Source organism: Petromyzon marinus, chromosome 33 (genome assembly GCF_048934315.1).
Source record: "Petromyzon marinus isolate PM22_M1 ecotype Great Lakes invasive population chromosome 33, UKy_Petmar_22M1.pri1.0, whole genome shotgun sequence".
NCBI classification, from domain to species: Eukaryota; Metazoa; Chordata; class Hyperoartia; order Petromyzontiformes; family Petromyzontidae; genus Petromyzon; species Petromyzon marinus.
The window spans coordinates 1458280-1530368 of NC_133699.1; the positions used below are offsets into that span (position 1 = coordinate 1458280).

Here is a 72089-nt window from a genome sequence, read left to right on the forward strand (position 1 = left end):
TCCTCAAGAGGGTCTTTCTTTATGGTTGGAATGATAACTTTGCAGATTGTGTAGTCGGAAAAAACATTAGCCTTAAGAGCTTGGTGTACGTGCTTGAGTTCACTGGCTATATGTTCCTGGTCGGATATGCATTGGGCTCTATGGTGCAGAGTCTTGATGAGGGAATTCTTCTGGGATGGATGGTGGTGGGAATCCGGTTTTAGGTAAGCATCCGTATTGGTAGCTTTCCTGTAGACAGAGTGGCTCATTGAACCATCAGGTCTCTTTTTTATTTGGACATCCAAAAAAGGTAGCTTGCCATCTTTTTAGACTTCCATGGTAAATCTGATGGCTGGGTGTATGGAATTGATGTGGTCGAAGAATTGGTCTAGAGCAGGCCGGCCATGTGGCCAGATGACAAAAGTGTCATCCACGTACCTCTTCCATAAGGTTGGGAGCAGAGTGGCAGTCTGGATGGCGTCAGTCTCAAATTTCTCCATGAAAATGTTGGCTACAACCGGAGATAGGGGGGAGCCCATTGGGGTGCCCTCACTTTGTTTGTAGAAAGTTCCATTCCTTCATCAAGGACTAAACACTGAGGTACCCCCCCCTGGTAAGACACGGCTTACCCAATACATACTTCACTGACCAGTCTGCTAGACCGTTCAGCCGCAGTGCTGCGGCTGAACGGTCTAGCAGACTGGTCAGTCCCCTAGACGTTGTCCTCAACAAAACAAAGCCGAGTAAAGTGTATACGCATAAATACCCAAGCAGAGTAAAGTCGTGTGTCTCATCGAGAGGTCACAGTTACCATGTTTGATTTGGCTACATATTTGTCCAATGCTGAAGAAATGCTGCTGAAATGATGCACTCCCAGGACGCCGTGAGGCCAATGGGTTATGTTTTTTTTATGAGAAGAGACAGATTTGTGGAGGGGATGTATTGTCTGCTTATCTATGCTGTTACTTCACAATGACTGCTAACGATCATTTTGTGTTATCTACAGAGTCTTAAATGGTTTTGTTGACCTTTGCGAACGGTAGCTTGGCAGTCGGAATCCACACAGTTTAATAATGATCAGTCCGCCTCGGCTGTCTTTTCCCCTCTCTCGCGATGCCACACACTGGGCCCTGTCCAGAGAGACCACGCTGTGGCAGTGCACCCGGGCTCCAGGAGGTGCCTCGAGTTGTTACGACTGACAAGAGCGAGTTGGGGAATCCAGTGAGAGCAGCAGAATGCCAGGACCGCTCACAATCAGACTCTGCATTCATACTGAGTATTATCCGATAAACTCTGTAGCTCTTGTTCACAGATGTCCAGTAGAATAGGGGCAGTGACCTGGCCACCTCGCACCTCCATGACGACCCATGCTCATCTCAGCCCTGGTAACGCATCCTGACAAGCCCTGCTCAGATTGCACAATCCTGGCTTCGGGCTGGCATCCTGGATACATAAACGACAAAAATAATCAGATGACAACTGAAGATTTATACAAAGCTCATACGATGTAAACTTCCCGAGCACAGCTCACCATGGGTGAAGTGATTGGTGAAGCTCCTTCACCTGCGGATGAGGATGAGCAGGGAGACGCAGGATCCTCATTCAGCGGCTCTGGCTGTAGAGCTCAGCACTGCTCAGTCTCACTCCTTTTCCACTGCCACATCCGAGCCGCGTCAGTGTGGGGCCCTCTCCATATGGGTGGTTGTCCGACTGGCTACAGTATTCTTGACTTAAACGTACTGATGTTCTCACTGTTTATATCCCGGTTGATATCACGCTACGGGAGTCGTGTATTGAGGTGTCATGTGATGAAACAAACCTAAAACTTTAACTCTTTTAAACTTGATTTGAAGCTTTCGTGACTGCAGGAATCCATACTCTTTGTTTCTTTCGGTAAAGTCACGTAGGTTTAAAGATAAGGTAAGGCCCACTGAGCTATACAGCACTTTTTTTAGAAGCGAGTTGACCACAAATTATAGCTCAACGAGGTGGGTTATCATGTGGACATTTAAGGCAGCCAACTACTCAAAATTCACCATTCTAAATGTGGCGGGAAGAACTGGAGGACCCGGAGGAACATCCACGCGACCATGGTGAGGACATGCAAATTCCAAATATACAACAGGCGTCAGGGTTGGAATCGAACCCACGAGCCACTGCGTACCAGGCGGGGTAGTTAACATCTCGCCACCACGGCGGTCCGAATAATTTCCCCTTCAGAACTCTCACCGCAGTGAGGAGCGTGTCCCACGTTGTGTCTGAGAATGGCCTACAAAGATGAGCCCACAGAATAATTGCTGTGGTCCCTTCAAAGGGCCTCAATGATGCAACTCGAGACACTGCTCATCCACGCTCGAGCAAGAGTGATTTGACACACGTCGGTCATCCGATATTATAGATTTTAACTCCCGGAATTTGGATAGGATAATGAAAGTTAAACCTCAAATTTATGAGGTTTTCTTTCTGTAAGTCAGTCAGTGGTGACAACTTGGCCGAGACGGTGTGCTTCACATCGTTTAATTGCGGGTTGCTTCTCTGAATGTTAACCATGGGCGTGGGGGGCGATGCTGGCGAAGTGCTCTGCCACAGCCATTGTCAGCCCCACGGAGCTGAGTGTGGGCCCGTTGAAGCTTCGTAACGGCGTAATGTTGCTGCTGGCGGGAGGAGCGTTGGTGGAGTGGCTCGCGATACTAAATCGGCAACAATTACTATTTGCTAAATACGTAAACGTCTTCTGCCCTGACGGCGACCCGCCGGCCTCCATAGCGCTGATGGAATGCTCCTGGGGACAAACGCGTGTTGGGGATTGTTACGCAATCCGTGGAAAAGTTGTTTTCTTTTCAACTTGCTCATCATGTACGAATGAATACTTTAAGGGAGGAAGCAATGGTTATTGGACTTCCACTATGGACCCGGCCACCTGAGTTTGGTTCCTGTCCACGGCTAACATCAGTGGCGATTTGATATTCAGCATGGAGAGGCCTTCATCCAGCAGTGGATTAACAAGGAAGTGTAAATCAGCGTGATGTATGATCATGTTTTACACATTGCGAAGGCTGTGAATTGGGGGGAGGCTGTGGGAACGGCTGGACCGGTTTTGATTTCACTCGCCTAACCACTGCACCACCACTCCACCCAGTTTTATACATACAGACGGTTCTTCTATAACGCGGCAGTTGCGTTTCTGACGAACAACGCGTTATAGAAAAATCGCGTTGTAATAGATGATATAGGGTAAAAGCACAGTCTGCGATAACACGGTGAGATGCGTACGCAGGCCGAACAAATGCTGAGGGGCGTGGGTAGCATCTCGAAGCATCCAGCAGCATCCCGCCGCCTCGTGTGTGACGCTACGCCGAGGCAGCCGTACAACCGCCTATTCCTGCTCGCGCGACGAAGCGCTGTTCACTCAATCGCGTTATATCCAGACTTAAAGCTTTCGTGACTGCAGGAATTCATATTCTTGGGTCTTTCGGTTAAGTCATGTAGATAGGGTCAAAGAAAATAACAAAAAAAGAACAAAAAACCACGACGTTTCGATCGCAACACAAGCGGTCGTTTTCACGAAAAGGGGGGGTTAGCTTCCAAGGCAAACTGTTTATAAGGGTTTGAAATGGGCATAGCCCAAATGTCAGCAGCCAGTGATAATGTAAGTGGTGGGCAGCCAACCCGACGGTGGTTGGTTTTCCACCAATCAAAGGGCTGCCAGGTGAAAATGAGCATGTTAAGAGAGATTAGCATGTTAATGGGAGATCGAAGAGCCGCAACCAAGGAGTCGGCGCGTGAAGTGACTGTGTTGGTGTGAACCCTGTGAAAGCGCATGTTTGAAATGGGCGTAAAGCACAACTCACATCGGAAGGTAGTAGGATGGGAGCATCATAGCCAATTATGACTTAAACTGGTTAATAACGTCCTTCCAATGATTGCTCAGTTTGTATCCATCTTCTCAGTGGAAATTGTGTCTGTGTCTATATATATGGATGGCTTCATGAACTAATCTTTGTTGATAGCCAGTAGGATTGCAAAGTACATTCGTCTTAGAGAAATCAATTTCGTGGTAGCCCACCGCATTAAAACAATTGATTGGTGGAAAACCAACCACCGTCGGGTTGGCTGCCCACCACTTACCGTATTTTCCGTATATAACCCGCGGGGTATACCACTTTTAACAAACAAAACAAGACCCTGCTGAGTATATGGAGGTACGGGCAATCCCAAAAAATATTTTACACGTGTGACATGTCATAACTCGTTTCATTTATTCATGGTAGGACTATCCACTATGCAACACTTATTGTACCTTTGACTAAAGCACTGCTGAATAAACCACTCACACTACCGGAATCATAATTGCTGAGTCCCTTAGGCTGCTGCGATTGGCTGAGCACTATGCAGTCGCGACCATGAGCTTTGTTTCAATCTTCCAATGGCTTTGTTGCCAGGAGGCAATGGCGTTACCGTAGTGCCGCTATTGTCTGCGCAGTGCGCAATCAACCAGGCTAAAACTGTACCTACCAGTCCAGTAGCTGTAATATGATGAGGTCGAATGCTGGTAAGCCTAAGAGTACGCTTACTTACGGTACGTATCTAGCAGTTATGTGTTACTTATTTGTTGGATATTTACTTGTGTTACTTATTTACTGTTTTAAGTTCACTCGTTTCCGGGTAGTTTGTTTTCCTTGTGCACGTTATGATTTTAATGTTAACAATTGATAGTGGAATGCATTACAAATGTAAACTTCGTATTAATATGATGGAATTAGGCTGCGGTAACGACGTTAAAGCGTTAAAGATATGAATGCATGCGGGGTATATGGAGGTGCGGGCTATCTGAAATTTGTTTTACACAAAACGCTATTTTTGCGGGGTATATGCGTCTGCGGGTTATATGCGTATGCAGGCTATATGCGGGGAAAAATGGGACATTAACATTGGCTGCTGACATTTGATTTACGTCCATTTCAAACCCTTATCAACAGTTTGCCTTGGAAGCTAACCCCCCTTTTCCGAAAAAGGACCGCTTGTGTTGCGATCGAAATGTAGTTTTTTATTTGTTATTTTTTGTTATTTTCTTTTACCTATCTACGTGACTTTACCGAAAGACCCAAGAATACACGTCATATCCAATTCGCATCCGCGTTATATAAATATAAAACGTGTTCCCTAATACATTCATCACGTTATATCCAATTCACGTCATGAAAACACACGTGATATGAGAACGGACTGCATATATACACACGTGGACATATGCTCGACTAATACGTGACTAAGCAGTTGATGTGACAATGATGGCCATTGCTATATGCCACCTGACAGTCGTGCTATTTTACACAGATTTAACGTTGTGACAAATGTAGCCACCTGTGATCTATTTTATTAGAAGCCACGCGTGGAATCTATAGGCATAAAATGTGCCGCGTTTGTACAATTTGCATACCCATCTTATTTTTTTTTTACTTACAATGTAGATCAATAATGCTGCATGCCTCAAATAATAAACAGTGCAATATTTCCACCCCGGAAAGCGCCGCTGAGCCTTAAGATTCCCTTCCACGAGGGCACTCGCGCGTCGTGATTTTTAGACCCATTTATTTCCAAGCGCGTTGGAGGACTCGGAATGCTGCAGAGAGAACTCGCGCTCACAGTGATGCGCACACGACCCTATGAACCCGGCATTAAACCCGCAATTAAATTCCCGGGCCACGGCTGACATCAGTGGCTCGTGAAATCAGAAACGTCCTGAGGCGCCCCCCTTCACCAAGCCGCACCGACGAGAATGGTGAAGTATGGTCAAACCGCCCTCACCATCACTGCATGGCGAGGCCTTGATCCAGCGGTGGGTTGTCACAGCGCTATAAAAATGCATCTTTTAGGATTCAAAGGGCCTCACAGATGGGTTCGTGAACCCGCTTCCTGCACTGCCATCTGTTGGCTCGCTTCAGTGGGTCTGGGGGTTTTAGGCACCTGTAACCCACCAGCACTTGCAGACAAAGTTCCGGATTGCGGGCATGTGTCACCAAATCCCTGGTGAAACCCTATGTGTGTGTGCAGCGGTATTGTAACGGTTGGCACACTGCACCATGAACCCAGCGACTCGAATTCAATTCCCGCTCGCAACCAATAACATTGGAAAACATTTCAAGCAGGCCTGGGCCTCCCTTAGGTTGACTAAGCCTTGAATGAGTACCTGGTGCAAGTGTGTGAATGCCAGCACTGTGCTGGCGTGGTGTTTGGCACATCCGCCGCCTCGTGTATCCTGCCTCCCTTCACAAGTGCTCGCTACCACCACCGACTCCCGACTGCCTTTTGAAGGCGACATGGGCGCGATCTTTCTCTTTCCTCGCACACATTTGAGCCGTCTCGTTCTTGAGACTACCGCGTGAGTGCCCCGTGCCTCCCCCGACAGGGTGCGCTTGCGTGCGTTTGGTCTCTCGCGGCACCGCTTAAAAAGCCATCTCCCCCGGCGATGGGAATCGGTCGAAAGATGTTGCGCATTAAAATGTAAAATAAGAGCCGCGCTGCGTCACTCGTTACCTCAGACCGCCTCCGCACGGTGATTCTATTCATCGCTTGATGCGAAGTGCGGGACGCACGCGGCCACGCGAGACGCTCCGCTGTTGATGAGTCGCCGCTGGGTTGGAGCTGAGCGACGCGGACCTCTCAAGGGGCCCTCTCGACGTCTCCGCCGCCACGGGCCGCTTGCACGCGCCGGACTCAGCCGTCGGTGTCAGGACGCTTGGTCGTGCGTGCCGGCGTCGTGCCTGCTGATGCATGTTGACTGCGATTGATTCATTAACACGTCGTCGTCAAACTTTTACCTTACACTGGATGATGTCCAATTACAGAGGGGTGGGGGCAGCCGTCATCCAGCAGTGGATTAACAATCGTACTGTGCGTGCACCGGTATGCTCATTCATTTACTGAACAAAAATTACCTGATGTTTTTTTTAAATCAAAGGCTGCAGAAGGCTTCTCATGAATTTTCTTTCCTGTCTTTGGCAAGATAAAATGTAAATTAATGACAGCCGAGCACTTTCCCATTGGAATAAAATAACACTTTCGCTTCATTTGGCCGATATAGAGCACACTCCACTCTGCAAGTCATACACTGTGTGCATTCGGTGTAGAATACGCACGTGTCGCTGATATTGTTTGTTGACCCACTAAGCCTGGGTCTGGGTCGTGACCTCTAATTGGCGAGCCGAATTACCACTAATGTATATTAAGTAGGTGGACCCGTGGCTCGGTGGTTAGCGCAGTGAACTACTGACCCGATGTCGATTCCTGCTCACGGCTACCGTCAGTGGCACGGGATATCTGAATCAGTGCTGGGCACCACCCGCTCCCATCGCCACCTTCTCCACCCTTCGCTAACCAGCTCGGCGAACTGCGGTCAAACATCACCCATGACTGCAAGATAATGGAGAGGGTGTCCATTGCAAGAATAGTAAGTCAACAAAGTTGCACCGACAAACCTTGACGAAGACTGAACACAAATCAATTTTTTCAAATTAGTTTGTGAACCCGCTATCGCCGCATCATCATCATCATCATCACCACCACCACCACCACCAGGCATGTTCAATCCACTGCTGGATGAGGGACTCCCCAAGCCGCCGTGACGGCCGTCTCTCGCGATCCTGCGACGCAACAATCCAGCCCCCTCCCCCGCCGCACGCGTGGAGCTGACTGCGATCGCTCCGTCTCCCCCTATGCACGTCCTGCCGGGCAGGATCTACTCCTCGTATCGCTTCGTGTCGTATCTTAGGCGTGCGTGTTCCCCAGCAGACAGACACCCCCCCCCCCCCTCTCGCCCCGTCAGTGATTGATGGCTCAGAGAATTAGCAGGAATCCCCCTCTCCCCACGTCATTGATCATCCTGACACACCAAATGGGTGTCGATACCAGTTTGCGATCTGTCGATGCGATTCCGCACGGCCGTGACTGTGTGCGCCTTCTCTCACGTTACCGGTAATGTGTCCACCTTTGAGTTCCGAAGATAATAAAATCCTATCATGGGAAGCAGAAGAAGATGTCACAGTGCGGGAAGAGGAGAGGACTGCATGTAAATGCATTGCATTGAGCATTGTTGTTGTCATTGTGTTATTATGATTACGAGCCTGACGAAACCCGAACATTGTTTCCCCCCAAAGGACAGCAGTTAGTTCTCAGAGAAGGACGACGATCCTTGGGTAAACCAGGACAGGTGACAAATAGAGTTACAAAGGCTGGCTGATTCCATTGCCTCGTGCAGGAAATCGTGCTCTGCACGGACGGCTGTGATTTAATTAGCGCAGTCTGAGCACCGTGACACTGATGTGAAGATCACCCTTCCACAGGCTGCTGGGGTGGTGGGAGGGGAGGGTGTTACCGTGATTATTACAAGCTCACTGGACTGGTTAATTTGGCATCGGGGCTGCAACATTTGCTGGCTGTGTGTGTTGCCTATCACGGTCCTGAGAAACATTCCAGTCGCAAGGATATAATTCTCCTTTCGACAGTCGCTCCTGACTTCATCCCGCAAACTCAATGTATCTACCCTCAGACGATGATGAGTTGAGTAGATGCCCAGTCATGTGCTCCTACGTGTCACCACTCGAGAGAATATGCTTGTAGCCTATCTGCACAACTGTGGTTTAGGGGTGACACAGTTAACACAATGAGGTGTAGGGGTTCAGTGCTGGTGTTAACGTTTCCTCTTCAGTGCTGCCCTGGGTCAAATAGTCAGCACGCTGGACTTGCAATCCAAAGGGCATCAGTTCGATTCAGTCTCCCGGCACGGCAGCTGAAACAGCTGCTAGGTTTTTGATTCACCCCCCCCCTCTCCGCGCCTCTGTCCACCCAGCAGAATGAACGGGTACACTACGGTTTAGTCGATCACCAGGTCGCGTGTGGTGTGGCAAAGTGTGGGTACTTTCACCTCTTCCAATGTTTCTGGAAGAGCAGGACACAAATACTCTCTAGAAGGGCTCTCTAAGGCCCTTTCGCCACCCGTGGCGGCCACAGTCCTTTCCTCCGAAGGCCTTATCCATTCAAGAGTGGGAGCTTTGGCAATAGCAGACCTCCTGAATGTCCATGGTAGTGGCACAATGTTGTCCACTGCAGTGTAGGTGAATGGGGCATATTCAGAGTAATCATACTAATAATAATAATACTACTACTAATAGTAACAATAATAGTAGTAATAATAGTAATAATACTAATAATATTAATAATAATACTAATAATAATTTCAACTTGCAATGTGCCACACAGCAATTTCTGACCTGCAAAGGGAGAGAATGACTGAGAGGCACCAGGAGCCACAGGCGCAAACAATGTGTGTATGTTGAACTTCTTTCACACCGTACGTGCGGGGGAAGGACAACAAACTACACACACATTTTTTTTTATAAAGAAATGAGTTTTAAATCTAGATTTTTTTTTGAAGTGCATAGCTCCAGTGGCTTTCTAACGTCGGAAGGACGAGTGTTCCAGACAATTGCCTAAGCTCTCCAGCCCTCTCTGTATTCAGGCGTTATCGCCCCATTCATGTTTACGTGCGGGAGAAAACCGGAGTGCCTGGAAACAAGCCACGTGTGTGAGGAGGGCACCCTCTACCTATTCAGATCAACAGGAGTACACTTTTGTTTTATCTCCTTCTCCTGACACGCCAGGGTTATGGCACCTCCTCAACGATCACGAGAAGGGAGTTTCGCGACATTTTGGCGATCCGTCAACCCTCGCTGGCTCCACAGCGCTGGATTGCAGGGCACGTGGAGCGTGGCCACTACCGCCCAGTGAAAAGTTAACATATAATGCGTGTGGTTGCATAAATGTTAGCCACGTAAGGAAGCTCCAATTAAAATTGATTCTTGGACTCACAATGCATGCATTAATTTATGTGTGCGTGTGTATTTGTGAAACCATTATTTCAGATTTATGCACATGATACGGTCATGTTAGATTTAGGTGAACAGGGAAAACAAAACTCTACAATGACATGGAAATAATGAGAAACAACGTCAAAGAAATGGAAATAAATAAATATGAAGAATCGATTCTTAAATTGAACAAAGTCATAAAGACACCTAGTTGTGACAATTAATCGAATCTTTGTGGGTGACCTGTGTTGGTGTGTTTGGGAGTGGTGGTGCAGCGGTCAGCGCGCTACGCTACGAATCCGGCGATCCGAGTTTGATTCCCGCTCACAGCCACCAATGCCGGTGACCATTATCTGAACTGGTTCTGGTGCGGTGTGTAAACATCGCCACTGGGGAGACACACGCTGTTGGGCGTGGTGCTTTCCACCAATCGTGTGCCGTGCTGGCCTTCACAGGTGCTCGCTAACAGCACTTGCCCCAAAAGTCTGCAAAGGCTATACGGCGGATCTTTGCCTTTCTCTCGTGCTAAATCGTTGCCTTCATCATATCGAAGCAAAGTGCTGTCGGCGCAATATGGCGTGGATCTCTGGGCCAGCACCAGGCCACCTCTGCCTCCTCCACTGATGATGTCAAATAAAACTGTAGCAGGCTCCCCGGTTTTTAAGGTTGAGTTGACCTGCCTGATTGTGTTGCCCGGGCACAGATGTGGCTGGCCGGTAATGGAATCTGCGTCACTGGGGTCACGGTGCAGCGCACTAAACACCAAGCTGTTGCGACGCACACAGAAACACGGAGACACAAAGACACCGACACACACACACAGACTCATGCACGCTTGGGTTCATCCATTACATTCATTATCGATTATAATTGTGATCAATCAATTATAGTTCTCCTGCACCAAGGGTAAAGGTACACAATAAATCTTGCCCATCTGTCTCATTTGCTGATACCTATTGAATCGTTTAAACCTTCCTTGACAATAATTTTCGGAAGTGTTCTTGACAACGGGGAATGAGAGTATGTGTAATACTGTGCAGAAGCGGTCGTGTAGTGTTAAGCTCGCTTCACTACAAACGCCGCCTCGATTCCCGCTGACGGCCAACACCAGTGACCATTATCTGAACTGGTCCTGGGTCTCCCTTAGGTCGACTCAGTCTCAAAGTAGGAGCTGGTGTGATGTGTAAACATCGCCACTGGGGAGACAAAGGCGTGGTGCTGGCCACCCATCGCCTTGTCTACTGTGCCCCCCTTCATAGGCGCTCGCGAACAGCACTTTCCCCAACAGTCTGTTAAGGCTATACTGGGGGTCTCTTTGTCATTGTAGTGTTCTATACTGTCGTAGTGGGTTAAGTGATATATTTCTCAAAGCCAAAATGGCCACGTAGAAATTACCTTTGTAAATGTAGGTGTATCAATCACCAAAATGATAATAATGTTTGAATGATGGTAATGTATAGCCTGCTTGTCAATCGGCTGGCTGATGAAGGCCTCCACCTGCTGCGTTGGGCAATGGGCGCTGTCTAAACCTCCACTCGAGCTGGTCACTGCCAGTCGGGGGAGAGGGGCGGTGGCGGGGGGTAAGCGGATTGGGGGGTGGGGGCATCCAGGACCACTTCACAAGTGCAGTGTCAACGATTCGGAGACAGAGTTTATAAGAGGCACCTTCTTCATTAACCACAAGTTCCACGGTCTCGTCCACACACTCTCTACAGGAGCTTAGCCTAGCGTGTACACAACACTAGCCGCCTAACACTGACGGCGCTGACTGAGATAGCCAACTGCTCTCCTTTGTAGCGCAATATCTAGCGGAGACGTTCAGCGACGACGAGACGAGTCCACTCCCAGCACCGGCAGCCCCGAGCCCCATCCCCGCTCTCCCGGCGCGGCCTGGCTCCGCCCTGACCGCACCTCCCTTCTCGAACCCCCTAGCAGCAGGTTCCAGGGGTCTCCAGACGGGGTCCTCCGTGACCCTTGCCCCAGTTCCTCCGCTGTGCCCACGCCCCGTGCTCACCCTCATCGGCGTGTGTGCTGTCTGTCCACCACAGCTGCCAACACTGTCCACCAGCCGGCGCTATTACACTACACACCTGTATTCGTTTGCCACTGATGTTAGCCACAGCTGTACATCGAATTCAGGTTCATAGAGGAGAACTTAGAGTGCTGCCACCAACATTCCACCCAATCATCAATATACATCAATATTTTAAGAAGGTTCAGTTAATCGGCAATAGGGAGTAGTTTGTAATTTGCGGGCAAAATGCGCCTTCTAGTAATCATCATCATCATCGACTGTTCTGTTTTGGCCTTGCCCTATTTTGTTTTGTAACTTGCTGTCATTGTGGTGACCCAAAAACGCCTTTCTCTGTACTTGCATACACCAACGGACACAGCCGCAACTGGCTTTTGTACCTATATTATAAACAGCAATAAATAGTACAATTTGTTCTCTCTCTCTCTCTCTCACGGGACACAATTGCCTATCTTTATGAGTGTGGCGTCACATTTGTGCCAGGAAAGCGCCGCGTATTTACGCAATAATGAAATTGAATTGACCCGACTATTATCCCTGCTTCTGTGGGCTTCTCTCCCGGTGAAATGAACGTAGATTAACATTTCCCAGCGTCGCTTGCTTTTAACCAACATACTAAAAAAAAAACAGCCGACGCTGGCTCCATCTTCGCCGGGCTTCTGGTGCCAAGGGGCCTCGGCTCGCGCTACGCGGAGCGAGCCGGGAGCGGCTGCGCGGCCACGCGTCGAGTGGGAGCAGCGAGCGGCGAATTAAGCGCCGTCTATAGATTCATGTTTAAAAAAAAAATGTAATCGTTACTATCGCTCATTTTACTCCCTGCCGGTGTCAATTCGTCGTTCATCGTTCAGTGCGTTTGGCAACGATAGCATTGGAATCCCATTTTGTAATTTCGGGGCCTGGTCTCGCCGGTGCGCAGACAGCTGCCTGCTTTGTGTTTCACGCCAAACGCCGTTCGTCACGCAAAATAGTTTTGCGGCCGCTATTAATTTGGACAAGTATGGATTTTTATTTATTTATTTACCCCCCCCGTCTCTCTTTCTCGCTTGCTCCTCTCTGCCGATGTTCGCTTGGGTGTAACTTTCGCCGTGGAAGCAGCAATCCCGCAATTGGATTTGTCTGTGTCACTGGGGTCCTCCTGCAGTGAAGAAACTCAACTCGGCAACTCGACTGCCTCCTTTCCTTCTTTCATGCTGCCCCAACTGTGTGTGTGTGTGTGTCCATTGGGCAGATGCTGATACACCACCGCAGTCAGGAATGACACGTTCAAATCGTCACCCGGTTATTTTCATGAACACTGTCACTGCCGCTATTCGTGAGTTTCATCAGTCGGACAAGTTTTAGTCGGATCCGACACACTTGAATTGTGAATGAAAGTAATACTTTAACAACACTTTCAGGAGGGTCCTGCTTAAGAATGTTTGTTAATAATATTTCTATGCGTCGGATGAAACCAAAGTGGATGGACAGAAAGTGAAAAATGCAACACTGCAACGCCACTGCTGGCTGGCGGAAGAGTCTCCAGTGAGAGAACTCTGCACAGCTCCTCTCGAGGGTGTTTGGCCTACTCTTCCATGCATCTCGGAAGGGGTGGGTGTAACCGATGCTTCGCTCCGACACACGCGGCCCTCCCGCTCCACTGTGTTCGCACACGGAGTCTGGTGTGAGGTGTTCATGCTGGGAGATCGGGGCGGCAGAAGCGTCCCCCTTCCCCCGGGGATGGACAGGAGTCATCACCGCTCCTAGGGCGCTTTGATGGGTTGACGAGTTCACCAGTGAACGTCGGATACGTTATTCCTTCCTGAGGGCTCCTCTCTTTCCTTTTACCCCCCCCCCCCCCCCGCTTCTTCCACTTTGTATGAGTAAGTTATTTTATTTCACCACCCCCCCATATAAAAGTACAAAGATAAAGATTCCCTGTATAGCCTCAACAGACTGTTAGGACAAGTGCTGTTAGCGAGCACCTATAAAGGCCGGCACGGCACACGAGGGGGCGGGTGGGCAGCACCACGCGTGGCTGCCTTCGTCTGTCGCCAGTGGCGATGTTCACGCACCGCATCAGGAGCGGTTCAGATATTCGTCAGGGATGTTGGCCGTGAGCTGGAATCGAACTCGGTTCGTAGCGCAGCATATTACTACCACTCCATACTCACACACACAGCACACACACACAGCCCACACACACACAGCCCACACACACACAGCACACGCACACATAGCACATGCACAGCCCACACACACACTCAGCCCACACACACAGCCCACACGCACACACAGCCCACACACAGCACACACACACAGCCCACACACACAGCCCACACACAGCCCACACACACACACCCCACACACAGTCCACACACACACAGCCCACACACAGCCGACACACACACAGCCCACACACACACACACAGCCCACACACACAAAGCCGACACACACACACACACCCCACACACACACCCCACACACTCATAGACCCCACACACATCGCCCACACACACAGCCCACACACAAAACCGACACACACACACACCCCACACACACACCCCCACACACACACACCCCACACACACACAGACCCCACACACACACCGCCCACACACACAGCCCACACACACAAAACCGACACACACACAGCCCACACACACACCCCACACAGACACACACCCCACACACACAGCCCACACTCGCGGTCCCCCCTCCCGGTCTCTCTGATCCCGGGAGCCGCAGAGTTCGGGACTGAGCCACGTGGAGTTCCTGTCGCCCCCTCCCTGCGTGGCGCTCTGTGCTCTGTACCGGGCTCCTGTTTAAATATATACATAAACAAAACGTAGTATTAGAACATGTTTGTTTGTTGCATGTTTGCCACAAAGTATATGTGGTTAATCCAGACGATGCCTTGCAAAATTGTATCTATTTGTTTTTTTGTTTACATTTTAACACCGTTGTATTGCCAGAAAGGGAAAACCCTATTGTTATTTATCATAATTTGGGATAATAGGAGAAAGGCGCCAACGGTACAACTGCTCGAGCCGAGCTATAAGTGTCCTGATGGTGCATTGTCCTTGCACTGTTCGCTTTTTAGCGTTCTCTGGTCTGACACTGGTGGTGAGACGAGGCCATAGAGAAGGCTACCTCTGGTGTAGGACAATCAGTTTCAAAGACAATGCTTATTGTATCAGCGCATGTTTACTTGCATAATTTGTCACAAATTACGTGTGGTTCATGCAAAGTTGATACCTTGAAATTTTTATTTATTTGGTGTTTTAACATCTCATGACCTCTTTGGTTGTTTGGGTAAAGTCACGTAGAAAATAAAATCAAATAATAATAGAATAAGACGTTTCGGTTGCAACACAAGCAGCCATCATCAGGTAATAATTAATGATTAAACACAGACACGGAAACAACAGAGGCAGACACTGCTTGTGTTGCAACCGAAACGTCGTATTATATTATTATTTGATTTTATTTTCTACGTGACTTTACCCAAACAACCAAAGAGTAATTCCTGCAGTCACGAAAGCTTCGAATCTTATGACCTGTTTTATTGCCAGAATTCGTAAAACCTATTAATATTTCATCGTAAAAAGATAAACTTGCTTCAACCGCTGCACTGCCAGATCGTACAAATGAGAATCCTCTGGGTTGTAATATCCAACTTGCTGACCATTAGACGAGAGTGGCAGCATCCTGGAAAGAAAACAACCAACTCATCCTTAAGCACATTTGTAAAAAAAATCCCTTCGACCCCACACAGGTATATGGTTTCAGCTCCTCTGAGAAGATGTGCAGCTGTTCAAATGTCAACGTTTAAAACGTGCCTCGAACAGGGAATGGAATAAAATAAGTCAACCCGTACCGGATGGAAAATTGATGGAGATGAAGTCAACCATAAAACAAGAACCTTTACTGAGTGAGACGCAGCCTCACTTGATTGACCTTTAACTCGCGCGGCTGTCCAGGATCGGTTTCATGCATTTCCACTGCCAAATCAGTAACGAACCAGTCCGTCCCTAATTACAGCATCTCACCAAAAGGTCGTCTTGATTGTGACTCAGTCGCGTGAGGCTGCACTTTTCATTTACACGATCTTCACTTTTAATTTACACAATTTTCAATGTCTCTGGGTTCTCCGCGGCCCCCCCCCCCCACCCATTCAGCCCCTTGAGGGTCTGGCTTTTATTGCGACCGCTACGCATGCCCACACGCCTGCAGCCAGTGCTCTTTGATACCTCTTGTATTATAATGATCGCTGAGAATGCATCCGAGTGAACCACGTAGAACGTAAAGGCGCAGCCCAGCAATGACTTGCTAACACCCCTGCTAGCCGGAAGGGCTTCTGCGATGTCGAACTCTGGGGGGGTATATTGGCCTCCTCTTTCGCGCTGGATACACAGCTTGGAAGAGGTGGGAGTACCCACATTTCACCCCACCACACGTGGACCTGTCGATTGGTTAAACCGTGGTGTAAGCCATGGTATACTTGGACACAGGCGCCAGAGGCGGGGGGGTTTCAGAAACGTGCGTGATTGTTTCGACTGCCGCGCCGGGCTATGTGACCGGCGAATTCTGGAGAGCAACACGCAGAGTAACACGTGAAAGTGCAGCCCTGCAATGGCTTGCTGACGCCACTGCTAGTGCAGCAGGAGTTCTGTGTAAAGCCGGATGAGCCGCTCAGACTGAACGGAGCCACATCTGTTGATGTACTTGTACAGCATACTCGTGTACACACCTTGACCACGATTCCATTGTTGATGTGCTTGTACAGCATACTCGTGTACACACCTTGACCACGATTCCATTGTAGTGACCCATTTAATGTCGCACCCGCTTCTATACACACTCACTCCTTCGTGATAGTGCGAGCTTATAGAGTGCAGCGAGTGGCGCAAATCCCACGGCTGGACTTTGACGATAAGGAAGTGCGGCTGAACCGCTACATCCCATCACAGGTCACAGTCACGGGAGCCTCACCTATCACAACTTGCGTGTCCGGCGAGTTCGTATTAAAGTGCACCGTCTCATCATTTGGAGCGACCGGGGGAAGGAATAAGCTCCGCTAGCAGGCGATGTTCCTTCTCTGCTCGACTTTTTCTGAGCGGCAAGCACACAGATGGAGAGGAGGTAAGAGGTAAATGCGCAACCCTGACGAGTTTTTGCTCGCACCACTGCTAGCGGAAGGGCCTCCACGATATGGAACTCTACAGCCCCTCTGGATGGTATTTTGGCCTTTCCTTACACGCTGGCCAGACTCTTTACCCCACACCACACGACCTGCTAATCCACCAACTGTGCTGTAGCCATTCACACTGCTGGGTAGAAAGAGGTGGGATTTAAGACACGTGCCCTTTGGTGTCAGATGGGGCCAAGTGACAACCTCGGGAGGCGGGTTACGTGCGCGTGCGTGCGAGCAGCGGTAGTGTAGTGGTTAGCGCTACGCTGCGCTATGCACCCAGTGACCCGAGTTCGATTCGCGCTCACGGCCAACACCAGTGACAATTATCTGAACTGGTCCTGGTCCTCCCCTCGGTCGACTCAGCCTTAAATGAGTGCCTTGTACGATGTGTAAGCATCGCCACCGGGTGAAGCAAAGACGGTCGGGCGTGGTGCTGACCACCCCACGCCCTCGTGTGCCGTTGCCGGCCTTCGTTGGGTGCTACTCGCTAACGGCACTTGCCTCAACAGTCTGTTAAGGCTACACGGGGGATCTTTGCGTTTATCGGGTGCGCGGGTTCTTTTGCACTGCGCTGCCCTGCCTGATGCCCATGCATCATGGGACGAACGGCACATTGACGGGTGACTTTCCCTTGGAGCGAGGCCATGGATCACACGCGCCCGTGAGTGATTTGTGACTCGCGAGCCCCTTTCGCCTTCACCGACCTCAACGCTGAGAGCGCAGATCCGTGGCGCTACCGTGCTCCCATCGCCAAGTCGTCCACCAACCCCCCCCCACCGGCCCCCTCCGCCCCCCAAGGACACCTCTGCCTGGGCAGCTAGGCAGCCTACTGGGCGAGGGCGTCGTTACCACGCGGCTGACCGTCGTGCAGGCCGCCTGCTGTCAATCCGCTGCTGGATGTATGCGTGTTGAACTTCTTTCGCACCGTACGTAGCCAACCGTGCTAATCGGAGGTGCGGGGGAAGGGCAACGATCTGGAGCTGATGAGGGCCTCGACCTGCAGTGTGGGAATGTGGGGCCGCTTGCTGGCGAACGTGGGGGGGGGGGGGCATCGTGCAGTGCAACGGTGGGTGGTATTGCTTGCCTGCCTTCTATGGTGCACAGCGTCAACAACACCGATAGTTTTGGTTCTTTCGGTAAAGTCACGTAGATAGAAAATAATAATAAAAAATAAAGTGAATAAAAACAATAAAACAATAAAAACACGAATGTAGACTGTAGCCTGATTCTTAATCGGAGTGAGTGTACTGGCAGTCTATAATGTAGACGATCTTCTTAACCTTGGTCAGTGTACTGACAGTCTATAATGTATACTGTAGCAATGGTTATTAAACTGAGTGAGCGTACTGGCAGTCTATGTTGTAGACTGTAGCCTGGTTCTTAACCTCGGTGAGCGTACTGGCAGTCTATAATGTTGGCTGTAGACTGGCTTTTAAGCTGGTGCGCGTATTGGCAATCGATGATGTAGACTGTAGCAATGGTTTTCATCGCAGATGGATAAATATTATTCGTTGAGAATTGAAATATAATTATGAGAATTATTAATTGAATACATTGTTTAAAAAGATGATTCGCTGGTTTAATGGCTCGCACTGTGGATATGCAATTCGTAGTTCGACGGTGTATTCGGTCTTCCACTCAGCACTATAAACGGGTACCCAAAAGTTTATCGATCAGAAGTTTGAGTGTGGTGGGGTGAAGTGTGGGTACTCCCTCTCCTTATACGACATCTGGCCAGCATCAGCAGAGTAGACCAAATCACTTTGAGAGGGAACTCTCCAGAACTCCTTCGAGTGGATGCCAGCGGCGGTACGGGCAAGCCACTTCAGGGCTGCCCTTTCAACACATTTTTTTAAAATGTGGAATTTAAAGGGGTGGCTGGTCTTTAATTCTGTGCTGTGAGGTCCCCTGCACACAAACGTGCGCGCAGCCACCCGACACACGTCCTTTAGTCCTTTAGTTCCTCGTGAGCCCGAGCAGAGATTGCCAGCTCAGAATATTCGTTAATCCGGCCCCTGTTTGCATGGATCGTGATGTTTCCTCGGCTTCACTGCGAGCAGCAAGACAGATTTGACGCATCGCCAGTGTTACTGTAGGTCCCTGGAGATTTGATGGTTGGGCTGTCAGCCATGGTGTACCTGGTTTAATGAATAATCCATACCCGGAGAAAGAGGTTACGCCGTTTGCCAGTGTTCGAGAGAAGATGAAACACGTGGAAAAGGCTCTTCCAAGACAAGATCGGTTCCAGTTTATTGGCAAATGTTCGTCTGGTTCTAAATGATTCCATTGGGTCAGTTTCTTATTAAATGCGCGGAATGCATTGCCCATGAAGCTAGGGCTATTTCCTACGAGCTGCTCCTGAAATACATTCACCAATGTCAAGTCACGGCCTTGGACTGTTTGATGTTTGCGAGAAGTTTTCGCGGAAGAGAAATGTAATATTGCAACAGCCCACTGTGCGGCATGTGTTTGTTTGTTTGTAATTAAAGCAAAGACAACTTATTTATTCCAGTCCGGCGTCCGCATCCCTGCGTCCATTATAATGAAAGGCTCAGTCAATGCGCACCCCCCGAGATTGTATGTTGTGATTGTGTCACAAATCCATGTGGCGTCCCGCGACCGAGGATTCTTCTTATTCTTCTTCTTGCTTGTTTGTTATCTCTCTTTGGAACACATGCAGCTTACCAGCACACCCCCCGCCCTGTTCGTGACATTTAAAGTAAGACGTTGGACGGCAGCGGCAGAAATTGTGGCGTCTCTTTAACGGATTAGCTGTTCTCCTTGGACACCACTTGCGCATGAGCTGCGGCATCTGGGTCTGGCCGACTTAAATCAAGGCCCTTGCTGTGTCCATTATGCTGCTCGGCAGCGGCGATTGACACTAAGCATGACGAACATTGCCGGTGCGCTCCTCTTCATTTCGGATCCGTGTTATGTCAATGAGACCTGGCAAAGAATGCCTGCGTGTGATGTGGGGGAGAAAATAGGTTTAGCTCAACAACAACAGCAACAAAAAAACCGTGTCATTTCTTTGTGGAGATTCTTTAGCGGCGCAGACGGCTGACCTTGAGTAGAGCTGAAGGGTTTGAAAGTGCCTCACGGACGATTACACTGATTGTAGGATTAGCAATTGAGTATGTCTGTCTGTCCATCTCTTCTCTCTCTGTGTCTATTTGTCTGTCGGTGTCCTCCTGACATTATATTTCCGTGTTCCTCAATGTCTGCATTATTTGTCTGCCTACCTGCCTGTTTGTCTTTGTTGACTTTATGTCTGTCCACGTGTTCCCCTGTCTGTCTGTGCATTTGTATACGTGTTAGTCGGTCAGTCTTTCTGTCTGTCTCTATTTTTGCTATCTGTATATCCTTTTGTCAAAGCCTTGCCCCACTTATAGCGTGTATACATACTCACAGGCTGCATGTGCATAGCGACCCATGCTTGTAATTCCTCCAGTACAAATACATATTTTGATTCTGACAATGTATACGCTGCGGCTTAGCATCGTTACGCTGGGAAGTGGTGGCGCACTGACAAGTTTGCACCGGGTGGTGCCCCTGTGCAGTGGAAAGGAGTTCACACTCAGGACTCTGTTCCAGCTGCCGAGGCCCCACTGAGACAAGCAGCTCCGTGACAAGCGCACGGTCGTGGCTCAAGACTTGGGTCGGCAGTGGTGGCCGTTGAGTGACAATGAAGGGTGGGAATGCGCAAGATAAGGAGCGCAAACAAACCAAACAAGCAGTATTGCCACGAACCTACTGCAAATATGATGAACAATAAATAGTGCTCAAATATAAATAAAAAAAAACTGTGTAAAATATCCTGTCAACGACGTAAGTATATCAACGGTATATATACTGTATACGTGTATAGCCTCAGGCATAACAGAGCTTAGTCGTTGCATTCGCAATTGTGGCAGAGATAATTCTGCAGCATGGCCATATATGAATATTAAGACTGGTTATGAGGACATTCTAAAATGTAGATGCTGTGCAAGGAAAGGCCCTGGAACCAGTAAAGCTATTATTTGCTGTTTTAGCAGATGCTTTTAAAAACCCGAGAGATTTTAACCCCCCCCCCCCCCCGTATGATGCCCATGGCAGTTCACTGCGGAGATGTCCTTCAAAATAGCCTTAAAGACAGGGACATAACGCAAACATCTTTACCGTACATGATGCCGCGCTGACGAGCCGACGTATGACCCGCCAGATAGCTGCATTCCCGGTGTGCACCAACACACCTGAGCAAAGTGAAACGGTTACACAGCGACACGTTTCAGATTCACACCACTCTGAACCAGCGCGTCTCTGGGTAGCGTCACGAGGGGGAGACTGTGGTCTTCTGGTTCTTGTTCGTCCTTTCTCTCACGCTTGCCAGACGTCTTGCAAGAGGTGGGAGTACCCACACTTCAGCCCACCGCGTGCCACGTGATTGTGGCGTTGTCCAGCGGTGTGGTGGGCGAGGGAGCGGTGTCGTGAACTTGCCTCTGGCTTCACACGCCGCCGCGACGGGAGATTGACCCGGCGACATTTCGACCGCGATTCCATTTAGTGACACCCCCCTCCCCCCAACGCCTTACGCCACGACATGTATGTTGATACTCTTTGGTTCTATTCGGTAAAGTCACGTAGATAAAACAAAAATAAAATCACGACGTTTCGGCCACAACACAAGTAGCCTTCTTCAGGTGAAGGAACAGAACTGTCGGGACGACAGATCTTCAGTGAACGCTGCTAAGATTCGTAGCGTCTTTTTAAGCTGGGTGAGAGAAGTGAGGCACCTTGACAAAGGAGTTTACATATCAAACAGGAGAATTTAACATTGAAATAGCTGATGGATTAGCTTGTGACTGGTCACAGAAATAGCTATGTTAAAGTCAAAGTTTACACATCCACAGAGGCACCTAGTACATGGACGCCAAAGGGGCTGCGCTATCCAACTATCATACAGTAAACAGATGTGAAAAAAATAAGTCTAAATTACATCAATGTAAATGTACTCAATATATTCTTCAATAAGCTGAGCTATTAACAGCAACTGGGTATACACTTTGATGGTGTGAAAAGGGAATTTTAAGAGCTGCGAAAGTTTGGGGTACCACTACTTGAAAAAATATACTGTACCATTGAAAATTAGTTTAATGTTTGGTTCGATTTAGAACATATTTCCAATGGTTGCTCAATTTGAAACCATCTTCTCGGTTGAAATTGTGTCTGTGTTTGTAAATCTGAATTGCCTCGTGAACAAATCTCTGATAAAAACCCGTGGGTTTGCAAAGAACCTTGATATCGGAGAAAATTATATCGTGATCACCCACAGCGTTGTAACAGTGATCAGCTACGGCAGAAGAATTCGTTCTGCCGTGTTTCAAATCTGATTTGTGCTCGCGAATTTGGTCAGAGACATGTCGTTTCGTCTCCCCGATATAGCAATCACCGCAGGTACAACTCAATTTGTAAACCCCGGGGTACTGTAAGTCAGGAATGACATCCTTCACGGATGGGATCAGATCACGAATTTTGTGTACTGTATTGAACCGGACCTGGATCTTGTGTTTGTTTAGAATTTTGAAAATCTTTTTAGTAACGCCTGCTATATATGGTAGTGTGATGGTTTTGACCGGAGTATCAAGTGGTTGTTTCTGTATGGAGGGAGAAACAGCTTGGCGGATGGTACGGTCAGAGTATCCATTCCTTTTGAGGGCCAGGTGTACATGTTTTAATTCACTGGTCAGGTGGTGTTGGTCCGAAATGCAATGAGCCCTATGGTATAAAGTTTTGATGAGAGAATTATTTTGAGCTGGGTAGTGGTGGGAATCAGGTTTCAAGTATGAATATGTGTGGGTGGGTTTCCTGTAGACAGAATGCCCCAATGCCCCAATGAGCCATCAGGTCTCCTCTCAAACAGAACAGTTTTTCACATCTGTTTACTGTATGATAGTTGGGTAGCGCAGCCCCTTTGACGTCCATGTACTAGGTGCCTCTGTGGATGTGTAAACTTTTACTTTAACATAGCTATTTCTGTGACCAGTCACAAGCTAATCCCTCAGCTATTTCAATGCTAAATTCTCCTGTTTGATATGTAAACTCCTTTGTCAAGGTGCCTCACTTCTCTCACCCAGCTTAAAAAGACGCTACGAATCTTAGCAGCGTTCATTGAAGCTCTGTCGTCCCGACAGTTCTGTTCCTTCACCTGAAGAAGGCTACTTGTATTGTGGCAGAAACGTCGTGATTTTTTTTTACCTACGTGACTTTACCGAATAGAACCAAAGAGTATGGATCCTTGCAGTCACGAAAGCTTCAAATCTAGAAATGTATGTTGTCACCATTATTTGTAGCGACAAATTGTATTTAATGCCAGCAGGCGCAGTGTTGAAATAGCCGGAGTGACTTTGAAAATTGTTTTTTTTTTATTGGAAGACATCATTCAAATGGATGCGTCCTTTTAACTGAACGCATTTTTCATCAAAAAACCCCCCAAAACAAAACGCATCTACTGGTTGTGCAAAACAAGTCATTACATGTTTCAGCATCACCTCTGTTCACCGCTGAGACGTCGGTAGAGTTATGATACCTTGTTTAATCTCTTTTATTGTTTGGGGAGGCAATTTTTCAAACTGCATTTGATGTCACTCCGCATTTTCCCCGTGCGACGCGTCCACGACTCTCGTCTGCACAGATGCGCTGCGTGCCCATGCGTTGAACCACGTGAATGGAAACCAGGATGGCAACCCACTCGCATAAAAGACAGAGACAAAAGTCTTCCATTAGCCTTAACGACTGGCCGAAATACGGCTGGCCGAAATACGACTGGCCGAAATACGACTGGCCGAAATACGACTGGCCGAAATACGACTGGCCGAAATACGACTGGCCGAAATACGGCTGGCCGAAATACGGCTGGCCGAAATACGACTGGCCGAAATACGGCTGGCCGAAATACGACTGGCCGAAATACGACTGGCCGAAATACGACTGGCCGAAATACGACTGGCCGAAATACGGCTGGCCGAAATACGGCTGGCCGAAATACGACTGGCCGAAATACGGCTGGCCGAAATACGTGCCATTAGCGAGACATTTGTTGGGGCCAGCGTGGCTTGCAGAGGTGTCGCGTGGCCCCGTAGGACCACGCTCACCCCGCCGTTTCTGTACCCACCCCCAGTATTCCCCAATGCACCCGGTGATCAGGTTAGGCTGAGATGACCTCGGGAAAATCTAGGTCAGATTTAAGATACCAATTGCCGCTGGCGCTGCGCTTGGCCGGATTTGAACCTTAGTCGATGTCTGTGTAGTGAACAATTTTTTTAAAAATCGCTTTTGCACATACACACGCACATATGAAACAAATACTAGATCCCCATATACTGCAGCCTCCGTAGCCTGCTAGGGTAAGTGCTGTTAGCGAGCACCTATTAAGGCCTGCACGGATATCACTCACTACTGATGCTGGCCGCGACCAGGAATTGAACTCACAATGCTAGGTTCATCGAGCAGTGCGCAGACCACTGCATAAAGACAAATATCCCCGTATGGCCTACACAAGCTGTTGGGACAAGTGCTGTTAGCGAGCACCTATGAAGGCCGGCACGGCACATGAGGTGGTCGTGTGGCCAGCATCGGCTATCTTTGTCTCCCTAATACTGATCTTTGCACACTGCGCCAGGTGTTCAATTCAGACTAAGTAAACCTCGAGGAGGCCCATGACTGGTTCAGATAATTATCACCACTGATTTTGGCCGTGGCTGGAAATCGATTTTGGGGTGCTGGGTTCATAGCACAGTGCCCCTAACCACTACACCACCACTCTTCAGTGCACTGAAAACCCATTCATTGACAAGTGCTTGTTGTGTTTTGTTTGTTGTCCTTCCCCCGCACCTCCAATTAGCACGGTTTACTACGTACGGTGCGAAATAAATTCACCGTATATACATAAATACACACGCACCCTTGCGCGCATGGCCGTATGCACACAAAACAAGAACACAGACGCCCACATATGCACCAAATAAGACGCAAGTCACGCTGAATCACATATGCTAATATGTGAGGCCTATGACTATGACTGGTTCACATGCTAATGTGGGAGGCCCATGACTGGTTCACATGCTAATGTGTGAGTATGTTGCCTTGTGTGGCTTGACACAGTTAAGCAACAACAATATCATCACCGTGCTGCGTTATAAAAATATAGAAGCAGCGGTGTCTGGGTGATTCACAGATCAGAGAGCTGAGGGGCACCACGGAGATCCTGGTTTGGGTCCGTGCAGCCGCTCGTGATTGAACCGCGTTCTAGAGCCTTGAGAGTTGATTTTCTCAGTGCGGCGACCAATGATCATCACAAAATGCAGGATATTACGTTTATTTTAACATTTAACTTGGATGTACTGCAGCTGTTAGAATGAAAAAAAATGTGTTTGACTCATCCAAAAAACTATTTTGCGTAGCAGGGTGGGAGGGCAAGTGCTGCCGTCCCCACCCCGATATAAAGAGACCAGGTCACTGGAAGGCATCACGGTGGTCGTTTCTCTCTTACAGGGGGTGGCTCAAGTTCTGGTTGGATTTATTTTTCTCATGGCACAACTCTGGTGGCACAATCGGGATAAAATTTCCCCTAAAAAAAATATAGCGTCAGTGTGGATAGCAGTGTAAATGTAAGATAAATCATCATTATTCATGGTTTACATCAATTAGAAGAAAAAAAAACGTATCTTCGTTTATACCTATACACCCACCACTGTATGTGTAGTGAGTCACTTCAAAGACACTAAGAGTAGGAGGCATATAAGTTTATTCTACACTATCCACAGTATAGGGGATAACGCTATACGGGTCAGGACAGCTGGCACACTGCCTGACCCAACACCGACGAGGAGGACGAAGACTTCGTGGCTGACGGCTCCATTCCCAAACCGCAGCAGCCCCGACACAGCGTCCCTTTAATCCTCCCCAGCGTGGCCTGGCTCCGCCCTCGGCCACGCCCCCTTCTGGAACCTACCAGAAGGTTCTGGGCTCTGCCCCACGTGTCCCCTCTGTCACCTTTACCCGACAACCGTGCCTATCACGTGCCCTACTGGCAGGCCAGCCTCTGTATTCTCAAATGCCCTTCACTGCCAGCAACCGGCGCTATGCTTTCCAGGGTACCCTTCACCTGCCCTGCTGGTAGACCGGGCTATTACACCCACGATCCCGCTCTCTACCAGTAACCAGCGCTACTCGCCGTAGTGACACATTCTATGTCACTACATATGTATACTGCACACCCACACACAATCATTTATTCAAGAGTTAGAACACTGCCTGTATTAATGACAGTGGTGAAAGTGTATTGCTTCACATAAGCGAAGGACTGGATGAGCTGCATTGTAATGCGATGTGGCATCTCTGTCGGTTATTACATTGGAGGACAGGTCCTTTTGTTCGGATAAACCGCGTTTATAAAATTGATTCATAAAATGAGTGATGTCCCAGCGTGTATGTTTGTGCGTGTGGTTAGGTTGACTCAGCCTCAAACGAGTGCCTGGTACGATGTAAACATCACCAACGGGGAGACATAGGGTTGTTAGTCTGGCGTGGTGTACCGTGTTGGCCGTCATAGGTGCTCACTAACAGCACTTGCCCCAATAGTCTGTTAAAGCGATATTTGTGGTTAGCGCACCACGCTACGAAACTGACAAACCCAGTTCGATTTCCGCTCTACGATCAACTTCAGTGAGAAACATCTGAACCTGTTCTGGACCACCCCTAGGTCAACTCGGCCTTAAATGTGAACTTGGGGCGGTTTGTTAAAAATCAGCAAAAGGGAGATAAAGGCGGCCGGGCATGATGCTGACCACACCACCTCCTCGTGCACCCGTGATGGTCTTTATTTGTCCTCGCTAAATCGCACTTGTCCCAACAGCTTGTTAAAGGCTATTTGAGGGATATTTATCCAGACATCACGGTGGCTAGGATATGTTAACGACTTCGCCTCATATACAGGAGGTCGTGGGTTCGATCTCGATCCTGATGCCTTTTACATTTGGAGTTTGCATGTTCTCCCCGTGGTCACAGGGATTTTTCTCTTGGTCAGTTTTTCTTTCTACATTTAGAAACATGCGTTTCGAGTATTTCGCTGCTAGAAATTTCCACATGATGAGCCACTTCATTGAGCTATCATTTGTCGCCAAGTCGCTGTGATTTAGAGCTAGATAGCCCATTGGGCCTTACCTGATGAAATTTAAAAAAATGTTTATAGTTATTAGTTTGTCTTTGTGTGGTTCTAAACTTGTTAACAATGTTTATTCATATTCGGTATGTGTTACTGATTTTCAGATTGATCTGAAGAATAAAATAAATCAGACTTGGATACCGAATTTCAGATGGTTTGGAATTTTATTTTGTTTTGGATTGATCAAGAAATATGATATTACGGGAAATAACATAAAAGATAATGTCCCGTGGCATCGGTTGACCTCACTTCTGTCAGCACGAAGACACGGAAAATTAGTACGCAATATTAATGACCTGAAAAATACCCCCACAAATCCAAAATTGTCATTAAAAACCCGATAATGTGAAATCAAATTTGTTTTCACGTATGAAACGCAACCCGAACATATATATACACACACATTGCACACACGTGGATTCTCAGTTTATTGCGATGCATTGCAAATGTAGGGGGGTAGGGAGTCAGAGGGAGATTTTTTTTAATATGCCAATCAATGAGAATTGCATGTCCAATCTGTTCCAGGTCAGTCACCTGGGAGGTCAGGTTTCCTAATTGATATGTGATGTGCGATTTGTGTAAGGTTGTCGGGTGGGGGAGGCATTCAATCTCTGGTGCTCGACCGTGGCAAGTGATTGGGACAGATGATGGTGAGATCCTAGCTGATGGGGACTGCCCAGATTTGTCAGCCTAATTGGATTCCGTTTTTTACAGCGTGCCAGAGTATCTGTAAAAAAATAATAATTGGTTTATTTTTTTCAATTTAATTTCATTGAATCGAAATCAATTATTCATGAATCCAAGACTGATGTACGGTATTTGCATTGTAAAAACTGCATTTGCAGCGCAGTTTAGATGCATGTGATATCCGCCCCTCCCACCTCCCTTTCGCCCCAACCCTTCACCAACTCGCACTAACCAGTGGGTATGGTCAAATCACTCCCCATGGGTAGCACGACGTGTTAAGGCTTTCATTCAGAAGTGTATGATAATGATACATGTGTGTGCGAATTATATAAGTCCACATTTATACATTTAACGTAAGGTACTTTTCCGCAAACATGAAATGAGCAAGCAATATCAGGGCTGCACCTTCAACTTGATCTCACACTATGTATGACTGCGTGCATTATTGGACATCTGCGAAAAAGAGCTTCATAGCTCATCGGATTCCTCCAGTATATATATAAATATTCTTTTAAAAAAACAACAACGCTATCGTTCTCATGGTGTAGAGACTTAACAAAAAACACCGATATCCAACGCCTTCAAATGGACCTCCCTCCTCTGATAGGGGTGTTGGGTCATTTTCACGAAGCACCACCTTTTTTTATAGTGGAGACAAATAACGAGATGGCCTTCCCCGAGCAGACCCGCATCTTCATAAGCGGCACTCTATTCCCCTCTACACTTTATTGTACAATAAAGCTCTCCGCTCGGATAATTTCCTTAATTAGAGGCATTATAGACGCATGGACCCGCATTGTCGCGCTCTTAAAACTTTTTGTTCATGGCATGCAGGCACTTCGACGAGCCACCATTCCACAATTGCAATCTCGCTATATACAGACATATGCGTCGGTTGGTTATTATTTGTTTACAATAATAATGATGATGATTTTCTTGGTTCTTTCGGTAAAGTCACGTAGAATGAGAATAAAACAATATAATACGCTGTCGTCCCGACAGTTCTGTTCCTTCACCTGAAGAAGGCTACTTGTGTTGTGGCCGAAACGTCGTGAGAATTTTATTGTCTTATTTTGTTTTATTGTTTTATTCTCATTCTACGTGACTTTACCGAAAGAACCAAGACGATGAATCCTTGCAGTCACGAAAGCTTTAGATCGAAAAATAATGATGATGACGAAAATCATGATGTACCCTAACCAAGAAAATGTTCTCCGAGTTGCTGAAATTATTTTATTTTTTATTCAGGAGGGTTTTATTGTGAATATAAATTTCCTGTTTGAAATATACCACGACATAATTAGTTATTTCATTAAGTGAAACGTTGTTGCTGCGCTACCCGTTATAGCCTGGGTTGCTATTTGTCCATAGCTTCCCAGGATCGGCCTCTTTTTTTAGGTGAGCTGTCCCGAGAAATATTGGCGTCTTACCAGGACATCAACATTAATGGTTTATGTCACCCGTATTATAAAAAAAAACAATTCACGCGCATGCAATGCTCTCCTCTTCCGGTGCTGTGAGATATTATATTTTTTTCCCCATGATATGTCCCATTTTTTTTGTACCTCAAAGGTGGCAACTCAAGTGACAACTTCATCTGTCAAGCAAGAGGAGGCTCTTGGTGGAGCGGGGTGCGGTGTTTTCGGGGTAAGAGGTGGGAGGGGGGGATATAACACCCCATACAAAATGAGCTCCTCTGCGCTCAATGGAGCTATTCTCTATAATTTTTAAACGTGAACGAAAGCAAAGGATAATGTGGGCATTCTAGCTGAAATGGTGGTGGTTACGGGAGTGGTTTTAGACCCAATTGATGTGGAATAGAAATTCTACAGCTGTGCAACTCCCGACGCATGCGCACAGACCCTAAGCACTTAATCGGATTTGAAAACAGATCAATCGCATGCCCTCTGCTTGTAGACTTGCCAGGTGCTGGAGGGGCACTCTCCTAGTGCAGTGTGTGCTGCAGATGAACACTGTGCTCCAAGACCCTCCTTGTTCACCAAGGATGACCACATCTAAGTAAGCAGCAGTCGATCAACCTTACTGTTCCCACGTGCCCACAACTCCACTCCCACACTCACCCACTGTACCTATTCGTCGAATCGTCCACTCGTCCACTCACCTACTTATACAGTCACCCACTCACCCACTCTCCTACTCGTCCACTCGCCCACTCTCACTTGCATTTTCGTCCACTGACTCATTCGCCCACTCTCCTATTCACCTAATAGCCCGTTCACACCACTAGCCCAGTCTCCCACTCACACCGTCACCCACTCACCCATTCGTCCACTCGACAACTCACACACTCATATCCCCCACCCACTGGTACACTCACCGACTAGCTCACTTTCCAACTAGTTCACTCGCCCACTCGCCCACTCACCCATCTGCACACTAACTCACTCTCCCAATCGCTCACGCGCTCACTATCTCGCTCACACACTCACCCGTCTGCCTGCCCACCCACTCACCTCGACGCCCACATGACAATTCTCCGCACCCACCCCGTGGTGGAAATTGCCTGCCACTGGGTGCTCGCAAAGCTGTGAATTTCATTCCAATTGATTAGATAATATTTAAAATGAACCTCTAAGCAGCTGCAATATTCAACATTTTAGTTTGTCCCTTATTATTACGAATGTAAGTGCGATGTATAAGTATGCACTGTTTGTGTATGTATATGCTATGTTTGGCTGGTGACGTTCGTGAGCAGCTATTAAGCTTAGAATTGGCGAGTGCTCAATCTGCACTTTGTCTTCCAAGAGTTAATTTCCCAAACACGGAACACCGGATACTCATTAAAGGGCTCAGTTGCTCGAGGAAGAGGCCCAGAAGGAATCGGGACACCGATCCACAGGCACGAGACGAGCACGCATTCATCTTTGCACGCAATTTGCCTCCATTCGGCGTTATTTCACCACGTCATCGTTTTTTTACGAACTACAGCGCACAAATACAATCATCGGGATCTCACTCTCGCGCATTTGTGCCATGAGAGCAATGTGCTGCTTAATTAGGCATGTGATGAAGAAAATCAATCGTGCTGCCTTTTATTCCCTTGTCTGTGAAGGGGTGGGGGTGTGGTGAAAATCAACAACAACAACAACATCCATGCAGGGACAACGATTCCGCGCTTTTGTTTTGTATTTTTTGCCCCCAAAATCCGCCAAAAAAGTTCACCGCCGTGGCTCCATCGCGTGCGCGTACAGGCGCGGTGGTGCACGTCGAATACACGGATAGCGAGAGGCCCACACTTACCAATTACATCGCCTGGCCGTGTGAAAATTTAAAAAAAATATAAATGTTTAGTTCAGATTTCGCTCCCTACTGATGTTAGCCGTGGCCTGGAATCAAACTCGGGGACGCTGGGGTTCGAAGCGCGGTGTCCACTCCGCTCCCACAACAGTTCCGCCATGAGTAAAACAAAATAACAACATTACAGCTTAAACTGCCGTGGGACTGGACACAAATACATGGTGGCGGAAAATGGAACCAACGCCCCTTCGTTGTGCGTGGACATTGAGCAACTCAGGGGCTGAGATCCTCGCCGGCTCGCTCGGTGCACCTGACGATCCGGTGGCAGTGGTGGCGGTGTCCACTTGAATACCAATCGAGGATCTTTGGCCGCGCTGGTTCATTGCTCGGGGTAAAAAAAAGAATGGGGCATTATTCATCAAACAGCCACCCGCACTTATACAACTTTGAGAGTTCGCAGAGACATCGGGCCAACGTGGCGACCCACAACGACGCTCGACAGACACTCAGGCGCGGGTATTTGAATCTCGCGTCAGTTCTTCTTTCTGTGCCCCCACCACACACCCCGCTGTGACCCCCCTCCCCTCTCTCTTTGTCGTCTCCCCCGTTCTCAGCTGTCATTCGCTTTGTGCCCTTGCCGGCTTTGTTCGCCGTCACAGCTCCCAGCGGCGTGTGGTGTAGATTCACTCGTTTTATTACCGACGGTGTGATATTTCAAATTCTGTTAGGTCGATCTAATCAGCAGCTTTACCTTTTTTCCTTCTCTTCCAGCCATTCCGTGTGTGTGTGTGTGGTGTCATATCATGCAGAATATATACAGTAGTAGTGCACATACGTTAATAATAATAATACGGTAGTGCTAAAAAAAGCAGTGTCAGGATACTGCCACAGTGGTGTGCATTGGTTATCAGCAAGGTGGACGTCCTCGCCGTCACCTCTCATCCCGGCAGTTGAAACAATGGGGCAAGTTTATTAACCCCCCTCCCCAGTGTGGGCACCCCCCCCCCCCTCCCCTTCTTACAAGACGTCTGGGCGGCGTGGAAAAGTCAAGATTTTGTCTTGATGAGAGGCGCTCTGGAGAACTCCGTCGAGTGGAGGGCCTTCCTCTAGCAGCGGCGTGAACAAGCAGTTGCAGGGCTGCGCCTTTACCCCCTCATTGTAACTGGATGTGTTTGCGTACGGAGGGTGCACGGTTAATGCAAATGCACGGATACAGCAGCAGCGGCAACAAAAACACCACCACCAGTTGGAACAAACGACCATTGCGTCTTGTCGTACGTTTCACTTTGCTTTGGCGGAGTCATTTCAAATCAAGCTGTCAACAATAATCTGTATTGAGTGAGTTCGGCGTTGGTGCCATGGGGAAGTAATGCATTCACGTGGTGGGTGTTTTGCAGTCCGGGGGATGAGGATGCACAGAGGCCCGCAGACGAACGAGCGATTTTTGCACAATTTCAGACACCAAGGGCCAACGTTCGAATTACGTCGCTTCAAGCGGCAAGCGCGGAACACGGGCGCCGCGCGCAAAGTGAACGCGACATACGGTCCGTCCACGCACATAAATTCATGCCCCGAGTGTATTCACGTGACAGTGCTCTGCACGCGACCAGATATACGATTCCATATTTGCTTCGCGTTAATGCAGTTTTTCCAGAATGCAACAGCACCGGGTACGACGAAAGGAACATTACTCAATAAAACAAATCTGGTAATTATATATTCGATAGGGAAGGGTGGGGGGGGAGCAGCGATCTGATGAAGTTGGAGGTTTAAATCCTCTCCGTGATCCTCCCACGTACCAAGCCACCCCGGATTTAAGGAGGCAGGTGTTGTTGCGCAGTGTGGGCTGCTGACTTTCGCAATAAACAACGAGCAGTTGTCCCGGCATGGTGGCGCATGCCTGTGATCCATCTCTGTGTAGCCAGAAGTAGGTGATTCACAGCCATCGTTTATTTCAAACTTCCAACATACAAATGACCACAGAACTTGCAGCAGGCAAGCAGGCTACTGGCCTGTGTGGATATTTGTTGGTGCTGTATATACATTTTACAGGCCCGTAGACACAAACAAAAAAAACAAGATAAGGAGCTGGTGAAGCTTTCCACGTGGGACTATCGTCAAAACAAGCGTCCCAGGAATCGGTGAAGCTATCCTGGACACGTTAAATATGTCATGATCATTAATACCCTCTACTCTATACTCTTTGGTTCTTTCGGTAAAGTCACGGAGGTATAAAACACAAGCGGTCGTCCTCAGGCGCAAAAAAATTAGAATCCAGCAAAGGAGCTTGCTGAACCCTCTACTCGTTATCTGTATGTGCTGATGTTTTTTTTTCTTTTTCTGTTTAAATTGTTGTTGTTGTTGCTGCTGCTGTTCTCGCGCACCACGGAACGTTCTCATCCGCGTTCCCAAATCAAATGAACTCAATCACGAACTTGCCCCGGGACCAAATCGCCAGAAGCCTTCGATCTCTTCAGATCTCACAAACCGAGCAGGGTGGAGCCCGGAGAAGTGTTTGGTGGGATGGCTTCGGCCATGCAGCTGCGTGGTAAACAGCAGAGGGGATCGAAGTAAAATTCCTCGGCGCACTGTACACTACTTGCATGCTCTTACGGTTATGCTTCCTGCCTTCATTAATTCACCGCTGGCACCTGCAGTAATGCAATTCAAGCGGTGGGGAGATGGATGTGTTGCCTTGTGTGTGTGTGTGTTTATTTGGCCTTGACACCTGCATTCAAAAACCTGCGTTTGGAAATGGTGTTCCTTGTAGTGCAGTCGTAGAGTTTGAAATTGTGCCACATTAATTCAGTTTTCCATCCACGTGTGAGAAATGGATATCAATTCGTGATGTCGCTGTTCATGAATAAATTAGATTTACTTTGAAAAGTATAAACACTGTACTTTGAAAGTATAAATATTATGATGCCTCTGTGTTGTGCGAATATACACATTTGATCAAACTAGATTCGAATCTGTTTGTCTTGGTGTGTCGTTGTGTGTGTCTCTCTGCATGTCTGCCTGTGTTGTTTCCGTGTCTGTGTTTTATCATTCATCCTTACCTCATGATGGTTGCTTGTGTTGCAACCGAAGCGTCGTATTCTATTATTAATTGATTTTATTTTCTACGTGACTTTACCGAAATAACCAAAGAGTACACATTTAATTTTAATGGGTAGAGATGTCTGTATGGGTAGCACTACAAGTAGGTTCAATTCCAATGTGTAATATGTTAGTGTTCTCCATTAGTAGTTGTGTGTGTCTACAGGTATCACAGGTTCCTTCCTATGTACAATACTACACAAACTAGGTTTGAATAGACATCCTTAATGTAACATTCCTAAGAGTAGAGATATTAACAATTATTATAATTTACTTAAAATCGTTGAGTTACATTGACAGAAATAAAGAGGAAAAAGCGGATTAAGAAAGCTAATGACATTAAAACTGTTAAGAACTTAACTACCTCGCCTGGTATACAGGAGGTCGTGGTTTCAATTCCGACCCTGACGCCTGCTGTATATTTGGAGTTTGCGATGTCTCTCTCCTCGTGGTCACGTGGATTTTTCTCCAGGTCCTCCGGGTTTTCTCTTCACATTTCTAAATATGCATTAAGAGTATTTGGCTGCGAAGCATTTTCACATGATAAGCCACTTCGTTGAGCTATCATTTGTGGCCAGGTCGCTTCTGAAAAAGAGCTATATAGCTCAGTGGGCCTTACCTGTTAAAATAAAGAGTAATTAGCAGCGAAACGTCGTATTCAAACTGTAGATGTTGTGGATTCACTCTTCAACACACCGGTGGGCTAAAGTAGTGAACTAATTGTCTTTTGTCCACGTGACACTTTTTTTGGCTGATTGGCCATGTTGGGTGGTGGAGGGTTACGACACATTTATAAATAACACGATCTAACACAAAAACCTTTATTATGAATAATATTGGTCGCGAAAGCCTACGCGTTAAACAGAGTTTAAATATTCTTAGTTTTTTCGGTAAAGTCACGTTGAAGAGAAACAACAAAATAACAAAATATATATAAAACAATAAAACATTCTCACGACGTTATGGTCGAAACGTCGTGATATTTTTTTATTGTTTTATATATATATTTTGTTATTTTGTTGTTTCTCTTCAACGTGACTTTACCGAAAAAACTAAGAATATGAATTACTGCAGTCACGAAAGCTTTAAATCAAGAGTTTAAATAGTTTTAATTTTTAGCCTTGTAATTTTGGGAAGGACATGTCGTTAGAAAAGATGATGATCGACGGTCATGAATAATGACGGAGTGGAAGCCAATGAATGGAACGCATCAGAGTGGACCTCCACGGAGGGGAGATGGAGTGATGGCCTCAACGCGTGTGCATGTATTAGGTGGATTGTTACACTGCAGGATTGAGAGGTGGTGGCGACTCATCCAGCAGTGTATTTTTTTCCCAAAGACTGACGATTATTATAATGATGTGTTAGAATGTGCAATTGGGAACTTCTACTGAAACAAACGTTATTCCCAATGAAAGGATTTCACAAAACCCTACGTCACCTGGGATACAAGGAACGTTCAGCTCGGAGGCAAAATCGTTGACATCGCCTCTCGGTCCGCGTTGCCGCTCAGCTTTCACCGCTCGCCACGCAGACTTCTGCGGCGTCGCGACTCACGCGGCTAAAGCAGTGGAACGACGCCTTCCCTAAATTACATTCTCATGCGGAGAGTGAGGGGGTGGGGGGTACAGGGGGTGGGGGGGGGTACAAGGTGGTGGTGGGGGGGGGTAGCGGCTGCGTATCGCTCGCGTCTTGGGTGTCCTGGTCACGTTTTTTTCCACTTTTTTTTGTTTGCGCCGGCCAACGGCTCGGACGGCCACGCAGCAGCGCCGCCGCGCTGTGAAATCGCGAGGGCCTTGGGTCGACTTCAACTTTGTGATTGCGAGACGTGGGGGAGGAGAGTGCATCCGCGTCTCGCCATCTCCCCTCCGTCCGCCAGCACGTCCGGCGGGTCGCGGCGTGCCACTCGGCACGTGGCCGCTTTCCTGTAACGCGGCCTCCTGAAGGAACATTCTTCACGTTTCATTCGCGAAGTGTTTCGGTGTGAAATTCTAATAACAAGAAGAAAAATATCACACGTGGAAGCGAAGATTCCCCTATAACCGAACAATGAAAAAGTGGCGTGGTTCTATGTCGGCTACAATTCACTTACCTCTTTGTTTCCCCCATGGGTCGCGCAAAGTCGCAGCATTCATAAGAGCAAGCCAATAAATCTATCGTTATCACTTTCCAGTGGCATTTGAGGGAAATAGGACTTTCATACACAGCATACTTACACACATTTATAGCGACTTTACGCACGCACGTTTGATCTTTGGTACACTTAATGGAATGGAGCGCGTCCAATCGGAGGCCCAGCGGGGACATGGAGCGGGTGCTGGAGTGGATTATTCCAGCACATAATCGTGAGAGATGACAGCGACTTTGCAAGATCGACATCCAGCAATGGAATGACCGTGGCTGACGATGACCATGACGTTGAAGACACTTAAAAGAACAAGTGTTCCAATCTGATTTCAAATATTCTGAGCGGCCTTGAGACTGCTCACTGAGAAGCCACACCTTGCTCAGACTGCAGCGAGCCTGTCGGTTTTTTTTGGGGGGGGCCGGGGCGAGGTCACTTTGCTAACGAGGCGCATTTACATTCACAGCGCAGCGCGGTGTCACGTTGCACCGAGCCTAACGACCCGTTTGTTGTTGTTGTTCCAAACAGGTGACCGATGCGGCGACGCTGCTTCGCAAGCGCCGGCTCAGTGGACCAAGGAGCAAGTGGCAATGCGGCCACGAGGCCCCCATCACGGCTTCTCATTTTCAGAATCGCGCCTTTTGTGGTGGCCCTCCCGCTACCTCGGCTCGATGAAGGAGACGGCTCTCGCCGTTGATCTCAAGTCCCGCTGCCTGGCTTGAGAGAATAAAAATGGGTTTAGGAGCCCTTCGATGACAAGCGGCTGAATTCACGCCTCTGAAAGTGGACACTAAAACAGATTTTCTGTCGGCTCACTCGTTTTGAACGTTAAAAAGGAAAGGGAAATCAATTACTTTGCTGCACACGACTCCAGATGCTCGGCAAGCATCTGGCATGTTAGGCGACACGTGTGGTCATCTGCAAGCCCACTGGAATCGTCTGCATACATCCTTCTCCAATTGGCTTGAAGGAGAGTGAGAACTGTTGAGCGCTCATGAGAGACGACGTCTCATTCTCTTGAAGAAACCACACTTTGCGGCGGTCCCTGGAAACCCGTGCACGTGCTGGGCGGGAATCTGAAGAAATACATCGTAGAGATGCCTTAAATCTGTTTCATGGGAACTTCTAAATAATTCCATTGCCCCCCTCCCACCCCAAGCAGCACAGAGCCTTAAGAAAAGCCTTCAATAAAAATGTCAAGGGACTAATTGGATTGTGCGGCACGTCCTTGAGAGTGGCAGATGAAAACGGAGAAGGGAAAACGCCGCCCAGGTTACTGATTGGGGCTGCGTTTCTGACGTGGACACGAGAAGACGCGGCCCGCGTCGGTGTGGACAGCAGCTGGCACGGGGCCTACGGAGCCACGTGGCTAAAGGTGTACGCACGCTCCGTCCTTTCGGGAAATGAATAAGTCAAAGTCAACACCAATATCAAACTTTTATAAAGCACCGTGTGTAATCGTAAAATGACATCCTTGTTATTTTAAATGGTGCACACGAATTGATGTCCGAATCATAATCTGTTTACAAAGTAAGATGTTACAAATCGCGAGAGAGCGGGCGGAAAGTGTCACATTTTAAATTGATACTCGTGGGATTTTCCTGCCAACCGACTTCACTTTCCTCCCCCTGCCGCCAATTGCTCTCTCTGGTGAAGCACCTGGCAATGGAGAGGAGGAGTAAGGGGACACGGATGGACTAAGCAATGCCATGCGAAGCATGGACCCGTCTGGAGAAGCCGGCACGTACTCCGACACGTGACTGGGAAGCACACGCTTGAGCCCCTGCAATGGAAGACAGTGCAGGTGTTCGGAATTAACATCTGGCGTTCCACTCCTCTGACCAGCATCTGTCAGGTACTGCAATCAGTTTCATTTTATTTATCTATCTTCTTGCAGCGACTATCGTCGTTATTATTATTACTAGCCTTTTGCCCGTCCAAGGACGGGTGTATTTCAGTAAATCTGAAACATTCAAGTGAAAAGACAGATCGCGACGTGATATATTCATTGCATCAACGCACGTGCAATTTGTAAGGGCGCGGTGACACAGACCTATTTAATTTAAAGGTTATAATCCCTTGTTCATCACGACGTCCTTTTTACTTCGATGTCTCAACAACAGCGTGACGGAGATCACGTGATGACGTGAGGGTTCTGCCTTTGTAGTGAGGGTTGTGAGTTGACGCCGAGGAGGGGGGAGGAGGCGCCTCGCCCCCCCATGTAGAGTGACGTCACCCGATAATTATTATTAATGGAGGGGTGTCCATTTGGAGGACGTCACCTACTCGTGAATATTAATGAGGGGGTGTGGCCGCTGTGGAGTGACGTCACGAGCGTTAAGGACATCCCTGGGTGATTATAGTCGGTATCATTACCGTCGTCGCCATCAGCCGTGACCGCTCCACTGCTGGATGAAGGTCGCTCCAGGTCCCGTCACCTCTCATGGCCCTGCAGTGTAAGTCGGCCTTGCATCGGCGCATGAGGCCATCTCATCGCTCCACCACCTCGGACATATGCGTACGAGGCATTCACTTTATTGCACGCTGTGTCCAAGTAAACCAGGCAACGAGGAGGTGAACTATTTTTGTCAGAGAAATCCTAAATGCATGTTGGCGGGAATGGTTAGCGCACTGCACGATGATTCCTGTCCATGGCGAACATCAGCGGCGAGTGATATCTGAACCGGTCCTGTCCACCCCTTTAATCAGCATGTAATCCACTGACAAGCATGGTGAAACGTTGTCGTCATCTGAGACATGCTAACTGAAAATACGATTGTGAAACGAATCATATGGTTTTTTTTTAGTAAGTACTGTAATATTTTAAAGCAATTTTTTGCTTTGAAAATAAGTTTTGCGGTAAAAATGGTTTGAAATACCGGCCAGCCAGTGTGGTTGGGGAGTATGCACGCGTGGCGTACGGTTGCTTTTATTCGCACGGCATTCTGGGGGATTAGTTTCTGTAGTTTGTTTACAAGAGGGTGTTTACAAGAGGAAAGTAGATTTCCTTCCGGTGAATTCCCTGTCAACTATAAAAAAGGGAAAGGGATCGATACCAGAAGGACTATATGTGGACCGTATGGAAGAAGCAGAGCCCAGCTGCTGGGTCAAACTCGGCAGATGTGTGAAATGTTTAACAAGAGTGGTACTACTTCACATATCCCTCTCTCTTGTACAGCCTATCGGCCAGACGGCCGTCTGGGAGTGCATCATTTCATGGTTCAATTTGAGCAAACTCTGGAGCGGATTCGCCATAGAGTGTCACATCAGCAAAGTCAGGCTTGCTTGACTCAATGCTGGTGAATTGCCGCTGTCACAGGCAAGTACACTCCCTTTATGATATGGGTCCTAGTTCACCACAAAACTGTATAAATAATTAGACAAACACGAAATACCTTCATTTTGGATGGATGACTCCATAATGATCCAATTCAAAAAGCGAAACAAAACCGATTTTAAGAGTTACAGATCCATTAGCCTCTCTTCGTACGTTTACAAACAGTCCGCGCGGCTCGGAGTGAACTTAACAACGGTCAATTTAATAGCCAACCGAGCGAGTCATGCCGATTTTTGGCAAGATTTCCTCTTTAGATTCCAGAAGAAGACAAACGAATATTAAATTGCGTTATGCTTGGCTTTCGTAGATTCTGTACAGGTATTTGAATCAATATGAACATATTCGCCTTCATCCGGCAGTGACTGATGATGACGAGTAATAGAGATTGCTTGCCAATGCGCTAACAAAAGATGCACATTGCATGATATCAAGGGTGCTCAATGGCACATTAAAGAGGTGGGTTTTAAACACAAAGGAAATGATAATTAATCATTCTTTAATTCAAGGCACACTTGGTGAAGCATTGGATATGGTTTACTCTATTTGAAATGAAAAAAAAAATCTGATAAAATAACGGAGGGGATTAAATTATATGCATATAATCCTCGAGAGATATATTAAGTTGCGCAAATGAGCATGGCTCAGGTTTCCAGGGAAGCGCCAGGTGTGCTCAGGTGCATTTAAAAGTCAATTGCACGGAAACGTAGCAATCTGATTGGCCGTCTTGGCTGTGCCACGCGTGGACACTGGTACGGAGCCAAAACTGGCAGCTCGTTTTGGGCAATCAAAGTCAAACATTATTTTTTTAATGGTGCAAGTTAATAAGCTTACCTCCCTTATGCTGAATCACGTTAAAAAAAATACGGGGAGGGTGAATTATCCTCTCAGCTTCTTCTGTGGATATTAAATTGCCTGCATAGCCATGCAAATCGGTTATATCGCTTTTATAAACGCGAAAACTGGAAATGCGAAATTTGTAACGATCGTTTGAAAATGCCTGAAATAGAGAGAGAGAGAAGAAACCCACCGTGTGGTCGAATTTGTGCAGCTTATTCCAGACTGGAGGTTTGGATCAGAAATGGGCAACTGCTCTTTTTAATTTGGCACACATTGCTTCCATCCAGTCCACTCTGTATAATAATGATTGCGATGCCAGGGAGGTTAACTAGGTGCACAGAGTGGTGTGCCTGATTTGTGGATGTTTGGAGAGATGTTGACAGGATGCGTGTGTGTGTGTGTGCACGTGGTAAAATGCACTAGACGACCAGCTAAGCTATTGGCTACCTAGGTTAGCTTCCTGATCATGCATAACAACAGTGGCAATTAGTATCTGAACTTGATCTGAGATATATTCTTGGTTCTTTCGGTAAAGTCACGTGGAAGGGAAACAATAAAATGATAAGAATATGAATCCCTGCAGTCACGAAAGCTTTAATTCAAAGTTTTATCTGAGATATTCCCCAGTTAGACCAACAATGAGTACACAATGTATTTTCAAGCTAGGCTTAATAAATATTATATTTCAGGGACTAATTATTTGACATCCCCTCCAGCCTGCCTTGGTTTAATGGTCGGCCCTCTTGGCTTGCATTCCAGAGCTTCCCTGTGTTCACCTTCAGCTGAAACAACGGCGCAACGTTCTTGAGTTTCCCTGCCTCAGTCCACCGGGCAGTAAAACATCGTGCACACCGCAGGTCACGTGTGGTGGGCTAAATTGTGGGTACTCTGACCTCTTACAAAGATGTCTACCCTCTTGAGAAGGGGGGGGGGGCTCTCTAAAAATCCTTCTTTCGGAGACCATGAGCAAGACATTTTAGGGCCACACCTTTTACCTCCATCTCATTTCCAGAGGGATGTCAGCCGTTGATTCATGTTTGAATGCCCTTTTATAGGCTCCCCACTTTTTTTCGCCCCTGCCTAAATTCCCTCTATTCCTGCGTAACCTTAAGTAATGTTGTCTGCATATAAATGCTATGCTAACACATTGTGGCTATATAAATTGGAGTGTCCGGGCAAAGAGTGATGGTCCGGTTGCCGCAAGCCACTGCGTGTCCGACACCCCCCCGTGATCTGTGGTTTAATTCTGGCCTCCAGGGCTGAAATTTCCAACAGTTTCAATTGGCCTCTGTGTCTGCCCGCAATTGACTCGGCCTTGAAATGAGTCTGCGATTCTGTACGCCAGCTCATCTCCCCGGGGGGTGGGGGGGGCGGAGCAGCGGGGGTGGGGCGGGGGGCGAGAAGAGGCAGCGGAGTGCGTCGTTCGCTCGTCCACCTCGGGGCGCCGAACAAGTTGCTCGTGGCCGGCACCCATCCCCCTGCGGTCTCTGGCAATCACCGGGGCAGATTGGGTGGCTCGAGAGTTGCAGCGGTGCGTTGTGAAGATCCTGCGGCGTTCCACTGCGCTCCAGCTGGAGAGCGTGGTCACGGGCGTAATGATGGCAATTTCACTCGCCGAGGCCGTGTGATGGGAACGGCAAAGGTAAAGCATTCGCCTATTGATTTCCTCGGCCGAGTTTATTTACTACGAGATTCGCCGTACTCGTGGGGGTCCAGTGGGAGTGGGGGAATTCCACATTCCCATGACAAGAGGTGACTCGCTCGACCGGACAACTGCTACATCTCTCCGACGTGTTTCTTCGGGTTGTGAAGTGAATTCGGCTCCTGAAGAAGCTCCCAGCAGTTGTTGGGAGTGAAGTGTCGGACTTCGCGCCGGAACAGCACGTGGTAAAACCCGAACGCACGCGCGGAGAGCTGCACATGACAAGCAGAGAAAGAAAAACAACTCTCTCCAGTACAAGTACTAGAAGGACCACTCTCTTCCTGTGGAGGGAGTGTAGTTCTCTGCGAAACCTAATGTCTCTTTCTCTTGGTGAAAATAAAGATTGAATTTTGAGCAAAGCGGCACCCATTCGATCAGAGGGATGATGGGCTCAGCTGGGGTTTCAGCTCACAGTCTTATGATTGTGATACGAGCACTCAAACCGTAGCGCCATGTGGCTGAATCGTTTTTGTTTGCCCCAGCTCTCCCACTACCCCCCTCGTTGTATAATTGCAGTAGAAAGCCTGGCTTGTTTGTTCATGCCACTGTGTGCCTTGCCTGCACAATCCATCCTATCGGCCCCCCAAAAAAGTGGGCGTTCGCGCAATGAAAACCAACCTCAGCTCTTCATTGTTATGTCGTAGACTGGTGTCAGAATGGGGGTTAACTCCAGCCCGCCGATGATGAACGTCTCTGGAGGTGAGCGAGGTAACGCTTAACCTCTGAGCAACCTATGTAAGTCTCTAGCCCCGCTCGAATATAACACATTTTTAAAGCCTTCTTCGCGAGAGCAACTGCTGCTCAAAAAGTTGTTCATTTCAAACCTTCGCAAGAGATATATCCAACTGTAAGCATTGGTAAAGTTAAATTGTGTTTGGCTGCCGCTGTTGTTCCATGTGTGTGTATTTAGTGTGGGGAGCGGTAGTGTAGCGGTTCGTGTGCTGCGCTACCACCCGAGTTCGATTCCCGCTCACGGCCAACACGAGTGACTGTCCTAGGTCGACTCAGCCTCAAATGAGTACCAAGTGAAATGTGTAAACATCGCCACGAGGGAGACAAAGGCGGGCGGGCGGGCGTGGTGCTGGCCACCCACCCCCTCGCGTGCCGTGCCGGTCTTCATAGGTGCTCGCTAACAGCGCTTGCCCCAACAGTCTGTTAAGGCTATACGGGATATATTTGTCTTTGTGTGGGGAACTGTATCACGTGGGTTAGTGCACTGCACTGTGTACCTGGGCACCCTGAATATGATTTGTGGCCACAGCAAAAAAAAAAAAAGTTGCGAGTGACAGTAGGTAGGGGGTCTCCTAGGTTAACTCGGCCTTAAATTAGTAACCTGGGGTGGTGGTGGTGGTGGTGTGAAAACAACAGCAGTCGGGAGGCAAAGATGTCTGTCCACACCACTCCGGTGTGCACCGTGCCCACCTTCATTGGTGCTCGCGAACAGCACCTCGCTGCCACAATAATCCACGCAGGCGCCGCGAATCGCACCTCCGATGCTCACCTCCGATGCTCACGGTTGGCTACGTGCGGCGCGAAAGAAGTCCAACATACGGGAAGATCTGTGTATATTGCTAAGGTTTGTTTCAACAGGTCCCGTCTCCTTATCCTTGCGGCTCTGTCGATCACGCTGCCAGGGCCGTAGAGACGTGGCGGTGCTCTGCAGGTGACACACACACGCACACAGGACGTGTTGCATTGCGCACACTGATGGGGCCCTGCTGCTCGTGTAGCATTCGCCTGTGGAGCAGAGGGTTTGTGGCTCACACAACTGTTGGGAAACTTCCGACCCGAGGCACCATACTCTGGCTCACCTGGAGAAGGCGGTACAGTAAAGTGTGGACTAATCGCCATCTGTTTCCATCTGTATGGGGTTTACCCAGGAACTTCAGCTCCTTCCATACTTACGAACGCTATTGGCTAAACACGTATTCATAAAATATAAGTGCAGGCCCGTGTGTCACGGACTGTGCAGAGTAGCGAGCCGAGATCGTTTCCTGCACATATTTGCCTGTTCATTGAAAATTCATCCTCATAATAGTTTGATATTCAGACATGTTTAGTTTCTACTCATTGTATTCCGACTGTTATCCGATGAAGAATCCGTTCGGAAATCTCGCAGAGTGGTGTGCGCCGTGTGTCAGAGAGCGGCTGCAGAATGAATGTTGTCAGGGGAGTTCGAAGTGATTTCTGTGTCTGTTGCATTCCGCAGGAGAGGTTTAATTTCCTCGATAGACCCTGAAATGAGATTGTCACTTTACAGTGAAGTTTTGTATCTCAGAGCTGTAATTTAGACGAATTAAATGCAAAACCAAATGTAATGATAGATTATCTGCGCAGTCGTTTGTGACTGGACTGAAAACATGAACTCACTGCGAAACCGGGTTAATGAGAGGCGGCTGAAACCCAGATTTCAACCCAGAATCTCAGCGGTTGCCAGCTCAGCACTCTCACCTTAGACAGCCACCCATCTTCCACTTCTGTAATAATTTGGTCTGAAAATTTTTGTTCGGGTAATCCTTTAATTTAGGACTTATTTATCATATTTTCTCGGCATGAATCACTCACCTGCACAGACGGCTGCAGTAACTGGGTTCGCTACTTGTTTAGGAGAGATCATTGTAGACAAAAGTGTGCGATGTCACATTTGGGTTATTCCCCATGATTTGATCTGTGCCTTCGTGCTGCTGTTTGGGACTCTAAAATGAACTCTGCGTTCCAAGTGGATGTGAAGCCATGTCGGAATATGTTAGGTGTCGGTGTCACACGCATTCACCACAGTGAATTATTTACAACTTACACGAGTAGATGTATCTACACCTAACATTGTCACTCTAAAAAAAATATGGCTTCAACTTATCAGATAAATGTGTGTGGAGTCTGCTTACATGATTTGGTATGCAGATAATCATGGTTGAGATCAAGCTATGGTTTAGAGTTGTTTTAATGGAGGATTGTTTTCCCCATGTTTAATTGGAAATGTTGCTAAATGTGTGCTGAGGATAATAAAAAAGAAACAATGTTTAAAAAATGATTGAGCATCTGTTCTCATTATAATGTCGCTTGAACCTTGGCAGTCATTTGTGCCGAGGGCTCTTAAATTCCGGCAATTATCTGACAATGGCAGTGAGAGATTTAAAACATCGTGAATTTAACAACGTAATGAATTACACTTATTAACAATGCCGATCATGGTTTAATTTAACAACTATGTCTCTTCCACCCTTGCGAAAAATATTTTTTGGGAGATTCTATTTTCTTTTAGTCGTAAACCCGCCAGAGCAATGGGCAAATGGGTCATGAATACGAGATGGACTCTCTCGGACACAAATTTCACAGGCAGTCAAACAAAACAAAAAAACAATGAGAACAATGCATTGCGGAGATTAATTCGACCTCTAACCTTTTACTGGCGTGTTTGCGCATCCCACATTTGATGATTAATAGCCAGTGACAATGTATAAATAAACCCACGGTGGGGGTGGGGGGAGTGGCTGCGTGGCGTGGAGCCATCCAATTTTTTAATGTCACATTAAGCTTCCTGTAAATCAAATTAACCCTTGAAGACCCGCAGCTGTCTCAAAATGCGAGGCTGTGTCTTCCACGGCCGTTTTGCACAAAGTGATTACAATTTCGAATATATTTAACAAACAAACAAACAAAAAACCCACCCACGAGCTGTTTGCATGATCCAGTGTTTGCATGATCCAGTGTTTCCCCACCCCGATGTGGAGCTGTTGTCCCTGCAAGGCCACTTGTGTTGTTATCACGGCAAGTACGGAGCGCTTTGTTGACGCGCCAACTGGAACATTCGTTCTCTCGGGTAGTGTTTCGTGCGGAAAATGTGAAATGGAAATGCTGGTACGTGTTAAAATGTAGATGGTCAAAACAGTTGAGTTCCTGGCAGATTAAGTTGGTGCAATTTTTATTTTGTCTTACAAAAGGAAATGTGTTACCCAACTTTGACGATTTCGGCGTGATACATTTACTGTCTGGGAAGGTGGATTTCCCATTTAGCATAAACCAAAAAAATATTCAACACCATTACATCTTTTCGGGGGGTTAATAAAAAGGTAATTCTCCCAATAAGGCTCATTCGCCATGCGTCGATAATTAATGAGTAAGCACAGATGCTGCAATGTGATACAATTTGTACTGTTATATGCAGTTTAAATGTGATTGCGGCTCACGGCACTATGCATACACAGTGGGTTTGTTGATTCTATGGAGAAATCGGCAGTCGGTCATAGGCAGAGGGAGGAAGGAATGTACGGCCTCGGACTTGAACAGGGGCAGGAGATTGACACCACAGCGTGCTGGGGGAAGGGAGGTACAGACCACGCAGAATGAGCGACCTCCCACTGAGTGAAGATTAACAGGGGGATTCGATATAAAGGTTTGGTTTCTGAAGTGGAGAGTGTGCAGAGGGGAGTAGAGTGAGATGAGGGCGGAGAGGTAGGAGAGTGCGTGGAGGGGAGTAGAGTGAGATGAGAGGGGAGAGGTAGGTGAGTGCGTGGAGGGGAGTAGAGTGAGATGAGAGGGGAGAGGTAAGTGAGTGCGTGGAGGGGCGGAGAGGTAGGAGAGAGCGTGGAGGGGAGTAGAGTGAGATGAGAGAGGTAGGAGAGAGCGTGGAGGGGAGTAGAGTGAGATGAGAGGGGAGAGATGAGAGGGGAGACTAAGCGGTGGTGTGTCAATGGAGGATCTTGAAGGCGAGTGTTGATCTTGAAATGAATTTCAGTTCATGCGTATGGCAGCAATATGTTCAGGAGCTAAATGCCAATGTCATGGTCTGCTTGTCACGAGAGGGCTTCAGGAGAGAGTGTGCGTAGTGTTGCTGTTCCTCTTACCTCTTGAATGAGTGCAGACGACAATGATTTATGGAAAATAAGAATAGGTTTTACCCTTTCTGGCAATAAACCAGGAGGTATTTTGATGTTCAAACACCAAATAGAAACCTTTTGCAAGGAATGAAGTCTGCACTAACCACACACAGTACTTGTGGTGAACATGCAAACAAACATGCTCTGATAATATACCTGCATTGTCTGTGAAACTGATTGGCCTCCACCAATCAGCCGTCTTTGTTTGAAAGACAATGCCATATATTATTATCAGAGGATGTTTGTTTGCAAGTTCACCACAAGTACGTGTGGTTAATGCAGACTTGATTCCTTGCAAAAGGTTCATATTTGGTGTTTAAACATCTTAACACAACTGTTTTATTGCCATAAATGCTAAAACCTATTCTTATTTTTCATACTGGCAAAAAGGTCCCATGATATACAATGGACCATTGGATGAATGGATTGGGAGCCAACGAAGGGATTGGAATTATTGGGGTGAGGTGGGCTCGTTTGTAATGCTGTCAAATTTGCATGAACATTATTGTTCTATTAACATTGGAATAATGCAATGTCAGTTTAAAGACGTGCATTAATTGGCAGATGAGAATAGATGACCTGAAAGTGTCGAGGCGTCAGTGGCGAAGGGAGAGGTCGAAAAGTGGAAGAAGAAAAAATCTGAAACGTAAAGTGACCTTAAAGAAAATTGAGATTCTCTCACAATGGCAGGTCCTCACTGGTGGCGATAGTAAGCCCGATTTGTGATGCGCATTGCCCGAACGTCGAGACCCAAAACCAGATGCGGCAATTAAATCTCCGCCAAGACGTGAAAAAAACTGGTTAATTTAGCAAACCTCCAGTGGCCAAAAACTATTTTAGCGCCCGTACACCAGCAGCAGGCAACCGCGTATAACTATAGAGACAGGTGGGTGATTTAATGAGACAAGACCGCCGGTAACTAATGGTGTGGGACGCGACATTAGCATCGCATTCAAATTACGCGAATGCATCACGCAAAGCGGTGTGCGCGTGTGCTTTTAGGTGAACCTTAAAACAACCTGTAAAGTGTTAACTTCACCAAACAAACAAATGGCAAAGGGAAAACACGATCACTCTTAACCCAGGCCAGCCGACTTTTCTACTTCTATTCCTGTTGCCTGAGGGCCCTCTCGGGATAGTGTTTGTGATACATTGTGTGGGGGGGTGGGGTTATGGTGGGTGGGGGGGGTTGCGTGGGCATGCGTGGGCACGTGTGGCCACACGTGTGGCCGCGAGCCGGGTGGTTGTGTACACGCAGGGGCATGGCTCGGTCAAGATGCCGCCCGGCTGGTGTCGCTGCCGCGGAACGACGTCCGCGGTACGGAACTCTCTCGCCTCAAACCCCTGCCCCCTCCGGAGACCTCCACCCTCGCCGCCTTTGGCTCCATCTGAACATCGCACGCTTCCTAACCGATTCCTTTGCCTCAGGCCGCTTCATTAAAGCTTTCGCGTTCGCAGCCTTTTCGATACGAATCGACGACTCGTATCCGATTGCTTAATGTGGCCGTGAGATTTGTTCATCAAAATTACCCGGTGAGCTGAAACAACAATTGGCGCGTTAAATGCTTGATGCAGGTGACAATTAATTTGTTTGGCTGCGGCGGGTCATGGAGGGGCTTAATGACACCAAATTTTATCCAGAACTTCTTGGCCTTACCCAAAAATCCATGATGAATCATCATATCGGCCACAAAACCTACATGTTAAGTCTAACCATCACACATCCGACAATTCCATGGCTAACGACAGATCACTTCTCGCTCGCCGTCTAAACAGCGCTCAACGTTCTCACTCACACAATAGGCCTCACCGCCTTGGCCTTAAGCAAATCTGTGGCCATATATTGGTCTCGCTCCATAATTATAATCGAATCTTCTCTTCATGTCTGCTCTCTTATCAAGGGTTGGTCTCTACGCAATATTTGCCGCAACACACAACTTGCAAAGTATTCAAGCAGCTACCGCCAGTTCCCCCAGATAACATTTGGCGGGGTTGAGGTCACTTGCCCCGATCATCACCAACATTCATGCCCCAAGTCGTTGCAATTAATCAAAATTCTAGGTTAGGCTGTGGGGGTATGGGGGGTGAATTGGAGGCCTGTGAGTGCATAATTACCTAGCTACTGGTTACCAATATTTGAACAAAAATACACTGCATCAAGTCTTGTACTTTATTTGGTCAACTTCAGCTGTGATGGGCGACCAAGGGGAAGAGCTGAGGGGCAGATGGTGGGAGAATGCCAGGGCTGATCTTGGAGGCTGCGTGTCGACTGCGCAGCAGCTGCGGGATCTGGCGGAGGGCGGAGAACGTTGGCGATGATGAGGTGGTGGTGGCATCAACGACTTTTGCGACGACGACTTTTTTGATCTTCATTAAATGAAATACTGCAAAGAAAGGATGTAGTAATGTTGTATCGTGTGCCAGTGAGGAGGGTATGATTGAATAGACTCGAGGAGAAGATGCGCCATCCTACTGGATGGTTATCTGTTGCCTGAGTGGGTTCTGAAATACAGTTCATCTGTAGAGATGCCACAATATGGCGATACTAGGATCAATGGTATGCTGTAGTATAAAGGTATGCTTTAGGATCAATGGTATGCTGTAGTATAAATAGTATGCTTTAGGCTCAATGGTATGCTGTAGGATCCACGATAAGCCGTATTGTCCGTTTTGTTAAATATAACGATGTCATAATTATCGCTTGCTATTTTTTTGTTACATCTGATACAAAATACTTCTGAAATAACTCAACATTTAAAGGTGTAAACTTATATATTTACGGCGTATTTGACGGCACGGTGATTGTCCAAGGTCATCGTTTGTTGATAGTTGACTTGTTTACGTTAAGTGTAACCCGGTGCCATGAAGTATGTTTATAAGCAGTGTGTAATATTGCAATGGTTATAATGGCTCGTGGCCTGCTTACATTGAGTGATCTACAGCTGTAGAACTTTTCAATATCTATTGCTACGGAATGTAACATTTCGATTTAAAGCTTTCGTGACTGCAATGATTCATCTTCTGATGAAGGCCGCTTGTGTTGTGGCCGAAACGTCGTGAGAATATTATTGTGTTATTTTATTTGATCAATTTATTATTTTATTATCATTCTACGTGACTTTACCGAAAGAACCAAAGAAGAGGAATGTAACATTATTACGAAGTGATGGTAAACCGATATCACAATAATAATTCCATGGATAACATTTTCGTAGGTATCGTATTATGAAAAAAATAATATAATGAATAATAATATCTTGACTTCCTTTTTTATTTCCCTCTTGATATGGCTTCAACAGTATAATTGGGATATAATTGCTGATTAAATATATAACAATGCAATGTCTGAAGACTTTTTTCAATCGCTCACAATAATACCAATATCTCTCACACCAAAGCACCCTGTGCATTCTTCATATCCCATTATTAATAATTCAAAGTTGTAATTTGCATAATGCATTTGATTCGGGAAATGTATTAATTTAAATCTGTTTTAGTTTCATTAAATGAGCAAAGAACATGCCATATTTACCCTGGATGCAATTTGTAAGCGCTATCTTATGTTATATTATAATGCATTGCTATTTAATTCCGGAAATTCGGTTTTACTTTGGGGATTAACGTGTGAGGAAGGAGCAGCTATTGCATTTATTAATACATTTGAGTTCATTATTATGGATCGCTCTGGTCTTTTAAAGTTAATTTTCAAGTAATCGTGTTAAATTCCCAGCTTAAATTTGGCTATGGCACACGCATATTATGATATACTTTTAATTAAACTTATTTAAAATCGCAACGTGCCGCCCGTACACCATTCGCTCGCTCTAGGAGAGAGAGAGGGCAACTCTGGGGCGCTAGGAGGAGGAACCGCGGACGAGCGGGGTAGCGCCTCTGATTGGCACGCTTGGCTACGTACGGTGCGAAAGAAGTTCAATACACACACAGCAGCAGCCACGCCGTGAGGAGCCGGCGCCAATTTCCACTTCCCCCCACCCCCACTCCACCCACCCCCCCCATCTCCCCCCCTCCCCTCTCCCCCCAAGATCTCTAATTGATCTAGCAGCAGGGTCCCCTAACAATGATAATTATGCGAGTTAAAACTCAATCTTGAGCCGGATCATCGTCATCCTCATCATCATTAACACGTAATAATAACACTGGAATGATATATAATCCCTTCTATTCTTGCTTCTTTCGGTAAAGTCACGTAGAAGGGAAACAATAAAATAATAAAAATATAAAACAATATAATTCTCACGACGTTTCGACTGCAACACAAGCAATCATCATCAGGTGTGAAAACCACAGCAAGAACATTTTCTTGCTGTGGTTTTCAAGAAAATTTTCTTGTTGTGGTTTTCACACCTGATGATGATTGCGTGTGTTTCAGTCGAAACTTCGTGATAATTGTATTGTTTCATATTTTTATTATTTTATTGTTTCCCTTCTACGTGAATTTACCGAAAGAACCAAGAATATGAATCCCTGCAGTCACGAAAGCTTTAAATCAAAATATAATCCCTTGTTTATCCAGGAAAGCCCTCCACAAAGACACCTTTTTCAGGAGGGTCCTGCTACAACCAATGGCATTGTGGGTGTTTTAGCTCTGGGGAAAGAACGAAGAAGCCGCAGGAAATTCGTGCACAACAGGGGGAGAACATGAAGCAGTTGTTCTAAGGGTGGACTGTTCCCTACCACTGGAATGTGGAATGTCCTCCAGACCATCAATGGAGACAAATGCTCCTTCGCACCTTTGCGAGCAAGTGATTTTGGCTTGGCGATCACAAGTAATGACGCGAATATTCTCTTTACGTCCCAACGTTAGCAGAGATTTTTGCATCGCGAGTTTGTCTGACAACGTCCTCACTGCCCGTTATTGTCATGTTGGCGCTGATAGCGATGAGGAGTGGAGTCGGAGCTGAGATAAAGGCTGGCAGCAATCAGTTTTTAAAGTTTGAAAGTGGCACACTGGGGTTTGAGTCCACTGTCCTCCTCCTCCCAGGCAGTGTTACCCGTGATGCAGTGTCTAATACATTGTCACTTTTTTACCAAGCATATTTTCAGGATTTATGATTTGCTCGAATCATATTTTATGCTCTGCGGACCATCCGAGGGGCACGCATCTCATCTGCAGGGGGATGTTCGGCATCGGCAGGGGAAACAAATTCTGTTTGCATGTTAATCACATTGATGGATTTGAGCCCAGCGACAGTTCCCGTCAGGCTGCATTGGGATTTTATCTAGGACCGCCGGGTTATCACCCCTTGCTCTTATCTCAGAGTGGCACCGGATATTAATGTCCATTGCTCTATACAGAAGTTCAATGTAAGACCATCCTCCAGCACAATGCCCCATAGGGACATCCTGAAACGTGGGGAGGTCGTTGTGTCCACTGGACGCTTTACTTTGTATTTATGGATGTATATTGAACTTCTTTCGCACCGTACGTAGACAACCGTGCCAATCGGAGGCACCTCGCTTAACACAATGAACAGCACGGGCGTCACGTGACACATTAGCGTTGATGGCTAAGCATAGCGTGACGCAACCTGATAGCGTGACCTCGTTTAAACACTCACAATGGCAGCAGATGCAGATACTTGATGCACGAAAGGAGAATTTTAAAAAAAACTCTCTGCTGTGTAGAGACTGTCCCCACCAGCCAGAAGAGAACCGTGGAGCCGATAGCGACGACTCGCTGGCCCGGGTTCACAACACGGAGGAGGAGTCGGAGGCATCGTCACAGCCGCGATGCCTCCACTCCGCTGCTCCTGGCGCAATTATCCTGGCTCAGGCCACCTCGTTGTGTAATGAAACTTGTAGCTCGACATCGACATCTGCCACACGAAGAAGGAGAGCGGAGGCTATATGATGACTCAGGATGAAGCGCGTCATCGTCAACGTTGAAGTGGGAAATAAAACATGACAGGATCATTGGGACGAGTGACCGACACGATCCGCTTTTTTCTGATGCATTCTGCAACGCCCGTAGCTTAATTGCACTGATTTGTCAGTCGTGTTTAACCCCCCTGCAGTTGTTACAGACAGTTTGTGCATCAAGTGAATTAAGAGAAGGATACCCACAGGAGTCCAGTGCGTGTGTGTGAGGGAGCAGTCACTAACCAGATTGTGGTACCAACATTGTTTTACTCGACTTTAAGAATTAAGACAGGGGCTGAGCCTTCATGGGGGCGGGGGGGGGGGGGGGTTGGCCCCCACTAGCCCCCTCCCATCGTCTCCCTCCTTCCCCCTTCCCCCAAGAGGCTGACGTGAAGACGTTAAACCGACACGAGAGTGAAATCCCAACACTCAAAGTGTAATTACGTTGAGAAGTTAAAGCACTGTGATTGCACATTCAATACGCGCGATGTCACCTCGTGTAACGGTTTTTCTCTAAAAAAATAGACCTGAATGTCAGAGATGCCTTAACAGAACATAGCACCTGCTGCAGGTGAGGTGGTGCCCGCTGTCTGGCTCCGGTAGACGCTGCGTGCAACGCGAATCCCCCTTGACGGTCGGGGCGTTGATCAAGCGGCGTCTGGCTTGGGTTAGAGAACAGCAAGATGGCTTTACATCACGGCGGAGAGGGGCTGGAGAGAAGAAACACTCTCACAGTCTGAATACAAACTTTCGACCTCTGTCCGTGCCAAGGCTGCATGTATTTTAACGCGCAGTATATTAACCGTGCCCATAGCCACCTTGGAATAAAATAAAACACTCGCGCAGTGCTGTCAGGCTTTTAGGAGTAAAGAAAAAAAGTATATACACTCGGGCAGGGAAGTCGATCCATTAAATTCTTGACTTAACCCAGAAGCTAATAGCGATGCCCCGCAGCGAAGGTCTCAGCTTGGGGATTCTCCAGATGCCTCTTCTGGGTCCGCTCAAATCTTCAAGGAACGAGACGGCGGCAATTCCCATGGTAAGCCACCGTCTTCGCGTCCCGTCCGTCATCTCTCGGCAGCTGTAAATAAACACAACGCTCGCGCTCCTTTGTGCCATGCGCCACGTTGCAATGGTGCAGTTCTTCTGGCTTTAGAACCCATTTTTCCAAACTGTGCGGTGTATAGCTCATCCACAGCTGTAAGGGCTGCGTGTGACTGTACAGATATGGACTATTGATTTTCGAGACGTTCCATTAAATGCGGTGGCAAGATGGAGAAGAGGGTGGCATTGCGAATCCTGCCGCTCTAAGTTATGGACATTATTAAACCCAAGTTGGAACAAGTTGCGGCAGCTTACGGCGCTATTAGAGTTAGCGTAAGAGTTTCTAAACACCATAACAAATCCTGAGCTGAAGTAGAACCGATACTTTTCGTGTTGAAATGTATTACTCATTTAACACTGTGATATTAACCAGAATTCAGCGTGACGTACATTCTGAACGTTTCTCGCAGTGCTATGCACCAATCAACCGAATGTCACGCATATCCAGGAGCAGAATATTGTTCTAATATGCAGGGTGTTTTAAAAAGATGGACCCAATTTCAAAGCAAAGCGATTTCAAATCGGGTCCATCTTTTTAAACACCCTGTACCTTAAATATGTGCCAATTTCCCTTGTGCTCAGGTGTAAAAATGCCTCAAATGCCATGACACCCCGGGGAATAGCCACACTCTGGAACATGAGGATATCCTGCTAGCATGCGTGTGTGTGCTGTGTGAATATGTGAATGCGTGTGTGTGTGTGTGCTTACTGTGTGAATGTATGTGCTGTTGAATATGGGGAGCGGTAGTGTAGCAGTGAGTGCGCTGCGCTACGAACCCAGCGATCCGAGTTCGATTCTCGCTCATGGGCAGCATCGTTGATGAATACTTGAACCGGTCCCGGGCCTCTTCTAGGTCGATGCAGCCTCAAAACGAGTACCTGGTGCGGTGTGTAAACATCGCCACGAGGGAGACAAAGGCGGCCGGGCGTGGTGCTGGCCACCCACCCCCTCGTGTGCCGTGCCGGCCTTCCAAGGTGCTCATTAACAGCTCATGCCCCAACAGTCTATATGGGAGGGGGGTGGGGGATCTTTGTCTTTATTTTTTGCTGTTCAATATTGATGCATATTGTGTGTGCCTACTGAATGTGTGTCAAATCTGTAAATGATGATAAAAAAGCCATCAAAACAGATAATGCATTTCTTCATAACTGCTGATAGTTTGTGCACAATGCACAAAGGCTGAGTGCGTTTTACACATTTTTGCGTGGTTTGAAAACTGTTTGTGTTAACCGTGTACGTGTGGACACTGAATGTTTGTGCGCTGCCTATTTGGATGTGTGTGCATGCATGCATGTGTGCGTGGCAAAAATTTCCCAGCGGTCCTTGACCTCCCATAGGTTGACTCGGCCCTAAATGAGTACCTGGTGCCGTGTCTAAACACCAGCACTGGGGAGACAACGGCCGGCCAGGCATGGTGCTGACTTCACGGCCCCCTCGTGTGCCGTGTCGGCCTTAATAGGTGCTCGCTAATGGCACTTGCACCAATAGTCTGTCTCTTTTGTGTGCGTGTACTGGGTGTGTGTGTGTCGGTGCTGATCACGTGTGTTGTACTGAATGTGTCAATATGCGTGCGAACTGACTACATGTGCATTAAGCGTGTATGTGTGCTGTGAACATGTGCGTGCTGTTTTAATATGTGCGTGTATTGACTGTGCGTATATTGACGGTCTGTGTGTGCTGACCGTGCGCGTGTGTGTGAGATGACTAAAGGCACAACGTTTTGTGATATCACGAAATATTGCGCAGCTGTCCCTGAAGACCGCACATCCCCTCTTGCTGACAACTGACCAATCGCATTCGTTCGAGCGTGGCACGACTCGTGTCTATGTGACCAACTCTCACCAGCCAATCTGAACTCGCTTCCACGGTATCCCGGTTGGAAGGCTCTGCATTTCTGCTTCTCCCACACACGTGACAATGCGCACATTTTACAGGTCGCCGGGAGGGTGGGACAACCGCAGGACGGAACGGGTTTAGAAAAAAATGTGCGTCCGGGAGACGGAGAGGGGGAGAGAGAGATAGGGGCAGACCTTGATCCTCTCCGTAAGCGGACAGCCAAGGTGGGCAGATGGAAGAATTAATTCAGGGTGCAGGATAGAGGAAGATGGAATGCTGCAGCAGCAGCATGATAACCGAGGGTCAGGGCCGCCGAGAGGAGGGGCCGATGGTGACCGTCATCCCGGGTCTCGGCAGGGTCAATGTGGCGCCAGCATTTGCAGGAGGAGGCCGGGCTGCTGGGAGCAGTGCTGAGGCTTGCAAGGGGCCAAGCTCTTGCACTACTTTACAAGCCCCAGTCAAAGCCTGCGTCCTTTGTGAGTAGGCCTTCATTCAGCAGTGGCTAACAGGATGCCTGGCAATGTTGATGCTGGTGGCGGCGGTGGTGCCAATGAACATGTCTGTGAGGGCAATGATGACGGTGGTCGTGATGTTGTTGCAGCTGCTACTACCCTTGCCTCTGATGATGATGATGATGATTACGATTTATACTATGATCACAATCAAATTGATATCAATTTATATTTAATGTGTGTTAATTTGACAATAAAATCGTGGGATAATATAAAACAATCTTATTTTTCATACTGAGTTGGCAGTGGTGCTTGAGCAAAAATAACAAAAACGCAACACTTTCATCAATTACACTGCCCAAAAAGGAAAACAACAACAACCGCCATTCGCTACTAAGTGTCGGTGACGTCACCACGACGCTTGTGCCAGGCTATGTGTACTCACACACACACATACACACACTTACGTAATGGCCTCGAGAGGGCCACCGTAGTGTAGAGACAGTGTCGAGTGAGGGGTGGTACTGGAAGGGCGGAGTCCGGGTGTCGCTGAGAAGGGGGGTCGCGTCAGGACGGGACCGCGAGGTGAACCCGGGAGGGCACGTGACCGGACGAGGAGGGGGCAGGGGGACACCAGTCGGGGGTGAGAGGATCACGTGATGGGGATCCAGAGTCCCCACGAGGGTTCTGGAAGGGGGGCGTGGCCAAGGGCGGAGCTGGCCACGCCAGGGGAGTTATAAGCGGGGTCCCGAGAGGGATGACGGCGTTCTACTCCGGGAATGAAGTCGCCATCCTCGGTCCTGGGTCTCCGGTCTTCACGCGTGGACCAGGCAGCCCGTTAGCTGCCCTGCTCGGACTATAGAATTGTCTCTCCGAGTGTTGGTTATGTTAGCCGTGGTGGTCACCACCCTGTGCTGTTATCCTGTCAGAGTTACCCGTTGTGTTAAATAAACGTGTTGCCTCCAAGTACAAGTGTGCGCCTAAGTTAACACCAAATATATAATAGGTGACATTTTGAGAAGTGGGCCTTTTTCAGAGTTACGGAGAAAGACTAAGAATACAACATTGCCCCGAAACGTCAACTGTACATTTTCCTTTTGAGGTCAGCAGCGTTCTTTGACGAACACGTCGAGGTTTGATACGGGAGTAAGGAGTAAACAAATCCATTTACACAGTTGGGAGGGGGGGGGGGCGGGCTAGGGGGGGAGATTCATCATTGCCATTGCCGGCGATGCCACCGATCGTCCCGGAGTCTGCTCGACCGACACCCACCTCTGTTCACCTTTGCGCCGCGTGTCTCTCCGTGTCTCTCCGTATCTCTCCGTGTCGCCCCCCCCTCTCCCCCGCAGCCACGGAGCCACCGCCTCGCGCGAGAGAGCGCCACGCTCTCCGCCATGGTCTTGCCGGCGCCCGACCGCTGCCACGTTTGCCTCTTCACAGCGCTCATCGTGAGCAGCATGGCCCTGCTGGACGCGTACCTCGTGGAGCAGAACGCGGGGCCTCGCAAGATCGGCGTGTGCATCATGCTGCTGGTGGGCGACGTGTGCTTCATCATCGTGCTGCGCTACGTCGCCGTGTGGGTGGGCGCCGAGGTGCGCACCGCCAAGCGAGGCTACGCCATGGTGCTCTGGTTCGTCTACGTGTTCGTGCTCGAGATCAAGCTCTACTTCGTGTTCCAGAACTACAAGGCGGAGCGCCTGGCGCTGTCGGGCGCCGCCGCCGCCGCCGCCGACGTGACGGCCCGCAAGGTGCTCACGCTGCTGCTGTCGGTGTGCGTGCCGGCGCTCTACGTGTCGCTCGTCGCCGTCGACCACATGGGCTACCTGCGGGCGTTCTGGCGGAAGGAGGACCTACGCAGCCGCATCTTCTGGGTGGCGGTCGACCTGCTCGACGTCCTCGACGTGCAGGCGAACCTGTGGGAGCCCACGCAGCGGACGCTCATGCCGGCCTGGGCCGAGGGCCTCACCTTCTTCTACTGCTACGTGGTGCTGCTCGTGCTGCCGTGCGTGTCGCTGAGCGAGATCAGCATGCAGGGCGAGCACATCGCCCCGCACCGCATGCTGCTCTACCCCATCCTCAGCCTCGTCACCATCAACGTCGTCACCATCCTCGTGCGCCTCGTCAACATCCTCCTGTACAGGGACGCCCGCGTCTCGGCCATCTTCCTCGGCAAGAACGTGCTCGCCATCGTCATGAAGTCGGCCACGTTCGTCGGGTACCACCGGCAGGTGCACAGGAACGCTCCGCCGCAGCAGCAGCAGCAGCAGCAGCAGCAGCAGGCGCCGCCGCCGCCCTTGCTGCTGCCCCCGCCGGGCATCGCGCCCGCCGGGCTGGCCATCGAGCTGCAGCAGAACTCGATGCCGCACCACCACAGGCCGCACGGAGTGCCGCGGCAGAGCCTGCCCGAGATGCACAGCCCCATCGGGGAGATCGACACGTGATCGGAGTGACGCCCGCGGCGGCGGCGGCGGCGGCGGCCGAGGAAGGGAGGAGGGCGGCGGCGGCCCTCGAGGCCCCCGCGGCCCCCGCGGCCCTCGCGGCCCTCGAGGCCCCCGCGGCCCTCGCGGCCCCCGTGGCCCTCGCGGCCCTCGCGGCCCTCGCGGCCCTCGCGGCCCCCGCGGCCCTCGCGGCCCCCGTGGCCCTCGCGGCCCCCGCGGCCCTCGCGGCCCTCGAGGCCCTCGCGGCCCTCGAGGCCCCCGCGGCCCTCGCGGCCCTCGCGGCCCTCGAGGCCCCCGCGGCCCTCGCGGCCCCCGCGGCCCTCGCGGCCCTCGAGGCCCTCGCGGCCGTTGCGCCGGCGCTCGGCTCTCTGGACGTGCGTTGTTTTATCGACGTGGAGAGAGGTGGCGAGGAGCTGTGTGTCTCCGGGAGATTGGTCGGCAGGAAACATGCCGGCGTTGGCCTCGGGCGAGACCCGCCTCTGGATTTTGTTGCAAATGCTGCATACGGCGGCCTTTGCCCAGTGGAATGGATTGCGATGATGATGCTGCTGCTGCTGCTGATGGTGTCGGCGCAACTGCCGATGACCATAAAAATGACCTGATGATGTTGGTGATGTTGATGGCCATCATTGCCGTTCACGAAAATGCCGATGAAATTAATTGTGATTTGAACAGGAATGAGAATAGGCATACGGCGGAACAAGCCGCCCCGATTCGGGGGCCGTAGAAATGTGAACGAAGGAATGAAGTCGCGAGGACCGATAGTTCCGACGTATCAAAACCACCCGTGGCAGTGATGGTGGCGGTGATGGTGGCGGTGATGGTGGCGGTGATGGTGGCGGTGATGGTGGCTGTGATGTTTTTTTTTTATTGGTTTGCACGGCACCTTGAAGCTGTCGAGTACCAAGGCGGCTGGAAGTGTGCGTTGGTCTCCGTTGGTCGTGAACGCGCGCGGTCGCGCATTGCCGGCTGTGTGACGACAAACAGGCTCGCACTTTAAACGAAGTGACACCCTCTCCCCCCCGGTGCCACACGTTGCACCGAGCGCTCACGGGCAGCGGCTGCTGTCGATTGCGGCTGTCGACAACGCGGGAGCCGGCCGTTGATTGAGCGCGGCACCGTGCGGCAAGAGGCAAGCGTGGAATCGCACGTCAACGCATAACAACAAGAATGATCGGGCGACGGAAGCGCGTTTGGGCGAGCCTCTTTTGAACGTTTTCGTTTTTGTCCTCCCTTGCTTCCGTTGCGAATAGTCGATGGCCCTGTCTAAGACGGAACAGTTTCGTGAATTGCTGTTTACATGTTGTACGTGACAAATTTTATATGTGCAAACGTTTCTGCTTACTGTCGGAAGTAATGCTGATGAATATGACTTTCGCAAAAAAAGAAGAAAAAAAAACGCCGTACAAAAAAAACTTGAGGAAATAAAAATAACGGGGTGGAAATGGTTACGATCGTTTTGTATCTCCCAGAAATGCGTTTTTACCTCACACCGCTGTGCTGTGCGCACTTTGATTCGATTTATATTGTGGTTTTTGTGTTTCTGAAGAATGCAGATTTTAACAGCAGCCCAACTAACATGCAAAGTGTTCCTCTCTCCACCCCCCCTCCCCCAACTCTTCTTTATAATTAGTGTTATTTATTAAAAATGTTTGTCAATGCAAATAACCAAACATAAATGGAAACATGCCCTTAAACAAACCATTGCCACAGAAGAGTTATTGCTGTGCTACACAAATGTCAAGCTCACTTTGAAAAAAAAAACGTGAATTAAGTATTTATATTTAAAGCTTTCGTGACTGCAGGGATTCATATTCTTGCTTTTTTCGGTAAAGTCACGTGACTTTACCGAAAGAACCAAGAATATATAAGCATTTATACTTATATAAATATTTTTCTTTATTGTATTTCTATGACATGGTTTCTTGATTTAATAAAGCTCAAATATTCTACTCCGCAGGCAATTCTTTACAAGGAAGTGAGGAACTTGCCAAAGAATTGTAAATCCTCTGCAGGTTTCTGTTGGACAAAGTCACACTTTTTTTTTACGAGTTGATTCTTTCACCTGCTCATTTGTTCCCCTTCATGCAGCATTGATGAAAAACACCACTGCAACGCCCGTGAGAGATGTTTACTACCTCACTCGGTACACGGGAGGTCGTGGTTTCGATCCCGACCCTGACGACTGCTGCTGCTGCTGCATATTTGGTGTCTCTCTCCCTGTGGTCGTGTGGATTTTTCTCCGGGTCCTCCTGGTTTTTTGCTCCACATTTAGAATCAACATGCCTTTACAGTATGTGGCTGCTATACATTAGTCACATAAGGCACTTCCATAATAGAGCTTTTTAAGTGAACTTCGTTGGGCTATCATTTGCTTCTGAAAAAGAGCCATATAGCTCAGTGGGCCTTACCCGGTAAAATACCAAATAGTTTAGTTTAGATAGTACTCGCACACACACACACAACGTCATTATGGATAAGAGGCGTTCTACTGCACTACATCTCTGATGGACATGGTTGGCTACGTACGGAGTGAAAGAAGTTCAACATACATACTAGTTTTATTAAAACTACACAACTATTGGCCACGATCTTATTTGTCTACATTTTTGTGTGCATCTCTTAGCCATATCCAAACGTGTTTGGGGGTATCTGGAAAACCCACAACATCCACAGTGGCTGCGTCCATGCCGAGTGACCAATCTCTCCCACACCACAACAGATGGCGCATTTACATGGACAGCAAGGAGAAAACCTGTGGTTGGTTTGACGTTGCTCTTTATACATTCATACATCGAGACCGCAGGCTACGTTTAATCCACCTGCGCTGCATTTCTCTGCACGTGTGAATTCATGGATTCACCTGGAGGCTTGAAATTACAAATGCCCGCATGGTGAGATGGACGCACAACCCACGACTGCCGTGGTGACTGTTCGCATGATCATTGCTCATTGATTCCTCCTCCCACGTTACGGATTTGGTCGACTAAACTGACTTGGTACTGCAGGTAACGAATCTCATGCCACTGCTTCTCTGCTCGCACTGCCTACGTTATGAATTCACTCCCACCGTGTCGCCTCTTTTAACAAGGTTATCATAGCCTTGCTCAATTCAATAGACATTAACTCTTCCTTATTAGGCTTACAAGGGCGCCGCTTGTTGCTGGCCGCTCGATGTTTTGAGCCACGTGTCTCAGCAACCGTGATAAAAACAAATCCCAGAGAGTGTGGATTCAACCCTGGAAGCCTTCATCAGTAACATCAACAGCTGAATGTAGTGTGCGATGACAGTAATGGTTCCCCCATCCAGGAGTGTTAGAAGATTTTCACGACTTTGAGTCATCCTTCACGTCGCGATTTGATTCGTTTTTGTCTCGGTTTTTACTTGCTCATTTGTATTGTTGCTCCATCTTTTACTTGTAGCATTCCATCTGCTTCATTAACCCAAATGTAACAAAAGCATATTGTTCAGACGTCATCTTTATCAAGTGCAAACATCACCATCATAATCAGCCATGATCAATCCACTGCTGGATAAAGGCGGCCCCAAGATGCCACCACCACCTCTCATGAACCCCACGATGTGACGATTCACCCGACACCCGCACATCAACTGATTTAATCGCTCCATCTCCTAGATGGCCGTTATCTCCGATGTGGTTCCGTTCCTTGGCGTTGGCACGTAATTCGTTTCACTCGTAAATAACAGCATCAAACATGTATGATCCTACTCGTATATCATGCGTGTAAGAATCAATTTCAATCAATGCCTTGTTACGTGTCTCGTGTGTACAATGGGATCAACTAAACCTGCACTTAATTGTGGCTGTGGCCACTGATATCCTGTACTGCTTGCCCCAACTTTGTATTCTAAAAGCGTGCCTACGGTTATGAGCTAAATTTAAACGTTTGTGAATGCGTGTTGCCAAAATCCAATAAGAACTCAGTATGACGGTAGTGACAATACAAAAATAAAAATTCGTAATCACGATCTAAACCCAGTCTGGTGCAGATTACAATCAGAAGGTTTCTCGTTACAATCTCGGTTGGGGATTGACTCCACCCATCATATCTATGCGATTGATAAAATAGGTATCACTTTGTAGGGAAGTCAACAGCGGTTGCCCTATGGATAGACTCGCCCCCACCATAGGAATGTGGAATTCCGATCACTGGCTCAGGGCTGTAAACAGGAGCTGAGCACTGCCTCATTGTTAATTTGAGCAGCAAATTACGATTGAACAAAAATGTACGTGTTCACAGCTAAAACGCATAATCTAAACATTGTCATCTGTATCATTTGGCTGGTATCTCCCCCTGGTATACAATTGTTCCCTCCGGTCTTAATATACTTGAATTATTACCAGCAGCACACTGAATTAAGTGAGCAGGATCCGCATGCTAATATAAAGTGCACGTTTTCCACATTTACTTTCCTTTGGGGGATAAAAAGAGTGTTTTGGATATCTTAATGTGAAATTGCTTTGGATTCTCTAATATGTTTTGGTGGAAAGGTCATCTGAGAAAGAGTACATTTGAGACTGGCACCTTGAATTATATCTCCAGTTTGTGCTACGATAAAACATGTTTTCTAACCTTTGAAATAATGGCAAAATTATTAATCAGTTAACGTTTGTCATTTAACCCCTTTGCGCTGAATAGTGTCACGTGTTTTCTCGTTAATATGAAGTGTGATATAAACATTCAATTAAATGCTTTTTAAATATATACGAAATATATTTTTTATTCGGATACGATTGTCATTAAGAGGAACAATGCATTTTAAATAGTCTACATTTATTGTCCAATGTTTATTCGCAGCATTAAAAATATCATTTGGAATTCCCCCAACTCCCAGAAAAAAAACCCATTGAAATAAAGTAGAAAAAAATACTGCCGCATCAAAATAAAAAAAATTAGGTGCAAAAAAACTCCCTAAAATAATTAGACAACCCCTTGTCGCATGTGTCTGCTGCAGTAACTGGCAAACGTTCGCTAATTAAGCCATCGTTACTTACGTCCACAACAGATGGTCACTGGACAGAGGGCCCTTGCGAGGAAGTGTAAACATCGTAAGGGAGGCTGTGGCCGCCGGTGACTCGTGCCAGCTGATTCTCTCGCAAGCCGCGATATCGCTCCAGCTTCAAGTTAACGGCTCGAGGTGTCATTTCCTGAGGGGGCTTTAATTATCGTGCAAACTGCGAAGGAGAGGGGGGGGGCCATAGTAGGTGAGTAACAAATTGTCATTGACACAAGGGGCCCTCAATGGCACCTTGACTTGGCAGCTGCTAAATCCAGGTGTCGACTCCTTGAGTGGCAATTCACAAGCCATGAAATTGTCATATTGAAAATTAATAATATTCCCACCGTGCCCTTAAAGGAGCCATAAAGTAATGCGGCATGATTTACTGATTGCTCGCAGGTTATGTATTAATTAACATTAGTCACCCCGTGTGTGTGTGTGTACATATGTGTTGCTGGGCAACAGCCAAAATAAACCGGCTTCCTATCACTAAAAACTCTGCTTGCTTATCACGGCAAACTTTTAGAGAAGCAGTTGAAAGGATTTGAGATGCAATGAATAGGGGCCACCTGAATAATAAGGCTCATTTTATTATTGCTGCTGACAGTTGTCTGCTGTTAATGGGAAGATTATGGAATATAAGCCGCTATTAATTTCCATCGAGAATGTAACTGCACGGATGAGAAATGCATGACCGTGGCTCAGTTCCACTTCTGAGAGCCGTTTACGGCAATAAGGAAGCTAGAAAGGAACAAAACCTGCTGACAGTCGCGGGGATGAATTGGCAAATTGCATTGGAAAATTGGCAAAAAAATAATTAAAGGTAAGAATTAGTACAATCCGTTCTGATTGCAGTGATGGGATGATTATAATGTCGCAAGGGATAATTTATTTCCCTTTATTAATGACAGGATTTTAGGATCATGTGCAGGTGCTCCTAATTGCTAAATATGGATACCGTGGAATATTCAATAAGGCCATGCAATTTTGCACAACAGAGAATATTGAAACGGCTTTGATTGCACACTGTTTTAACGGAAACATGCCATGTATTATTGATAAGTGCTATATATTCGGGAAAAGGTTGCATCTTCATTTTGGCTTCAAAGAAACACACTCGCAATCCATGTCGGAGAAAGAAATGATTTTGCAGCGGAGAGGCATGTAAAGTTGTGTGCGGTGGGTAGACAGTCACACAGCTGTATACAATTTAGCAAAATTGTTCAATGCTATTCTCGTCCGTTCTCTCTTTCTAAGGTTGGATTATTTGGCTTATGATTATTTTACAGCCTTAAACAAACCACACTGGAGGAGCTCTCGAGAGCTCCCTAGAGCTGCGTTATTCACTCATTATTTTCAAGGGGGGGGGGGACTTTCGCCGATAAGACATCACCAGTGTGAGGGCCGCCACACCGCCTGCAAGGGGTGTTTCCACATGCTACGTATTATCCGCGGGGGGGGGGGGGGGGGTGCACACGTTTGGGGCCGCACTAAAGGCCACCAGGCGCCGCCAGCGGCCCTTGGGCCTTGCAATAAAGAACACTGCCCTCAGCGACCTCCAGCGGTGGCCCGATTCCTCCCAGCAGTGACGTGAGAGGCGGCACCTTTACCCTATTTTAGACAGCGCTGCAAAATCGCAAAGCCACAAGGCGTCCTGCCGAGGGTGCGGTGAGAGTTATTGTTGAAGTTCTGTGGCTTCATCTGGTGGGGTCATTCTCTGACATGACGTGAATCCCTGCTGACAAATTTGATTTCCACAAGGACCCTTCCCTTGCCACGCGACTTGTTGACTCGATAGTGCAGTGGTAAATACAATTTTTTTGCCAAAATGCCCAAATTCTGTATAATTTAAACCTCCCAATAGCGGCGCAACTGTTAGCCACTGAAATCGTTAGTCTTTCAGTTATTACTTAAATCAATCGAATAAAATTGACCACCCAATTAACATTACATACATGAATATATAAATTCAAGTAATACTCTGCATGGCGCTCAGAATACAATAACACTACAAATAATACTCTGCATGGCGCTCATAATACAATAACACTACAAGTAAATTAGCAAAAGCGACAGGAAAATTTACACAAACTATACAACAACATATCGCTAAAATTCATCACTTGATTTCTCATTTCGATTTAAAGCTTTCGTGACTGCAAGGATTCATCTTCTTTGGTTCTTTCGGTAAAGTCACGTGGAATGAGAATAAAATAATACATTAATAAAATAAAATAACACAATAATATTCTCAGAGCTTTGAAGCTCTGTCGTCCCGACAGGTCTGTTCCTTTCACCTGAAGAAGGCCACTTGTGTTGTGGCCGAAACGTCGTGAGAATTTTATTGTGTTATTTTATTTTATTAATTTATTATTTTATTCTCATGCTACGTGACTTTACCGAAAGAACCAAAGAAGTTGATTTCTCATTTTGTTAACGACTAACGCAATAACAGTATACTACATTCTAACTACAGTATATCAAATGTATAACTAAAAGTTACAATAAAGAAATAAGATCAATAATTGCAACTCTTGCATTTAAACCAAAGCGATCATTATTTTAACTCGACCACGACAACAACTACCAGATTATAACAATGGCAACAAAATACTCGAACAAAAACATAACACGAAGACAATTAAAATATAACAAGCATCCTACTAACACTCAAGTAAGAGTTACTTCTTGCTCAAGAGAGCATGGAGGCGGTGCTCATCTCCTGTTGAGAGATCGAAGCCAGTGGTGGAAATTCCACATTCCTATGACTCAACAGATTCATCAATAAGTGTTGCCTTAAAATTAAATATATAACAGGTGACGTTTCAGGCAATAGCCCTTCTTTATAGCACATTCACAAAAAATCGATACACTACGAAGAAGCGCCATTAGCCCAAAAAGTTGTCGATTACATATTTTCCATGTTCAGGCAGAGTGTTGAGGTTTTGTGTTTATTATTAATTGCGATTTTGCACCACTGTCACTGCAGCATCGCCACAATCCCTAGGACAATCACGGCTAACGTCTCACAAAGTAGTACTTTATTTACCGACCCTGGATGGATGATGGGCTGAGTGAACCCCCAACCAGGAACTGGAACTTGCGACCCGTTCGCACTGAGCGTCACCTGGCCCAGAGGTCCTGTTACAACCATCAAGACGGACTTTAATGACGCAAGTTCAAGTGAAACATACATATACTGTACTACGGCTGTGTGTTACATAGTTACACCAAGGTCACGGTATCGTAGTCTGATGGCATCATCGTCGTAGTCATCATCAATCGCTGTCAATGAGCCAAGGCGCTCTATCACTGTAAAGTAGATTCGATTTTGGAGGCCAGATACCTGCTCTGTTCGCAATTGGCGGCCAGATTAATCAATTACAAACCACATCTACAGCTTGCCCGTAAATCCACTGCTGGATGAGGGCCTTCCCATGCCATGCGGGTCGTGGGGATTATTTGACCATACTTCACCACACCTGTCAGTGTGGGTTGGTGATACTTTAGGGGGGGTGATATTTTCTGCGCTGCCCTCCTGTTGACCACGATGCCCACTCCACCGAGTTGATGCGCGGTCGTCACCCGCCCAGGCACCACCCAGGCTCGAGGCTTGCTCAGCTTCCCACATCTGATGCGACCGGCCGCATTCCAAGCCATTGGGTCACAGGCGCACGCACGACAACAGAAGTGGTGGGGTTTTTTTTTCAACGGTGTCGCTGCAGCACCAATGTAGTCATTTGGCTGACTCAAACAACTGTTTTAGCGCCGTGTAGCTTTAACTCAACATGATGTTTAAACAAACAATAATTGCTTGGTCGGCTTCATCGGTGGTCGTTACGGGATGAGGCGTGGTGAAGACTAAATACTGCGACGAAAGCGCACTACATTCATCAATACCACCGTGGCCTTCATAGGAATAAATATACAATGAGGCGATGTTTCGGGCAATGGCCCTTCTTCATGGCACATAATTCTGTGGCAGTGAGTCCTAGGTAGAGGGATTCATCACACGACTCGTGTTGTTTCCCATCGTCCGAGAATCCATTATCAGAAGTCTATCCTTTCGAGTGCTGACCAATGGCGGTTCTGAGCTTTCAATTTATGGCTGCGTGTTAGCGCAAAGTGAAATATTGACCGGGTGTTTGGGGAGGGGCAAAATAAAAATGGAAGAGCGGTCGAGTTTCCAGAAATTATTGAACGGTGTAGGAGGGAGGCAGTTTGGAAGTACGCGCTGCCACCATTGCTTTGTTTGCGGAGCGCAATAAATTACTACAGTGAGGGGAAGAAGAATTTGATCTCCTGCTGATTTTTTTACGTTTGGCCACTGACAAAGAAATGACCAGTCTATAATTTTAATGGTAGGTTTATTTGAACGGTGAGAGACAGAATAACAACAAAAAACAGAAAAACGCATGTCAAAAATGTTATCAATTGATTTGCATTTTAATGAGGGAAATAAGTATTTGACCCCTCTGAAAAACATGACTTAGTACTTGGTGGAAAAACCCTTGTTGTCAATCAAAGAGGTCAGACGTTTCTTGTAGTTGGCCACCAGGTTTGCACACATCTCAGGAGGGATTTTGTCCCACTCCTCTTTGCAGATCTTCTCCAAGTCATTAAGGTTTCGAGGCTGACGTTTGACAACTGGAACCTTCAGCTCTCTCCACAGATTTTCTATGGGATTAAGGTCTGGAGACTGGCTAGGCCACTCCAGGACCTTAATGTGCTTCTTCTTGAGCCACTCCTTTGTTGCCTTGGCCGTGTGTTTTGGGTCATTGTCATGCTGGAATACCCATCCACGACCCATTTTCAATGCCCTGGCTGAGGGAAGGAGGTTCTCACCCAAGATTTGACGGTACATGGGCCCGTCCATCGTTCCTTTGATGTGGTGAAGTTGTTCTGTCCCCTTAGCAGAAAAACACCCCCAAAGCATAATGTTTCCACCTCCATGTTTGACGGTGGGGATGGTGTTCTTGGGGTCATAGGCAGCATTCCTCCTCCAAACACGGCGAGTTGAGTTCATGCCAAAGAGCTCCATTTTGATCTCATTTGACCACAGCACTTTCACCCAGTTGTCCTCTGAATCCTTCAGATGTTCATTGGCAAACTTCAGACGGGCATGTATATGTGCTTTCTTGAGCAGGGGGACCTTGCGGGCGCTGCAGGATTTCAGTCCTTCACGGCGTAGTGTGTTACCAATTGTTTTCTTGGTGACTATGGTCCCAGCTGCCTTGAGATCATTGACAAGATCCTCCCGTGTAGTTCTGGGCTGATTCCTCACCGTTCTAATGATCATTGCAACTCCACGAGGTGAGAACTTGCATGGAGCCCCAGGCCGAGGGAGATTTACAGTTCTTTTGTGTTTCTTCCATTTGCGAATAATCGCACCAACTGTTGTCACCTTCTCACCAAGCTGCTTGGCAATGGTCTTGTAGCCCATTCCAGCCTTGTGTAGGTCTACAATCTTGTCCCTGACATCCTTAGAGAGCTCTTTGGTCTTGGCCATGGTGGAGAGTTTGGAATCTGATTGGTTGATTGCTTCTGTGGACAGGTGTCTTTTATACAGGTAACAAGCTGAGATTAGGAGCACTCCCTTTAAGAGTGCTCCTAATCTCAGCTCGTTACCTGTATAAAAGACACCTGGGAGCCAGAAATCTTTCTGTTAGAGGGGGTCAAATACTTATTTCCCTCACTAAAATGCAAATCAATTTATAACATTTTTGACATGCGTTTTTCTGGATTTTGTTGTTGTTATTCTGTCTCTCACTGTTCAAATAAACCTACCATTTAAATTATAGACTGATCATTTCTTTGTCAGTGGGCAAACGTACAAAATCAGCAGGGGATCAAATACTCACTGTACATGCCCACGTCCCGGGCCTGGAGTTGTGTTGCGAAGTCACAGATGCCATCTGCACCCTGAGATGGATGTCTTCTCCGCCTCGTGCCCGGGAGCACGGGGAGGGTGGGGGCAGACACGACCCACGAGGCACAGCTTGTTTAATTCAGTTGGAATTTGAAACGCTCCATTGGTGACGACGAAGCAGAGAGTAGTAACTGCGGCAATATGAAATATATTACAGCAGTTTATTATGATAACGTCTGGATGTGTCGTTTTTTTTAAAATGCAATACTTAAAAAAAATGAAACCTTGCACTTTAATGAATGCACACAAGTAATTTACTTTTCACCCCCAAAACTCTAAATCAATTATAAGCTCTATTGTTATTGTCCTGGAAAAAAAATCTATTTTAACAAATGTATTTGCATATATATTGGATGCTGCCCCGTTTCCTAAATACCCTGGCAAATAAACGGATACACCACGGTTCGTCATTCCCTAGGTTGCATGTGGTGGGGCAACGTTTGGGTATTCCAAACCTCTTCTAAGACCTGTGCTGCACATTTACATTTAGTTTGTGTCATATAAACTGTCATTACATTTCGAAGTAACTTATAAAAAATTTGGAATAGGTGGTGGAAAAATATAACTGAAGGTATGTGGTTTTTTTATCATGGCTAATGGCACCACCGATACACATATGATACAAATTTTGTTGAAATATGAATTAATCTGGTGGTAAAGCAAAACCAGAGGAAGAGAATCGTGCAAGTGCAAGTTCTGCGGCAGGCACAGTGGCCCTGAGCTGACCCTCGGCCATCGATCAACGCGAATATGGAGCTACAAGGCTTGCGACCACTGGGATGAATGCATTTTCCACATCGAATTCCACGTTGATGAAGCACATCTATCTGAGGGATGTCAAAAATGTTCCTTGAGTCATTCAATCGTTGACAGTGGAATGCCGAGAGATGGATGGGTGGTGGGCAAGCAACAGGACGTGCTGAGGCCAGGGCGAAGGGACGGTGGAAGATTGCCAGGAGGTGGAGCATAAAGAAGAGGATGGAGGGAAAAAACAAGGAAGAAAAATCGTGCATACGCATGCACTCTGCAATGTCTGTCATTATGCGGTTGTCCTCGTAAGCAATTAATTCGTGAGAATAATGGTAGAACTTGGCAGGTGCTTAGGAAGCAGGGCGCGCCTCGTCTGGCAGGGCCGGGCCGCCCAGTCGGCTTCTTTTATTGCTGGTTTGGGTCTTGTAGCTACTGGGAATTCCTCTGTTCAATTGGCCGGTGTTCTACACGGTAAGTCTCTGATAGGAACGCACATTCCACTCTAGTTTTGTTCACGTTGGATCATTTGTACGGACGTTATCGTGCCCCTGCGTTACAGACAGACGGAGCCAATCATGAGTGCTCTCAAAGTTCGTTGGAAAGTGTTAATCAAGAGAAAGTTCAACCGCGATAACTTTCGATTGGCGTTGGACAATTGTAGACATATTGACTGGACCAATGTTAGCTGGACATGGTTGGCAGGCACCTGCAAGCCAGCTCTTTGGAGGCACTTGAGCGAACCGTGCATAGATCATCTTGTGCAAGACCCCTACCCAAAGGGCTACGAGGTGGCCTATACAAATGATTTGCAGTACAGCAAGCAGGTTTCAGATCTATTTGCGTAAAATCTCTGGGGGAAGTCGTTTTTTTCTGCCTCCCGCAGAAATAATAAACTTATTTAATAAATTTCGATTTAAAGCTTTCGTGACTGCAATGATTTATCTTCTTTGGTTCTTTCGGTAAAGTCACGTAGAATGATAATAAAATGACAAATTGATGAAATAAAATAACACTCTAAGGCGCTTTGTTCCTCTCACACAGCTTAAAGGCCGTATCTGAACGTGGCTCTTTCACTCCAGCGCTGTCCTACCAGACAGTCTCGCCCCCCTTCACCTGATGAAGGCCGCTTGTGTTGTGGCCGAAACGTCGTGAGAATATTATTGTGTTATTTTATTTTATCAATTTATTATTTTATTATTTAATAAACTTATTTCTCCGCAATGTAGAAGGGGCATTGCTAGAAGCATCACCTAATTGATATCTTATTTTTCCTCTTTAGCGCAGTCATCGATTGTTCAATGTGCTTGTGCACCCACTGCCAACGCAATATCAAAGTTCAATAATGAATTGGATAAATATAATAAGGACCCTCCTGATTAAGTCTAGAGCCAAGTGCATTAGGAATCTTCGTGTAATAATTCTGCTCTGCTTTGCGTTCACGAATGCGGTCCGAGACGTGTCGTTTGGTTTCTCCAATGTAACTACGACCACAGAGGCAA

General features: G+C 47.5%; 1 protein-coding gene across 2 annotated transcripts; it reads left to right on the forward strand.

Annotated features, from left to right (window-relative positions):
* Window positions 1–38146: 38146 nt before the first annotated feature.
* On the forward strand, window positions 38147–58993 carry LOC116948286 (transmembrane protein 121). 2 transcript variants are annotated; one of them, XM_032964807.2, is made up of 2 exons: window positions 38147–38279; window positions 57800–58992. In XM_032964807.2, the coding sequence occupies exon 2, from the start codon at window positions 57845–57847 to the stop codon at window positions 58889–58891; it is 1047 nt and encodes a 348-aa protein (XP_032820698.2). In that variant the 5' UTR covers window positions 38147–38279; window positions 57800–57844; the 3' UTR covers window positions 58892–58992. The 2 variants fall into 2 exon arrangements, with proteins under 2 accessions (XP_032820698.2, XP_075927546.1); XM_076071431.1 differs by having other exon boundaries at window positions 38202–38880; window positions 57800–58993.
* Window positions 58994–72089: the final 13096 nt, after the last annotated feature.

Excerpts from the sequence above, each read along its gene's own strand:
- LOC116948286 (XM_032964807.2), top strand. The coding sequence starts at position 57,845 with ATGGTCTTGCCGGCGCCCGACCGCTGCCACGTTTGCCTCTTCACAGCG.